Source organism: Astatotilapia calliptera, chromosome 6, assembly GCF_900246225.1.
Source record: "Astatotilapia calliptera chromosome 6, fAstCal1.2, whole genome shotgun sequence".
Lineage (NCBI taxonomy): Eukaryota > Metazoa > Chordata > Actinopteri > Cichliformes > Cichlidae > Astatotilapia > Astatotilapia calliptera.
The window spans coordinates 28341826-28413914 of NC_039307.1; the positions used below are offsets into that span (position 1 = coordinate 28341826).

At 41.5% G+C, this 72089-nt stretch overlaps 2 protein-coding genes across 2 annotated transcripts; both read left to right on the forward strand.

Moving 5' to 3' along the window:
- The first annotated feature begins 7172 nt into the window (after positions 1–7172).
- Positions 7173–13015, forward strand: plrg1 (pleiotropic regulator 1). The gene is made up of 15 exons (XM_026171497.1): positions 7173–7345; positions 7551–7657; positions 8506–8642; positions 8861–8914; positions 8999–9092; positions 9230–9320; positions 9406–9504; positions 9616–9708; positions 10007–10156; positions 10451–10552; positions 11262–11364; positions 11479–11587; positions 11982–12121; positions 12221–12414; positions 12509–13015. The coding sequence occupies exons 1-15, from the start codon at positions 7337–7339 to the stop codon at positions 12566–12568; spliced, it is 1542 nt and encodes a 513-aa protein (XP_026027282.1). The 5' UTR covers positions 7173–7336; the 3' UTR covers positions 12569–13015.
- Positions 13016–17024: 4009 nt separating this feature from the next.
- Positions 17025–46409, forward strand: dchs2 (dachsous cadherin-related 2). Its single transcript, XM_026171498.1, has 20 exons — positions 17025–18903; positions 21147–21338; positions 21426–21657; positions 22302–22538; positions 24293–25315; positions 25405–25592; positions 26509–26608; positions 27266–27423; positions 27738–28581; positions 28775–29014; positions 31264–31398; positions 34126–34335; positions 34886–35746; positions 35827–35940; positions 36522–36733; positions 36820–36971; positions 39228–39358; positions 39507–39793; positions 40180–40321; positions 42870–46409. Exons 1-20 carry the CDS (start codon positions 17173–17175, stop codon positions 45464–45466), a joined length of 9786 nt encoding a protein of 3261 aa, XP_026027283.1. The 5' UTR covers positions 17025–17172; the 3' UTR covers positions 45467–46409.
- The last annotated feature ends 25680 nt before the right edge of the window (positions 46410–72089 follow it).

Genomic DNA, 72089 nt, shown 5'->3' on the forward strand with positions numbered 1-72089 from the left:
GAGGTTAACTTATAAGAAGAAGAAAAATGACTCAACAGTTGTCACCAAAAACTAACTTTAGATCCACAATTCTGTGACAGAGACAAAAGTACTAATTAATGTGAGGTCTAAACTGTTTGCATTATCTTTATGCAGGTGGCAGGTACACTGAAAAGGATGCTGGTGAACATGGCTTCAACAACAGCATCCTTTGGGTCACGTGGCACAACCGCTGGTACTCCCTGAAAGAGACCACCATGAAGCTCATTCCCCTCAGCCGCATCACAGCAGGAGGACAGCAGGCTGGAGTTAAACAGTTTGGTGGACTTGAGATGCTTAAAAGAGAGACATTTTTAATGCTCTCACTAACAGCTCTGAAAACTCCTTAGATAGGACTCGTGAAGCCAAGTTTCAACAGAAAACCACAGTTTTATTGCTGGCAATGAACAGAACAATGAACCAGAACTGGGAACACACAGGTAGACTCTGAAGGTACGACACAACACTGAGCAAGGGCAAACACTGGGCTAATATACACAAGGAAGTAATCAGGGAATGGAAAACAGAAGGGAGACACAGCTGGGAGACATTGGGGCTAACGAGACAGGAGGAGCAAAGCTGGACACACTGACATAAGACACAATCCTTCAAAATAAAACAGGAAACAATACACACTAACCTAAGACACGGACTGGATAGAGAGAGATAGACTAGACACTGAACTAAACCTGCAATAAACATGAGAACACAAAACCTAAGAACTAATCCCTAAACAAGAATAACTGAAACATAGATTAATAATAATCATCATCATCATCACCAACACAAGCACTACAAGAGAATAAGAAAATAACCCATAATGCAAAAACACACCAAAACACAACAACTCAAAATACTGGGTCAAACTGACCCAGAACCGTGACAGGGGCTATGTTATTGGTGGGCTTTTGTCCCCTGCTATGGTCTCCCATGTCAAAGCTGTCCTGGGTGAAGGACCTGACAAAGAGCTGTTCAAAAACCCTTATGAAAAGATGATCCAGGGAGCAGTTCACCCTGCCTGATATAGAGTTACTTGGGCCCTGCCCTAAAGTCAGGCCTGGTGGCCGGGCTTTAGTGCATGGGGCCTGGCCGAGCACAGCCCATATAAGGGACGTGGGCCCACCCTCCTGTAGGCCCACCACCCTCAGGATTTGCCGTTGGGGGTCAGGTGCAATGTGTGCTGGCTGCGCTCAGGGGCAGAGACCCTGGCAGACCGATCCCCGACAACCAAGACTAGCAACTGGAACATGGAACATGACCTCTCTGGTGGGGAAGTAGCCTGAGCTAGTGCATAAGGTCGAGAGGTACTGGCTAGATATAATTGGACTCACCTCAATGCACATCTTGGGCTCTAGAACTAGTTTCCTGGAGAGGGGGTGGAGTTTTCCAACATAGATGGCAGGATTCGGGTCAGGAAACAGGTCCTTACTGTCATTTGCATCTTTGCGCCGAACAACAGTTCAGAGTACCAGGTTTCTTTGATTCCCTGGGTGGGGTGCTTGAGGGTGCTCCACCTAGGGACTCTGTCATCTTACTGGGAAACTGTAACGCTCATGTGGGCAATAACAGTGAGCCCTGGAGGGGTTTGATTGGGCCAGATCTGAATCTAAGTGGTGTTTTGTTACTGGACTTGTTACTGAAGCAAACCAGAGTTTGTCCATAACAAGCACCTGCGGGTGTCCATAACTGCATGTGGCAACAGGAGACCCTAGGCCTCAGGTCGATGATCAATTTTGTAATTGTATAATTAGATCTGTGGCCATATGTTCTGGGCACTCGGAGGTGCTGAGCTGTCAACTGATGGAACTGGAACCGATGGAGAATCTGAATGGAGGCGCCCAGAGCTCCAAACAGAAAGGAGAATCTGACCGTTAGTTGAACCTCTGATACAGATGGAACAATGTGGTTTTCATTTCAGTCATGCAACACTGGACCAGACCTTTTTCCTCTCAATGATCAATCTCACTGTTCACAATGAAGCAGTTCGCAGTCATGTGTGAAGTGGCGGGAATAAGAATCAGAACCTCCAAATCAGAGGCCATGATCCTTGACCGGAAAAGGATGGAGAGCTCACTACTGGTCCGGGACAAGTTTAAGTGGAGTAGTTTAAGTATCTTGGGGTCTTGTTTGCAAGTGAGGAGAAAGTGGAGCGGGAGATCAACAGATGGATTTGTGCTGCAGCGATGCGGACACTGTACCAATCCATCATGGTGAAGAGAGAGCTGAGTGTAAAAGCGAAGCTCTTGATTTACCAGTTGATCTACATCCCCACCCTCAGCTATGGTCACAAGCTTTGGGTAGAGACCGAAAGAATGAGATCTCGGATACAAGCGGCTGAAATGAGCTCCGAAGGGTAGTTGGCCCCTCCCTCTGTTCGTAAGGGACAAGGCAGTGTAAGGAGTTCGGCCATCCGGAAGTGGCTCACAGTAAAGCCACAACTCCTCCATATCTATAGGATCCAGTTGAGCTGGTTCGGGCATCTGACAAGGCTACCTGCTGATGCCTCCTCGGTGAGGTGTTTCAGGCACTTACCACTGAGAGGAGGCTCCAGCTCCAGGACAGAACCAGGATACGCTGGAGGGATTATATCTTTCGGCTGGCCTGGGATTACCTTTGTGTTTCCCTGGACAAGCTGGAGGAGGTGGCCACGGACATGGAGCTCTGGGCGCCTCTGCTTAAGCTGCTGCCCTTGCAACCCGGCTCCTCTTGAAAGATGTTAACTCTGTATGAATTTGAATTTAAACACTGGGACCAGGATAACAAAAGGTTGAACATAAGTGGTGCTGGTACTGAAGTAAGTGGTACTGACAAGTAAACTGACAAGAAAATGCAACCGAAGGAGCATTTTCAACTAATTAGGTTAGCTGACAGCAGGTCAGTATAAAAAATCAGCATCTCAGAGAGGCAGAGTTATCAGAAGTAAAGATGGGCAGCGGTTCATCAATCTGCAAAAAACTGAGGCTACAAATTGTGGAACAATTTCAGAATAATGTTCCTCAGTGTAAAATATGGAAGACTTTTAATATTTCATCATCATCTGCAGTGCACAGGGAATCTAGAGAAATCTCTGTTTGTAAGAGACAAAGCCGAAAATCAGCGTTGTATGCTGGTGATCTTCAGGCCCTCGGGTAGCACTGCATTAAAAACAGGCATGATTCAGCCATGGAATCACTGCATGGGCTCAGGAACATTTCCAGAAATCATTAAAACACTCTCTTTAGAGAGAGCAGTTGTCAACTGTCATGCCAACGTTCAGCATGCCTTCCTTAGAAACATACTTCATCAATACTTTCTTTTTCATAAAATTAATTGTAATTAATTAGCATCGCCAGTGACCCTCAAAGCACTGTGATATAAATGACACACTAGAAACAGTCCTGTATGGATACAAGATATGTAACTAGATCATTCTCCAGTTACAGTAACTCAGCGTTGTTGTAACGGATTCTGGATGTAGCAGCTTAGTAAGGATATTCTTGATGCCATCCATGGCCCCTGACTTTGTTTTATTAAATGATTATAATAATTTGCTTTGGATAATCAGTCTTTTAATCATTTTATTACTTTTTACTTATATTACTTGTGACTTTTAGATTTTAGTTTGCAGAAATTTTGACTTTTAATAAATATTATCTTCTTTTCCTGTGGTCGCCCAGATAAACTATCTTTAAAAAAAATGCCTAACTGAACAAACTGTGAAATGAAATCTTTGAGGACAGAAAACCATTTTGTCACATTGTTGCAGAGCTTTCAGAGCATCTCAGTTGAATTGTTTATTTTGAGCCACAGTTTATTTACTTTGCATTGAACTTGTAGTACATGTCCCCGTGCATCACCAGACTCACATCGATAATCCAAATTCTGCCCAGCTATTGGCATGTGATTTTGCCGAACAATGCGCAGATTTCTAAAGCTTCTTAACAGGACAACATTATGTTAGTACAGCCAGTGACTCTTTCAAAAGCCAGTTTGTTTGTTTTTTTATTAAATTGGCCTCAGAAATTTTTGAAAAACACTGATATAAACATGACTGTTTAAATTTACTCTGCCACAATAACGCAACACACACACACTGCACCATTTAGGTTCAAATTCGAAATGGATAACCATTAATAGATGTACTCTGCTGGGCAAACATGATCTGGCACAGAAGGAAGCAAAACCAAATTTGGCCCTGTCCTCTCACCAAATCTCAAGCACACCAAATCAGGAAATCAAGAAAATGATGAAGAAAAGTGTCGTTGAAATATACATACAGCCCTGAACTCAGTAAGCTTTATGACTGTGTGGCATAGAAACAATCAATCAATCAATCAAGGCTTTATTCGCCACGTGCAGGTTGCCCTGCAGTGAAATAGGACCCCCCCCCCCCCCCCACCCCCACCTTACAGACACAACACAGACATTACATGGGGATACAGGTCGGAGATCTGTAGCATTACAGAAAAAAAACCACTGAAATATACACTACAATGGAAAAGTACAAGAGGAAAAAAAGAGACCTCTACTCATGCTGGGCTCCTGGGAGGAAAGCATGAGAACAGGAAACAAAAAAACTCCTCTGCACAAAAAAGCAATAAAATTTCCACAGCACAACATTATGGAACACGTGACAAGCCACAGGGTCGGGTGGGGGGTGAGGAGTAATCCGAAGCAAACACAGCAGCCATCCTGCCCAGCGCTACCATTCCAGTGCGGGCTCAGACCCGCTGTGTTCCCAGGAGGGAACAAGCATCGAAGGCGTTTGGAAAGGGAGGAGAGATGAGTGTGTGCATATCAGTGTATATGTATAAATGGTAAATGGCCTGTATTTATATAGCGCTTTACTAGTCCCTAAGGACCCCAAAGCGCTTTACATATCCAGTCATCCACCCATTCACACACACATTCACACACTGGTGATGGCAAGCTACATTGTAGCCACAGCCACCCTGGGGCGCACTGACAGAGTATGTGTGTGCGTGTCCAGAGTTCAGCTGAGACAGTGTCCTTCGCCCTGCTAGGCTAAGTAAACAGTCTTCCAGCCAACCCAATGTTGCCAATGTGGATTTGTTCAGTCTCTTATATTGAGGATTTCATTAGGGACAATGAAAACAGTTCCAGCTCACACATTCTGAGTGGAAGCTGAAGAAATGCCACTTTGACTCCATAAGAAACAGTTCACTGCTAACTAGGCGAGGACTAGAGCAAATGAAAGTTTGTGTAATATGGTTATGTCCCAACAGTTCTTTGTTCATCTACTAAACATTAAACATGACAATAATTTGACTGTCGCCATCCATTAAAATAGGACCCTCTGGGAATCACCAAGACCTTGTATATTATGAGCTACTATTCATCAGTTAGAGGTTAGTCAGTCCAGAAATAAGCAGTCAAGGTGATCAGAAGTAAACAGACAGAACCATTTATAATAATAATAATAATAATAATAATACATTTTATTTGAGGGCGCCTTTCAGAAACCCAAGGTCACCTTACAAAAAACACAATTAATAAAAGGAACAATAGTGATAAAATACATAAAATAAGTTAAAATTACAAAACAGAGCGTGACAACAGATAAAATCAGCATTAAAGCGAATAAGCCAGTTTAAACAGATGTGTTTTGAGCTGTGTCTTAAATACGGAGAGGGAGTCAATATTTCTTAGTGCAGGAGGAAGAGAGTTCCAGAGCCGAGGAGCAGAGCGACTGAAAGCTCTGTTCCCCATAGTGATAAGGTGTGAGGACGGAACAGTAAGATGAATAGCAGATGATGATCTGAGAGTGCGGGAAACAGTGGTGATATGGAGCAGGTCACACAAATATGAAGGAGCAGATTTATGGATACACTTGTATGCAAGAAGTAAGATTTTAAAATTTATCCTGGCTTCTATGGGCAACCAGTGAAGCTGCTGAAGAACTGGGGTAATATGAGCACTTAACGGAGTGCAAGTTATGACCCGAGCTGCAGAATTTTGAAGAAGTTAGAGTTTATGAAGGGACCTTTTAGGGAGACCAAATACGAGGGAATTACAGTAATCAATACGGGATGTAATAAGACTATGGACAAGGATGGCAGCAGCATGGGGAGTAAGGAAGGGACGGAGTCGGTGAATATTACGTAAATGGAAGTAAGCAGACCGTGTTATGTAATTAATGTGAGACTGGAATGAAAGAGTATTATCAAGTATGACACCCAAACTCTTAACCTGAGGGGAGGGAAGGGTGGGAGAATTTTCAACGTTAATGGAAAAGCTGTGGGATTTGGTTAAGATAGATGGTGTACCAACAAGTAAAACTTCAGTTTTATTACTGTTAAGTTTGAGGAAATTGGAGGAGAACCAGGATCTAATCTCAATAAGACAGTCTGAGAGGGAGGTAGGTGGGAGGGATGAATTGGGTTTAGAAGAAAGGTAGAGCTGGGTGTCATCGGCATAGCAGTGAAAATTTAGATTATATTTTCGGAATATATAACCAAGAGGAAGCATATAAATAATGAATAAAAGAGGCCCCAATACTGAACCCTGGGGCACACCAGCAGAAACAGGATAGAGAGCTGAAGAATGGGATTTAAGTTGGATAAACTGAGTGCGGTCTGAGAGATAGGAGGTAAACCAGGTAAGTGGGGTATGACTAATACCAATGGAAGCTAACTGTCCAGTTCAGAGTCACACAGGTAGCTGTAGCCTGTGCTGTGGGGCGAGAGGCAGTACACTGAACAGACAGACAATCATTCTCGCAATTTAGAAGCACTGATAAACCCATGCATTTTTTTTTCTTTTGGACTATGTCAGGAAATGGCTGGACACCACTAGATTTGATCCCTGTGGATGTAAAGAAACAATGCTAATCCAGAACAAGCAGCTATTAATGATAAACCTTTTAAGTGCAAAAACAAAAAAATCGTGGCCACAGCAATGGAAATAGGGCATTATTTCTACAATTAGCAGGAGTGGTAAGAAAGAAAGGAGCAGTAGAGCGCAGACTGAACTGGTTAAAGCATTTTGGAGAGCACAAATTATTATTATTATTATTATTATTAGTGTCAAGAAAAGAAGGACATGCTGTGTTCTCGCTTCACGCAGGAAATATAACGAGATTCGGAAGAGTAGAGGTTAAAGATTTGGCTTTTTTCCATTTCAACCTCCTGGCCTATAGGTGGCGCTAATAAGCTGCTAGCTGTCCTTTTACCTCTTTACTTCCGGGGTATTCGGTCGTTGGAGCGTCGCGGTAGTCATGTTTTTGCGTCCGTGATACTTTTCGGGGAGCGTGCTTTGTTTACTGAAAAAAGGGATATTTTCCGCTTCTTTATAATACTGCTTTATTTTTACCGCCACAATGACTGAGGTAAGAAGGTATTTGAAGTCCGTTTTTTTTGTCTTTTTTGTGCTTCCGCCCGCCCGGCAGACACATAGCCACGCTCGGCTAATAACTGCAACCACACGCTTATGGTTTTGTTTGCATTACACATAGTAAAAAGTAATTACTCCCAAAGTTTGCCGTGGTTGCACTCGTTTAAAACCCACGTTTTACTATTTATTATCATCTACAGGATGTTCAGAAGCACTCAGTCCACACTCTGGTCTTCAGATCTCTTAAAAGGACTCATGATATGTTTGTGTCTGATCACGCCAAGTCCATCGCGCTGGATGATGAAAGGTAAACGTCACAGTGTTACCTTCTAATGATTTGAAGTTGTGTTTTGGGGTAAATTAAATTCACATAGCAAGCTCTAATGTCATGTGAAATTGTTGTAGAGGTTCGATTGAACAATTTTGTACTAGCGCTTTGTATTAATATTGCTCGCTAGTCCAGATAAATGAGGAGGGTTGCCTCAGGAAGGGCATCTCATGTAAATAAAAAAATCTTTGCCAGTAGTGAGACCTACTATCATTTATGGTTTGGAGAGATTGGCAATGACAAAAAACAGGAGCTGATGCTGGTGGTGGCAGAGCTGAAGAATCTTTTCATTGGGCGTGACTGGGGTGGATAAAAATGAGTATATTGCAGGGAGATCTCAGGTCGAGTACTTTGAAGACAGAGAGCTGGATGTAGAGAAACAAGGCGGAGATGTTTTGGACATGTGCAGAGGAGGGTTTGGACAAAGGGTGTTTAAGATTGACCTCCCAAGCAGGAGAGAAAGACAAAGGAGGACATGCAGAGTGTTTGACACAGGACGATGTTCAGGATAGGGTGAGAAGGAGACATATGTTCTGCTGTTGTTGGGGAACAGTCAAAAAAGAAGGATTTGTAGATGCAACACTAAAGAGCATCAATTTGTCAGGAGTTTATTTTCAGTTTACCAACAACTCTTTTTGTCTGTAAATTTATACTGACATTATGGTAATAAGTAGGAAGTTAAAGCGCTATCAATTTCCTGCTCCAAGAAACAGAAATCTCTGTGTGTTACTGTGTGTTGTTCATGTGTTTCAATATCATTATGCTAATTTAATCAAACATATTAGATGTTTTAAGGGGAAATGCATCATTATGTCATCTGCTTGCAGCCACAAGTTGAAGATGGGGGTTAAACTGAAAGCAGACTACGGTGCAGTGTTACACCTGCCCATCCTGAGGGAAGGGAAAGACAGAGCCTCACACCTTTCGGGCAGCATGGAAGGCCACCAGAACTACGCTCAGCCAGGTGAGGATGAAAGTGTCACTGCATGTCAGAGTCACTCTTAAGTGTGCCAACAATTTATTATTAACAAATATGTGGAAATGTAGATATTTTTTTTATTATGTTTTGCTGTCAAAAAGCTCCGTTTGTCTTTAAATTTAGCTTTTCTTTGTTATTCTGAAACCTTTTATTTCAAAACTACATGATTTAAAGACATTTTGGGAATATTATTTATGTTTTAGGTGAGGACCCAGAATACCTGATCACTGGGACACATGCCTACCCGTCTGGACCAGGTAAATACTCTCAATTTGTGACTTTTTAATTTAATTTCATCATCCAATTGGAGCGTTTATAACCAGTATTTTTTTATTCGCCAGGGGTGGCATTGACCACTGACACAAAGATGCACAGGAATCCCAGTGACACCGGAGTACACTCCATGGCGTTAGTTTTACCCCCATCGCAAGCTAGGTAAACTTTGGCCCTCACACACACAAACACAGTACAAAGGCAGTCAGTCACCAGTAGTAATTTAGCATAAAAGCACTAATAACAAAATGATGCTTACTCACACATAAACCATCATTTACTCTGTGGGTCATTTGTAGGCAGGACGCGAGTCGCACAGCAGCCAGTATTGCTGACATCCACCGGCATGCAGGAGGAGCAGAGCGATCTCACCCTCCGTCATCTGCAGTGGTAGGTCACAGTGTATTCCTACTTTTACTCAGCCTTATCGGTTTGAAAGAAAGAAGTGCAAAACTGATCATCCGTGTGTTTTCAGTCACTCCTGGAGGGAGGTGGGACCAGAAATTCTGCCCTCATGAGGAGAGCGCCCACAATGCCCAAACCTCAGTGGCATCCGCCATGGAAACTGTTTCGGGTAACTATAAATCATTTCAACTTTTCTAAGTTTAAGCTTTGCTCGACACGATACAGTGGGTAAGGTCTGGGTTCTGTGTTTTGCTTAACTGTAGTTTGTTTTGTCTGGTAGGTCATCAGCGGCCACCTTGGCTGGGTGAGGTCCATTGCTGTAGAGCCTGGGAATCAGTGGTTTGTCACAGGCTCTGCTGATAGGACTATAAAGGTGAGTCAAGCAGGAAATAACAGTAAGCGACAAACTAAAAATGGCTCATCTGACATGGACTGACTAAATTAGCTCTCCTCCGAGTCATCTCTCCTCGGGATCGTTACCTGTGTTTGTTTCATAGATTGTTTTCTGTAGGCTCCAACATGCCACAGTGCCTGCTTGCAACTTTAATACCCTGCTCTTCACAGATGATTAAGTTATACTAAAAGCCCAATTTTTACCTATTAAACTGACTATGTTTCTAAATTAATCTCAGATTATCTTAATTTGACTTGAAGGCTGCCTGTCTTGACAGATCTGGGACCTGGCCAGTGGAAAACTGAAACTCTCTCTGACTGGACACATCAGCACAGTGCGTGGGGTGGCGGTCAGCAGCCGCAGTCCTTACCTTTTCTCTTGCGGGGAGGACAAGCAGGTCAAATGTTGGGATCTGGAGTACAACAAGGTATACTTTCAAACAAGGGAGTTATTGGTTTGTGTCATTCAAAACAGTTTATTTAGCGGCTTTATGCTGTAATGATTTACACATTCACCTGTGAAGGTTCCTTTGGGAGGTGACACAAATGTTTTTTGGGGGCTGCATCTGGCATAAAAGCTTTTCCCAATAAAACAGGCACAGCCCTGGTGAATAAAGGTGCAACTGAAACTAGCTAACTTGCTTCTGTTGTGGCTCATTTTCTTCTTTTTCTCTCCTTGTAATGTTGTGGATGTTTCTTGACTATATTGGTTTATATTTTAGGTAATTAGGCACTATCACGGACACCTCAGCGCAGTGTATGATCTGGATCTGCATCCAACCATCGACGTGCTCGTGACGTGCAGCAGAGATGCCACAGCGAGGGTAAGCTCTTACTTTGTGTTGAATCAGCGAATGACATTGATGGAATGACCTAAATGGATCAGGTTTAAGCAGTACAGTGCAGAAAACTGTGTGACAAACAGCCACAGACTGAGCAGCAGGCATACCGTCATCTAAATGTTCTCCGTTGATGTTTCATCGTGGGACTTTCAACTGCGTTGGTATAACGACCCCTCACATATTGAGGTGGTTGTTAATCATAATGGAAAATGACCGAAACAGAGTAGAGTCAAGGCACATAGGTACTAGTGAAAAGAAACTTACCAGTCATGGATCGGCCCCCTCCAGCGCTCAGACCTCAAAGTGTGGGATCATCTTCACAGAGGAGAGAACCAAAGACAGCCAACATCCAAAGAAGAGCTTTGTTTGTCCACCACAAAGCCCAGACTTAAAATTACAAGAAAGCTTGTCTCAAAGAGAGAAGAGAAAATACGAAGAAACGAGGGGTGGCTCAACCCTTTTGCACAGTACTATATTATAATAATAATGGATTGCATTTATATAGCGCTTTTCGAGACCCTCAAAGCTCTTTACAGTTCCACTATTCACTCTCACATTCACACACTGGTGGAGGCAAGCTACAGTTGTAGCCACAGCTGCCCTGGGGCAGACTCTTCCACTAAAGGGCTGTGTTCAGATGTGATGTGGGTTCTGAGATGACACTAACTGCTTGTCCTCCCGGTCCATGCAGGTGTGGGACATCAGGACGAAGGCAAATGTGCACACACTGACCGGTCACACAAACACTGTGGCCACGGTGAGATGTCAAGCAGCAGAACCACAAATTATCACAGGTACAATTATGTTTTTTCAAATCGCTCACAACAGCAGTATAAACCCCTCAGTAAGACAGGTTTTAAAGTGGTTTCTCTTCACTCTTGCCCCTAATGTGTGCTTGGTTTGTGCAGGGAGCCACGATTCAACCATCAGGCTGTGGGATCTGATTGCTGGGAAAACCAGAGCAACTCTTACAAACCACAAGAAGTCTGTGCGAACTCTGGTCCTGCACCCCAGACAGTAAGTGGTGTTTTATATGGTGGCGTTGGTTGGAGTGGAGGAAACGCAGCATGCAGACTCCTCAAACAATGCATATTCAAAATTGGTTTGTTGTTATAAATATGTTTTTACAGAAGCTCCTTCGACATGAGGCAGGTAAATGCAGGTGTTACTAATCGCATCAGTTAGTTTTAAGCCTAATTAATGTGATTAGTAACACCTTTGTTTACCTGTTTGATGCCAAAGTGAATCCTGTAATTTAAAAGAAATAAAGTTTTGATTGATAATGAAGATAAATTAAAGCTTGAGTCATGATTTAGGATTACAGGAGCACATTTGTTCATAACTTTAATTGCAAGAACTCATTAAGAGTTGTTGTTCTTCAGATATCGATGTCATATTTGTTGTTTTGCAGATATACTTTTGCCTCTGGATCCGCCGATAACATCAAGCAGTGGATGTTCCCAGATGGAAACTTCATCCAGAACCTGTCGGGCCACAACGCCATCATCAACACTCTGGCTGTTAACTCTGATGGCGTGTTGGTGTCTGGAGGTAATAAAGAGCTGCGGTGCTGTCTTTAACTGTCTGCCTTTTTTGTTTGCTTGTTTTAAATCATTTTATTGAGGCTAATGTTGACCTCATTACACACAGCCGACAATGGAACTATCCACATGTGGGACTGGAGGACCGGATACAATTTCCAGCGTATCCACGCAGCCGTGCAGCCCGGATCTCTGGACAGCGAGTCGGGAATCTTCGCTTGCATGTTCGACCACTCTGAAAGCCGACTGATCACGGCAGAGGCTGACAAGACCATTAAAGTTTACAAGGAGGATGACACCGCTGTACGCTACACTGTTACACTCTACTTGTATTTCTGTGCCGATTCTTATGCAGCAGGAAATAAAATAAATAATAACCATGTTTTCTTTCCTGCAGACAGAAGAAAGCCACCCAGTCAACTGGAAACCAGAAATCCTCAAGAGAAAAAGATTCTAAAGATTTATTTGTTTTTCTTGCCACAGTAACAGCAGTGAATTATATTTCCACCAACTTTTGTTTGCTTGTGCTTTTTCTGTCAGGCAAACTCTCAGCTTTCTCAGAAGCATGCTCTTTATTCTAAAAACCATTTGCAGTCCTCGTTGTATGATGTTAGTCCGATAAAGCAGCCGTTACGGACTGCCAGGAACCTCCCCGAGCGTTTGTTCTTGATGATAACGGCTCTCTGATAGCTCTGATCCGACTCGTCCACCAACAGAAGCCACTCTTCACCTTCAGAAGGACAGACTTCAGAGTGGACCTGCTCAAGTCAAACCCTTCAAAGGAAATGTGTTTGGAAGTTTTAGCCAAGAAAGAAAAAACTTGTATTGTTTCAGCAGAATTGGTGTTTGTACAGACATGGAAAGTTTATTATGCTCCATTTGAATAAAGACCACATTTTTCACATGCCTGCGTTTGTTCAGTTGAGGTGGGTTTTGTGTACTCACCGAGGTATCCGTGGGTGAAGGCGTTCCTGTAGTACTTACAGCCGTCACCCTTGATCTCCTCTCAGTAGCACTGATCTCCACAGGACTCGCTGAGCTCCACTGTGGTTCTGCTTTCAGCAGGTTTCTGCATTATCTGCTCACCTGTGAGGTCAAGTTGGAACAGCAGAAATGTTAGATGAATCTAAAGTGGCTGCCACTTTGTAATTAAGTGGTTGACTATCAGTAGACTTGGGAAATGAAAGGCCTAGTAATGCTTAATATGTATTCATGCTGTGTACAACGGGATTATTCTATGAATAATTTTCCATATTTTTCTCCCAGTTAACAGTAATTGAATTGCTTTCATTAAAGCGAGTTTTTACCAGACAACCTTTCTATTGAGGGGGATTTATTATTCCTGTTGTGTAACGATGTTCAACTAAGTTTTTTATGAAAAAGTGGCTCAGCTACGAAACAGTCTGGCAAATTTCTTCTGACCTCTGAAAATATCTTCACTTAGAGAACTGCTCATTGGTTATTTTCTCTTTTTGAGACATCCTTTGGCACATGGTGTTGTTTGTTAATGTTTCCATGGCTACCTAAGTCCTGCATGTAGAGCTTGGAGAGAGAACGACAGAAGGCTCGGCCAGGTTTCTTCTTCAGACGGGCTTTTCTTGGCTCTGGCTGCTCCTCCACCTCCTTCGGAGGTTCTTCAACCGTCAGTAGGTGGCCCGCATTATACATGATCTCCTCTTCTAGAGACCTGAGACATGTCAAAGTGCTCTTCATCCTCCTCTGCATTTCTGGGAGACGACAGCATTGATGGTTGAGAGTTCAGATGTTACAGTTAGGTGCACTTGTGATCTCTAAAATATATTTTATTTAGCTAAGATATTTTTTTCCAAGACAACATGAAATGGTGACATTGTTCCAGGAAATTCAAGGACACGTGTGACTGAAGGACGACACTTTCTAACAAATGCAGTTTCCGTCCTGCTAAAATTTCAGGTTTTAAAACGTGTGCTCCTCACCTGAAGTCCACCCACAGCAGGCCTGCAGTGATCAGTCCCAGCCACTCACTGGCCTCCCAGTTGTTTGTCAACATCACCGGCACAATGATGACCTGCTGTTTTTCGGCATAGTTGAGTTCCTTCTTACAGCACTGTGATCCCTGGTAAGCCGGAGTCATAAACGGACAGATCACAGCAGCCTCTTCCACTCCTGCAGCCATGCTGAAAACGCACACAGATTTAATATGCACAACACAGTAGTGATGAAGCCCATCAGAGATTAGAACAGATGAAACCTGTTATCCACGTCACTTTGCACTCACGCGTCGTTGATGTTGCCCGTCACCCCTCCTTCGATGTCCCTGTGTCCATCCACACAGGGAGCCCCTCATCTTTCAGGTGATCGTATATCTTCTTGACAAGAGGCTGATCATCCCACTGGTAGGAGAGCAAAATGTGAGACGGCATTTTTTTGGTTTTTTAAATTTTACTTAGATTTATGAGAAAGAAAAAGTCCTGTGATGCTTTGGAGTGGGTGGTTTCTGAGTTGCTGAGCAAACTAACCCAGACAATGAGCCCCTTAGCTATGCTGCTTGTTTACTGTGGTCAGATAACACCTGTTGTGCGGTTGCAGCAGGCCATGATCGCAACTACAAGCTGCAGGACAAACGAGAGGTCAGCAATGACAGTAAACTGTAAGACCAGCATTTTCCAGCCATTCCTACCATTTATTATTTATACTGAGCACAGTTTAGACTTACAACAGACAGACTGAAGTCTGTTATGAAGAAATAAGAAACGCCCTATTTGTGTTTATGATACCATTTACTTTAGCTATGACGGATATTATTGTAATGTTTTTCTGGTTTAAATATAATTAGTTTAGGTTTTTATGCAACAGTGTTTTTAAAGAAGCACAAACTGCACAAACAAATTTACATTTATTCAGAAATCCTTGTACATTAGTATCAGCTGCTAACAAACTGCAATCATGTCGTTATTATCAGGGTGGTTTCTTTCATCTTGTGTTAGTTTTATGCTTCCGTTTCAAAGAGAAAATCATAAAAAAAAGTATCTTGTTTGTGAAGTTTTAAATATTTTATGCAGAAACATTGAAATATTCAGGAAAAATTAACTATCATCATTGTAAAACTGTAAAATTGTATATAAAATAGGTTTTTGTTTTTTTTCCCCAGTGAAGGAAGCAAGCTCCCATGCAGTAATCATCTTTTATACATTTCAGAGCTCTTGCTTGCTTTATGCTCCTGAGAGCTGTGGCAAGAATCTTCCCATTGAACATGAGATATCAATGTAAAGCCCAGGATGTCCTCTATTTGGTACAGCAGGACTTATTGGGATAGCTAAAATAAGTCAAAAGATATAGACCAAGAATAAATGTCCATTACAGAGGACATAAATGAATAGGCTGGTTCTCAGCTATTCATGGACTTTGCAAATGCACAACCCCCACACAGCCACTAGGGGGACCCCAAGCTGCAAGCTCAGCCTCATATATTTGGGAAAATATTTAAATGACCTGTTTTCATTTGGAGCCAGCTGCTCTCTTCTGTGTGTTTACTGAAACACTTGTGTGGTTAAAACTGAAATGTGGGATATTGCCAAAGCTTGGCTGCAACGACAGGGAAGCTGTGGTGGATCATTTAAAAAAAAAAAATCACCATTAGGATATCTTGTTGTGAATGAAGTCTGCATATGATGTATGACTGACAGCCTCACATCTTCACGAGGAGAGTAAGGGTGGCCCAGGCTGCAGTGAAACCCGGATTGCATCAAAATGTGTTTATTTTTTAAGCATAAAATTAAGAAAAGAAGAAGAAATCTACAGAAATATGCCTATGATAAAGGAAATATTTGCTTCTGTGGAGGAGGAGCCAGAATTTGAATAAAAAAATAAAAACAAAAACAGAAAGCTGAAGTTGAAGAGGATGTATTACTCTTCTTATTGTTGTTGGGCTTTTCTTATTTGAACTTTAAAATAGATGCTATAGTTTCTTTGTATTTTAATATGGTATTTCACTTTATTTTCACCTTATGGTGTAATTTTCACACCGGTGTGGATGCCAGTTAGGTTTTGATTTGAAATAGCGGTTTCATTAATTTTATGTTCACCTGGAAAATTTTGGAGGAAAACTGTGCGAAGAAGCTTCATTATTTACTTTTATGTAGATTTTAATTGCTTGCACCAATTTTTAGGTCTTTCATCTGAATTTGAGATACATAATTATCACCATGGATCATTGGATCAGCTTAAAGAATTTAACCTCTCCACCCCCACCCTCCCAGTTATCGTGTTATAAACAGCGATCCCCAAAGAGAATCTCAAAAAGCTAGAAACGGCCCTGATAAACTTCAGTATTTTGCTGAGAAGCTCGTGTGGATGTTACATTGAGAATCCTTAGACCTGAGGAGACATCGTCACCCCAACCCCCCTAGGACTAAGTGACCGGATAGCCTTGATTTTTCCTTTCTTTTCCTTTTAAAGAGTGGTACAGTTTCTGCTTTTTACCAGCAGAGTGAGCCACCCTAACACTTATATGTTCCTTTGCTTAGACGGGAGCACTTTATTAAATCACTTCAAGCTCATACTAACCACATTACCACAAAGGGGCCTTTTAGGACACCGTTTTGGCTCAACTGGTGTGACATCCGTATTTATTCCACTTTCCACCTGACTTCTTCCACAGGTCAGCTATACTAGGCCACGTGTCAGCAAGAGGCACTGAAGGTAATCTCTCAGCCTAATTAAATCTTAAGCAATCAGGGCCACAGATGGAGCCGACCAGCGTGGGACGCGCCGCCTGCCAGGAGGAGTGTTCACGGCGCACAGTTGGTGCCAGTCAGAGGTGTCGAGTTATGTGAAGGAGCCAAAGGGGGATTTGCACTGTGCCATGGCTGATTAGGCAACGGTTCACGCAACAAGCTACTGAAGTACGGTGAAGGAGAATGACCGCTCGCAGTCGCCCTGCGCGCAAAAACGCGTTCGTCCGTTTCGGTTCGGAAAAGTGCGCTCAAACGTGAGGACAAAACTGAGGACTTCGACTCGAGAATATGCTGGCGGGCATCGACCTCAACAAACCGAGAGCTCAAAGCCACGCGTAAAGGAGGAATGGGGTGCAAGGATGCCTCAGCTTCGCTCCTTCAGACGCTCGTCCTGTCCCTGCTGTGCGCACAGTCGCTGGGACAGGTCTTCAACCTCACGCTGTCTGTTAAAGAGGGTCTTCCGGCCAGAACTATCGTTGGAGATCTGGGAGCGGGACTAAGCAGGCCGAGCACTGGGTTTTTCATCTCAGAAAGCAGAGACTCGTATGTTTTCAGAGACTTGGAAATAGACGCGGACACGGGCATCATCTCCACAGCTGTAGTCCTGGACAGAGAGAGCAGGGATAAGTATGAATTTGTGGCAGCCACTCTCACAGGTGAGATGATAAAAGTGACAATAGAGGTGAAAGATGTGAACGACCATTCTCCCGTGTTCCCCTCCGAGCAGGTTGAGCTGGAAATATCAGAACTGAGCCCACCGGGGAGTCGGTTTCAGATTGAAGGTGCTAAAGACCAGGATGAGGGCGAGTTTGGTACTCAGGGATACAGGATCACAGAGAGTGAGATGAGTGACTTATTCCACCTGGATTATCGCAGTGGACCTGAGAACCACCTCAACCTGGATCTAGTTCTTAACAATAAGCTAGACAGAGAAGCGCAGGACTTGTACACGCTGACAATCGAGGCCTTTGATGGGGGGATCCCAGCCAGGACTGGGACTCTTCAGGTGAACATCCACGTCCTGGATGAGAATGACAACCCGCCTGTGTTCAACCAGACTGAATATCACACCTCAGTGCGTGAGGATGCTCCAGTCATGTCTGCTGTGTGTCAGGTGCAGGCCACTGACTATGACCTGGGTGACAATGGCAGACTCACATATGAGATCAACAGGAGGCAGAGCGACCCAAATGAGGTTTTCTCCATCAATGAAACCACCGGGGTGGTCTATCTCAACAAGCCGCTTGATTTTGAGACTCAGGCTTTTCATGAGTTGATCATCAGCGCGAGAGACAACGGGGTTCAGCCTGAGTACAGCAGCACTTTCGTGGGTGTCAGAGTGCTTAACATCAACGATAACAGCCCCACCATCAGTGTACTGTTTCTCAGTGACACAGGAGATGCTGTGGTGTCGGAATCAGCAGCAGTCGGGGACTACGTAGCCCGGATTTCAGTGTCGGACCCCGACCTCGAGGGGGAGAGAATCACTGTCACACTCGAGGGAGGTGATGGGAAGTTCACCCTGAAGCAGACAGATGACTTTCTGTATGCACTGTGTGTTAACTCTGAGCTGGACAGGGAGGAGAAGGATTTGTATGAGCTGAAGGTGCAGGCATCAGATTTTGGCAACCCTCCCCTGAGCAGTGAGACGGTTTTCCTCCTGAAGGTGTCGGACATGAATGACTGTTACCCAGTCTTTGAGAAGGATGCGTATCTCATAAGTATTTCTGAAGATGCTCCTCAGGGGAGTTCTCTCATCCAGTTTCAGGCTCGAGACGCAGATGAGGGTGCAAACTCAGAGGTCCGATACTCCATTCTGAAGTCCAACCAGGACAGCCTGATCGACATCGACCCGGAGTCAGGCCTGGTCGCCACAGCTGCAGCTCTGGACAGAGAGACGCAGATGGAGATATGGTTCCTGGTGGTGGCAGCGGATGGAGGAGAACCGGCTCTGTCATCCACAGCGACAGTCACGGTGCTCGTGGAAGACGTCAACGACAACGAGCCAGTGTTCGAGCAGCAGCTGTACAATGTGTCCATACTAGAGCAGAGCGATGTTGGAAGCTGCTTTTTACAAGTATGTTGGAGGATATTCAGCATCATTTTGGTGACTTATCTAAAAGAACAACACATTATTGTTTCTGAATGGTTCTAATTACATTTTCTGTCCAAGAAGGATCCACAAGATGATAATAATGATAATAATAATTGGCACTGAATCAGAAAAGCTTATTAACAAGGCAACAAATATATATATTTTTTTACAATTTGGGGAGCTGACACTCATATGAAATCACATGCATATTTATTTATTTTTTTACAAGAACACATCCACACACAGACCAGGGGAGCGTTTCACTTGACTTGGCACTCATCTCAGTAAAATATCAGCTAACATGGATTCACAGAAACAAAAATAAAGATATCTTTGTAGGTTCTGAAAGATTCACAGTAAATATCCAGCATCTTGTGCTCTTTTGCTGTGTCTGTCTTACGTCTTATAAGACAAAAGTAGCCTTCAGTCTGTTTGCACAAAGCCGTCAGTGTTCCTCCTAAAGATGCTCAACATGCACCCTTTCCAGCTTAGCTCTGTGGCTTTAGTATGACAGATGTGCTGCCTGGTACCACACTCCAGCAGGCTGGCACAAAGTGCATCCCAACACAAAGGAACATTTGTTTAAGGGCACATTTTCTGCAAACAAGAGATTTGATGAATATATAAAGACTGAAAATTTCTAAACATCTGGCTGACTTTTAGTTGTTTAGTTCCCGATTCGAACTTTAGCTACGACGCTTCAGAATACTGAAGATGTCATCCAAAATAAATGCGAGAACTAGCAGGAGCAGAGGTAACCAGAATATCTGGGAAGTCGTCTATAAGGAACCCCCCTCTGTCGCATGATTTTGCAAACGCAGCACATATGCTTTATTCTAAGAAGCAAGCTTCAAAAAACTGACTGGGTTTGCGTGACTGTCCAGACCTTGACCCGTGTCTTTAAACTTCCTTTGATCAGAGTTCACAAACTGGGAGGTGATATCATCTTTATGACTGTAAAATGAGCGCTCTATCTGTGAGACATGTCTGCAGTCACAGCCACAGGCAGACATGAAAGGAGCTGCACAGGATATAAGGCGCGTTTTTACTATAATCTTTATACTGCAGGGATGGTCCTCGCCCTTTGATTGTGGGGATTTTTTATGCTTTTATTATGTTGACTCTCACTGTCAAAGGAAGACGCGTATTATGATTCATAGTACAAAGCTTAATCTAAAAGCTGGCAGTTACTGTAGTATGGGAGTGCTGTTTTACAAGGAATATTTCTTCTAATATATAAACACTTAAACATACCAAAAACTGCTAATTTTTACATAAAGTATTTGAGTAGGAGCACTTCATAATTTACTATATACATATATATATATATATATATATATTGCAGTTATGTGCACACAAGCTTCATAAGATGAGGGACATGAATTGAAACACAAAGCATGAATGAATTCATGTGAAACTGCATGAACCACAAAGACTGTCTAGTGTGTGCTTTGATTCAAGAACAATATATTCGTTAATGCAGTTATTGATTAATAATAATTAGTCAGTTATTAATCACGTCCATGTCATTTCATACTGAACTCTTTCGTTCTCAGATCACTTAAAAACTGGGCAGCGATGAACACAAATGTCGTAATCATTCAATCATCACTAACTAAGGAGGTGTTCTTCCTCGCTTCATCATCATCATATAAGTTCAGTTATATTGTTGAGTTATTGATAAAGGCCTTGTTATTATTTTCATTTTCAACGAGCAGTATCAGGTACAAAATCTAAGCTCACCTAAACCAAATAATCTACCTGTGGACATTTTTCAAAAGTGTTTCTCTTAATTCTTTATATTTTTATTAAACATATTACATGTTTTACCTTTGTTTTATTTTTAGCATTACAGTGTAATTGTTTAGGGTTTCCCCTTTAAACATGTGCTTATTGAAATAAAGGATCAAGGCACCATTTTTACCAGAAAGGTAACAGTTACCTGTTAAAGTTGTGAAGAAAATCATCTTAGATGATCATAATTACACCATATGCAGCACATATAGCACATTATAGGCTGATGATAGGTTTTAAATTAATTATTTAATGTTTTTTTTTCCCACATATGACCTTAGATATGAATATATAAGTTTTATACTAAATTGTTCCCAGTTATTCTGCAGCACTGGTTTTAATTGAATTTGTCTTTTGTGTTAACGAAATGATTTAAGATGTTTTCATTTTTGCACCTCCTGTTTTCATGCCTGCATTTCTCTTCTCTTTAGGTCGTCGCTACAGATGCAGACAGCCCTGAGTTTGGGACGCTGCTCTACTCTCTGTCTGATGGCTTCGACAAACAGGCCACACATCCGCTCTTCCAAATAAACCCCCACACCGGAGAGCTGTGCGTCTCCCAGGATATTGATCGAGATACGGGACAGACAGTCCACGACATCCTGATCAAGGCTGAGGATCCAGTGAGTGACACGCAGATATATAACAGTGGATTTCATTTAAACAATTCGTCCCTAATTTCTGGGTCCTAATAAAATTCTCTCCCTCAGGGAGGCTTGAGTGCTCAAACCTATGTGCACATTGAGATCGAGGACTTGAACGACAACGCTCCAGTGTTCAGCCCTGAGGAGTACACCGTGAGCATCAGCAGCCACGCGCAGCCTGGCACAGAGATCGTCAGCGTTATTGCCACTGACAGAGATTCTGGCAGGTTTGGCCAGGTTACCTACGACCTCCTTCCTGGCGACATGTCCACTTTGTTTTCGCTGGATAAACAAACAGGTAGGGCCGTAAAGATGTGAGAACACTTTCTGTTGTAGTCTGAACATAAGTGTGTGGACACAATTTCCAGTGAACCAACTGTTGCTTTTCCAATACTGAAATAAATAAAGCTTTGTGTAGGTTTCAGTCTTGGTAAAGGATAGCATTTTGACTTCTTAAGCTTGATTTGTCACATTGATCCAATCAGTAGTCTTTAAGTAAACCGTGTGACTGGCAGGCTCCATTATTCAGGGATAAACGACTGCTTACTTTGTGTAAGTCCCCATGAAATGATTGTCAATGTCACAGCTCAGCAGGGGTGATGCAGAAAGCCCCAAAAGGCTTAGATCCCCAGGTGGCTAAGGGGTAAGATAAGATTCGTGCTCAGCCAAAATTTAACACCATGAAATGGATAAATTATAGGAAAAGAAAACTTTAATCTGATACTTTTCTGCCTGCATTTGTTTATATAGACATATATTGATTCTCTTGCACTTATAAGATGCATTTTGGTTACAAAAACAAGCCCTGTCTTTCCCATCTGTCAATATAATAAATGTGAAGTGTTGTGAATCTCATTTCACACATTTGAAAAGCAGAAAGGAACTGGGGAAAAATAAAAACATTTTAAATTAATTTCTTTATGTCGTATTTTTCTTCTGTAGGAATGCTTCTCCTGACCTCCACTCTGACCCACCTGGGCACAGCTAATGTAAAGCTCTTGATAACAGCACAGGACGGAGGAGGCTCGATTTCAGTCAGACCTGCAGAGGTCACGATCAATGTTTTACGCAGTGCTCAGGCTCCAGCTGTGTTCCAGAGGTCACGTTACGCTTTCACAGTGCCTGAGGACGCACCACCAGGGACACCTGTGGGGACGGTGCAGGCCATCAACCCAACAGGTTAGACGTGTATTATCTGCTCTTTATTATCCAAACTGATGTTAGAGCAGCTGGGAGAGAGTCATCACAAGGTCCCAGACTCTACCTCTGCTGAACATCACTACAGCAACGGGAGAAGTTTAACAACTAAGATTTTGTTGAGTTACTGTAGAGGACACAACATACACCATATGGGGGGAAAAAGCACTGGGGTCACCTGTAACTTCACCTGCTCTGCCACTTCTTGGCTGTAACCCCACTAATAGGTGATCAGGGAATCACTTGGAGGGACGAAATCCCACAAACTTACTTGTTGCATTGTTGAAGTAACATTCTCAAATTCATTGAGCCATTTTGGCACCATGATGCTAAAATTTTATACTCCAATGGGACTGAAGCAGCTGAGTTCAATAACAGAGAGGTGTGTCCCAATACTTTTGTTCATATAGTGTAATTTTTCAGTCCAATTATACTCTGAGAGCTTCAAACTCTCAGTAAAGGATCTGAATCAGTCCCTCAAAATAAAACATCAGTTTTAAAGCTGAAAAACATTTTGAACATTTTATAAGTTTCTCTCTTCTTTATGCTTTTGTCACGAGTGCAAACAAAAGGAACAAAGCGTAAAAGTGTTCTTGCATAATAAAGCTATAGTAAAAGCTTCAAGCTAGTCCTGCTCCAGCGTCCTGCTGTAATCACGTGCTGCTGAGAGTTACGTTTGTGTGAGCAGAACTCTGAAAATCACTGAGTTTGTTTTTGGCCTCCAGTTCAAAGAAATTCAGTTCGGATGGTTCGTAAACTTTATCAGTTTTATGGTAAGATAAGCTAAACAAGCAAAGCTAACATCTGTATCTTGAAATATATATTTTTTAAACCTATACAGCTGTTTAATATGAGGTGGATTAGTGTAGGTACTGACATTATCGTGCTTCATAGGTCTCTTGAAACATAATAACTGGATTTAGACACATTCAGAATAGGTGGCTGTTACACAAAGGCATTAATATCCCAACAGATGATTGCGACAGAAAAGTTGCTCAAATCTCCTTTCAGACATGAAGAAGCTAAAGTTTAATCTTTAATCCCTTTGAGTCTCACGAACACATGACAGATAATAAAGAGTAGCTGTGCAGTGTACTGCATCTACATCAGAAACAATCCTGTTACAGATCAACCTGCTCGTTTTCTTCCTTGTTGTTCTAAACTTATTTATTGGGCGCTTTCTGTTAAATATAACAGCAGGTTGTGGTGGCAACAGTTTAAGTAATAGAAGAGTGGATATCATTTATAATTTTATTCTCAGTATCTTAAAAAAACCTCTGCGTAGATGGTTTTCAAAGAGTAAAGGGATTCATAATTATCTCCTCATAGTCTTGTTTTTCCACCGAATGCCTTCAACAGCTAAACGCCCCAACAGCACTAGACAGTCATTCAAGGCTGTCTAATCACCTAAGAGATTAACACTTCGACTTAAAGCAGAAACAGCAGAATTGGGGCTGTTTGACAGGAGTCAAGCACCATTAAGCTCTCTGCTTGTTTCAGGAGTTTTTAGTTTACAGTCGAAGCACAACAAACACTTGCAGGGGATTAATGGGATCTTCTGGCCTGTGCTTTAATTACTTAAAGTGTATTAGCGTGTGTGTGTGCATTCAAAGTTACATCTGATTAAATCCCAAGACATCTAGAACAATGTCTTTAAATGTCTAATTTATGTAAGCCCTTTAAATTTTTATGACTATTTCAAAGGGAAGAAAGTGTTTTTTTTGTTTTTTCTACAGACTCCATGGAATCTGTATCTTATCGAATCTCTTCTGGAGACCCTCAGAGTTTGTTCTCCGTTCATCCAAAGTTGGGTCTGATCACTAACCTCAAGCCCCTGGATCACGAGTCTCAGTCGTACGCTCTTCTGGTTCTTCAGTCCTACACCGACGCCTCTCCCGTTTACAGCACCACCCAAGTCAACATCACTGTAGCTGACGTTAATGACAACGCCCCCATTTTCCCCAAACATAGTGACACCATCACGGTGTCACAAAACACTCGACCGGGAACCGTGTTGTTCATCGCTCACGCGCATGACTATGACAGCGGTGCCAATGGTCGGGTGCAGTATTACCTGAAGAGCAGGGAAAATGGCGTGTTTGTTATTGATCACAATCTCGGGACGGTTACGCTAAATGAGAGTTTAGAGATGGATCATCAGCAGGGATACAAGCTGGAGATTGTGGCCAAAGATGAAGGAGAACCTTCCCTGAGCTCCACCCTGACCCTCTCAGTAAACGTAGACCAAACGACTGCCGAAGACAGCCTGGCATTTGAGACCTTGATCTATCACGTGGAGATTGGGGAGGGCTACAGGAAAGATGCTCGGGTCATCCAAGCGAGGGCTCACCGAACCCGTGGAGCCCACATTTCAAACTCCGGCATCATCTACTCTTTGGAAGGAGAACCTGGCTTCCCTCTGGTTCCGTTTCGGATTCACCCAAAGACGGGATGGTTGTATCTCTCAGCCAACCTGGACTATGAGACAGAGTCCAAGTATCATTTTCGAGTGTTGGCTACGGAGGCTTCACTGTCAAATACGTCGGCTATGGCCACAGTGACGGTGCTGGTGCTGGATATCAATGACAACGCCCCGGTGTTCAGCAGGGACGTTTACTACTTCACTGTGTTGGAGGGGTCGTCGCCACAAGGTCTGGTGGGAACCGTCAAGGCCGTGGATAAGGATTCTGGGAAAAACAGCCAGTTGTCCTATCTCCTGCTCTCAGATGGGAAATTCTTCCGAATCAATGCTAAAACAGGTACAAACACATCAAGTAACACCACCTTAAAGTTACCTTGTGCTCCATGGTCACCTATGTGACATTAACCTTTCTCCATTTTCTGCCAGGTGAAATCATCAACTGGGTGGCACTGGACCGGGAACAGTACAGCCAGCACAGTCTGAAGGTGATGGTGACAGATCAGGGTCACCCTCGTCTCAATGCCACCGCCATCGTTCACATCCTGATCGCCGACATCAATGACAACGCACCGCAGTTCACTTACCTGCCAGCCAGTAAAGAGCTGAATGTGCAGGTAAGAACGATGCGTCTTCATCACAACGTGATGCAACTACTGATGCAATCAAAAGCAGTCTTGATAAATTACAGTTACATCTGCGCTCCAAACTGCACATGCTTCTCAATAACATTTAGCTGTTGTTGCCTTTTGATGCATCAGGAAATGCATTTGTCACTTTAGCGGTAAAACTCAGGAAGTTCACATCTAGGCAAAAAACAAATTGTTAGTCTGTAAAGGTACTTTAATGTTGTTTTGATTAATACCTAACCAAAATGACAAGCACAAGGGCAGGAAAAAGTCCTTTACACTAAGAAAAAACAGAAATAAGAAGAAGACACAGAAATAGTGAAGACAGACACAGAGCAGCTCATGAAGCAGGCAGTTAAAGACATGGAAAAGAAAAACTACGTGAAAACTAAGTACAGTTCGACGAGTTAATACAAAAAAACATGACAATATTCCCCATATACCAGCATTATTTAATATTAGAAATTATTACACCATCACAACATCCCCCACATGTATCAATACATGCTACACAAATTGATATATTATAGATTTTGGTGTCATCGTGTTGTCTCTCAAAGACCTAGTACCAGGCAAAAATGATCTAAGTGGGATAATTTATCTAAGTAATACTGTAGCATGTGTATATGCTAATAAGGACCATGTATGATCACTACACAACATATTATCAGCACACATTAAAAAGCAAGTTTAAGGAGAGCAAATATCAAAATATCATAAATTACTTCAAGCACTAATTTACTGTGAACATAAACGTGTATATGTGCCATGAAAAAATGAACTCGAGATAAATATGACTTAGTGTCTAAGATTAGATACAGTTGTGCAAATTCTACACTATATCTTTAGTGTATGTGTTGTTATGTTGTCAGATGTAGTTATGCGCTCTACGTGTTCACTTCAGATATGGGCTGGTCTACAGTCAGGATCCTTGGTCACGAACATGTTTGCCAAAGACTTGGACGCAGGAGAGAATGGAACAGTTATTCATTCACTGGTCACAGGTGAGCTGTAAACGTGTGTCCTGACTGACTATACAGACTTGGTCTGAAAAAAAGTTTTTTTTTAGCTGCATGGGATGTTTTTGGTCAATTTTATGGTTTTTAGGGTGCTGAATCTAAAAATGATCTCCATTTCCCTCAATCACGTAATCACGTGAGTTCACATAAAAAACAGCGATGGAAAAAAATAAATATTATTATTACAATTAACTATGCATAGTTTTTCTGAGATTCCTTACCTTTCACTATGAACAAAATAAACCTGTTGGGACACGATCATCTGAGCTCCTCATGCCACCAAGCCCACCGCACCCCGACCCCCTGTCCTCAATTCCTCACATTTTCTATTTATATTTCTCTTGAGTTTCACTCTTAGAAATATTAAATTAATGTAAGAAATTATTATTGGATATGTTTTTTTGACTCAAGTATAGGATACCAGACTTCAGTTTAAAAAGGGGCATCGTACGCTTAATTAGACTAAAAACAAGAGTTGTGGAAGCAAACCTGACGAGGATGGAATTTAAAAGATATTTTTCATAGTTTCAGTGAGTAAAAATCTATAAGAAACAGTCAGAAAATCCCGTGCCGTTTTTTTGTTGCAGACCTGTGTTATTAACAGTTCGCTCTGTTCGCATCTCTTTTTGTCTGCTTTCGAAGATGATGATCTGGAGCACTTTGAGATTGACAGCGAAACCGGAGATATCACAACAACAGAGCTCTTCAACCAAGATGCAAAAGCGTACTACACTCTGAAAGTGACCGCCAGGGACAGCGGAGTCATCTCTCAGGAGGACACTGCAGTCATTCATGTACAGGTACGGGCTGTGCTCCAGTTAGGCCACACCTTTAAAAACAGTGACATATTATTTAATTGCAGTATGAACGATCAGCTTTAAGTCAAGAGATTTTACAAAAATACTGCATTAACTGTTTTGGAAGTTTACACTCATTTTTATACAGTACAGTATTTTATTGCTTTATTGTTTGTATCTTTTCATGCTAACTTTAAATTAATAACCGTAAAGAGTAAAGCTGGGTTTGGACAAGTGCTTTCCTCCCATAATCCAAACGGAGGGAAAAAAGGTAATTATAGCAAACTAAAACTTTGTCTTTTTTTTGTGCTTTTCAGATTCATGGATTAGAAGATCCGTACGGCCGCTCCGATCGCCAAATTGTGAGACGCATTTTGGTGCGGGAGGACACGGAGCCTGCGACTGTTATTGGCTCTGCACATGTTTCAGATAAAGGGAGATTTCACTATTCCATCACTGAGGGGGACGGGAGTGTTCACTTTGGGATCGACAGCTCCTTCGGTGACATATACATCAACCAGCCGCTGGATTACGAGGCTGCCATGCAGTACTTCCTCGTGGTTCGTGCTGAGGACGCCAGCCTCATTCCCATCGTGAATGTGTCTGTTCTGATTTGCGTGATAGTGGAGGATGTGAACGACCACACGCCCTGGTTCCCTGATAAACTGGTGATGTTTGGTCTGAGGGAGGACGCTGCAGTCGGATCGTTGGCGTACGCTTTTCATGCCAGAGACGCTGACGGGACCTTTCCAAACAGTGCCCTCCGCTATGAGCTCGCCTTTGACGCTGAAGTCAGCGGGTCATCATCACCCTTCCCCTTTCGGATCGACCCTTACACGGGGAGCCTGACTGTAGCAGCACCTTTAGATCGCGAGAGCACCCCCAGCTTCGCATTCACTGTAACAGCCACAGATCAGGCGAAGGAGAAGAATGAGCGTAAACAGGCTTCGGTGACGGCTCAGCTTTTCCTGCTGGACGTGAACGATAACCGGCCGGTGTTCGTATCGGCAGACACAGCTCAGGTGATGGAGGACGCAGAGGTGGGGAGTCTGCTGCATCATTTTGTGGCCATAGATGGAGATCAAGGTGAAAATGGGATCGTTTCCTTCTCTATTATTTCTGGAAACAAGAAAGGCTTGTTCACACTGGAGGAGAAGACAGGTATTTGTGATTTTTGCACAGCGGAAAAAATTTATTCTAAATAAAATTTTACCTAAAAAAAAAACTCATCAGACTCACCACATGAATATCAGACATATGAACGTCTGCTGATTCACAGTGAATTCAAACATCAAACATTTCACTTTTAAATGTGAAAATTAATTCTTCTTTTATTTCCTTCCTTCTTTTTCAGGCCTCTTGCTTCTCACTGCCCCGTTGGATTATGAGACAGAACGTTTCCACCGTCTGACCGTCCGTGCGCTGGACCAAGGCCTGCCCTCACTCTCCTCCACCCAGACTCTGACAGTGGAGGTCGGGGATGTGAATGACCAGGCGCCTGTGTTTAGTCAAACCATTTACACCGCCACTGTGGCAGAGAACAGAGACCCTGGAGAACCAGTGATCAGGGTCTCTGCCACTGATGAGGATTCAGGTAATAATTCATTTGACTGGCGATACGTCAGAGGTAATACCAACAAATAATGGCTGAAATGGGACATTTATACTGAGGTAGTGTACATTTAATTTTGAGCTCCAACTATTTAAAAATTCCTAATTTTTGATTATATTTCACAGCATTTAAATTTAGTTTGAAATTGCCCTGATATTAAAGTGGAGACGGCAGTTTCCCTGTGAGCTACCTAGATGGCAGCACTAGCACATGTCCATGAAGCCTAAAACCATAAATCCGCTAACCATGAAAAGATGAAGGCATCAAAATAAAGTAGGAGCCAAATTGCAAAACTACAGCTTTTCCTGGCAAGACAAAGTACAACAGTCCATGTTTATTACTTTTTTCTCGTACCATGTGCCGTAATGCAGCTCAGCTTCCTTGTCGAACTTCAGCTCTGCTGTTTTTTCACTCCATTAACAGTTTAATTGAAACCACACCCTGCTGTTTTCCTCATATGCTTTTCGGTTTGTCTGCTCTGCTCATTGCACATCCCACCGAATCTCATTCACCCGACTCTTTAATCATATTCCCAAATCTACACATCGACACTGTTTATTTTAACACATCGCGCACGGGGCCTTCTACATCCCTTTTCGTCTCCTCATTGTTGACAGTAGGATTCTTTTTAAATACTGGAGATGGAGGGCGTGCGGCAGGGGGACCTGTACAGGAGGGGTTTCAATGTGAACTAACATTCTTGGGGGTGAGAATTGTCCAAGAACAGCAAGCAGACAGCTCCTCTGGGAAATCTGAAAGGTCCTCTCTCATCATGATTTCCATAATCCAAGCCATCTGTGCCAATAGGCGCTGTGTGTTCTCATCCATCTCCTCAAATCGCCTCGTCTGGCAGGCCGGCCTGCTCTCCCACCAGTCTCATTTGATTATCATTTGTGCTGCTTTTTTCCCTGCAAACTCTCACCAGAGATGACCATTGTTTTGTGTCTCTGATGATCTATGTATGTAAGTTTCCATGTGCTGGAGTCAATCACAGAAGAGCTGCAATGTGAATGAGTGTGACAGCTAAACTTCTGAGCCTTCTGGATTTCCCTTTGTTAAGCAAGAGTTGAGATTTTGGGAGGGATTTTTTTTTTTAAAGAGTAACTGTGCTGTCTTTGTGTTCAAAAGAAGAGTTTGATTATTTACAAAGAGGTTTGATGGTAAGATTTGGTCATTGTGCCAGGGTTGCACTTTGGCTGAAACTTAAATGTTTTGATGGAACACTTTTGTTTGTTAGTACCCGGAGTGGGAATTGTTTATGGTTGTTTATGCACAAGAGACAAAAGTGACACGGTTTACACCAAAAGAGTTATGAAGAAGACATTGACAGAGTTTTGTAGTTTTGACACCTACCAAGCAAACCAAGTTAACAGCAATGTAAATTAAATCAGTGAACCAAACAAAGCTAAGCAGAAGAAGTCTAGTAATCGAGTTATGCTCTTATAAAACATCATACAAGTGTGTGAATAGACCGTAATTTCAAAAACGTGCAAATGCCCCGTGATTCAAATGTTTTACTGCTATCAGCATAAAAGATATCTTCGTAATCATAGCCTTAAATGCTATACGCATTCCTCGCCTTGTTCTATCTTCTGAAACTAACGTGATGTGAAACGTGCATCATTGTGATGGTCATCAAGACCACAGCTTGCACGTAAAGTTGAAGTGAACTCTGCGTTTGCTTCGTATCACAAGAACCATAAAAGCTGCAAGCAGCAGGCTTTCGCTGAGGTTTTAACTGCCTTGTGAAGTTCAGTGGCCACATTGTTCTCTTTTCCTTGAGATAAGCGCTGCCTGAAACAGAAGCAGCAATAAACATGAATGGACTTGAACTAAAGTTGAATGTGTGAGGTAGATAACGATTCAACGACTAGAGGTATCGGTTTTTCTGGAGATCGTGAGCATAAAAATGCACTGTGTTGTTTTTGACATCCATAGTCTCATTAGAGAAGCCACATTTTTTGTCTCACCAGTGTTAAGGCCATTTATATCTACTTGAAACTGGAAATGTTTTTTTCAATAGAGAAACTAGCGTGTATCGTTTGTCGGGGAGCATATCTGTAATGTAAATCACTGGATTTCTGTAATTATGCAGCATCATCTGATATATGATCAAGTTGATTTTTTTTTTCTATTAACCTTGATTTTCCTTTTTTTTTTTTTTTTGCTTGAGCATTTGTTTTGAGGTCTGTGACAGCATTTACATTCGCCTCCTGTGTTCATGTCCTCAGAGGAGAACGCTGTGGTGTGGTACAGTCTGCTGCCGGGTCCCGGCTATGAGCTCTTCAGCATCAACCCGTACACCGGCCTGATTACCACCACCTCCTACCTGGACAGAGAGCAGCAGCAGCATTTTACTCTCAGAGGTAGGACACATAAGCAAACATCTGTTAGTCCTGAGCAATAACATTTTAAATAACAGTTTTCAACAATAAAAGCCAGAAGTAAAGCACGTATCTATTAACAAAAATGAGAAAGTTTAATTATAAGTTCAGGGTTAACAAACTCAAGGGAAAATCGGCAGTTGTGCAAAACAATGCAGTAAAAGTCACATGTTTAATGACTTCCAGAATGATAACACTGAAGACATCAGAATTATGCTCAGAAACTAAGTAACTCATCACCAAAATGGATTTTTTTCTGTAATAAATCAGAGCAATCTAATACAACAACAGTGGTAAAAGGAAATCTTGTGTTTGTCAAGTGTCGTGACAAACGCGCCAGTCAGTCGTACAGCATTGGGCAAAAGTCTTGGGAAATAGGTGGAGGAGTTTGTTGAAACGTGTAAAAAAGTTTTCTTCTAATGCTTTAAGTAGTCTTCAGGAATAATTCTCCAGGCTTGTTGAAGGACATCTAGAGCTCTTCCTTGGATGTTGGCTGCCTTTTTTTCGGTTCTCTGTCAAGATGATACCACACTGCTTCAGTAATGTTGAGGTCCGGGCTCTGGGGAGGCCAATCCAAGACTGATGGTGTTTAATGGTGTGTTTTTCTATGCAGGTATGCTTTGACTGCATTGGCAGTCTGTTTGGTATCATTGTCAATCAGATACTTTTCAGATAATATTGCATAGTTGAACAATACCTGACGGTACATTTCTACGTCCATAACTGGTTGGAATGCAGCCGCAGACCATGACTGAGGCTCCACCGTGTTTTACAGATGGCTGTAGACACTCACTGTTGGATCTCTGTTCTGACTTCTTCCCCACATATTAAGATGATTTGAGCCAAAGATTTCAAATTCATTTTCATATCACTCCATAAGACCTGATTTTCATTCTAGTTTTTCTGTAACTTCAACCTTTTCTCCTGTTTCTATTCTTTAAGAATAGCTTCTTGAAAGCCAATAAGACCATTTCTGATGAAGCTTTAGTGAACAGCAGATGGATCAACTGAAGGGACAGATACATCTCTCAGGTGCTTTGTCAGGTCTTTGCTGGATTGTTTTCCGATTTGTTAAGGACATGACTTTTAGATTCTGTTCATCTCCTGCAGATAGTTTCTTACTCTTGCCATTTCTTCTTTTTTCCTCCAGTTTCCTCAGATTTTATAAGAACGTGGTGCACACTAAGTTTTCAGCCAACAGGTCTTTAAGAATCATCTTGTTGGTGCAAAAATACATTACTATTCCTGTCAAATGTGTTATGTTTGGTATTTTTTGTGGATATAACCAACGATGAGATGTGTTTTTGTGGCAGGGCGCTAGAAACAAAGGGAAAATGAAACTGAGAATGAGTGAAAAAGCAGCCAATGTTTAGCAAAAAGACTTTGAAAAACCTCCAGAAAGACCTGGAGAACTATTGCTCAAGACACAAAATATAAAGAAATAAGGGGTGGCTCAAGGCTTTTGCACAGTACTTAAAGTCAGTGCAAATTTCTGTAATTGTTCAATTACAGCCTGTCAGGCAGAAGATACAATCTGCTGATGAGGCAGTCTGTATGGAGGTGATGTTTGTGTTGAGCTGCCCTGTTATTGCATCACTAATGGCTATGATCAAGATGTCCTGAGGAAAACTGGTTTCAAAGACATCCCAGCTAATGTGACAACAGCTGTGTAAACAGAGGAATTTGATTCCTTTCATATCACGACCTTGCTTGCTTAGCCACACACTCACAACGATAATTGGGTGAGAGCCTGCATCTGAAGGGTTATACAAATACTTTCATTCTGTACCTTCTCCTTTGTCACGCTTCACCGGCAAAGCCGTAAAGAATTTAAGGTCGACTTTCTCCGTTAAAGCAACGTTATTCAGCAGATTGATTTATGTTAAGGAAACAGAAGACTGTTAAAGGGCTGAGCTACAGTATAGCTAACCTCTTCTGACTGCACCGCTACACCCTTCTGTCTTTTCGAGAGTTTGCTTTCGCTCTCACATGGGTGCCGTGCAGTAATTACATTCAACAGATTCACCAGCGTTTGGTGAAATGTTTTCACATGTTTTACCATAATATTTGTACAGTTGCCAGTATAATTAAAAATAAAGTCCCAGTAATTAAATATAATAACAGGAAGGCCTGAATATTTAGAAGCCACGCCAAAATCTCACAGGGCTTATTGGGAAACACTGAAATGAATTGGAAAGAAATAAAAAAATTCTTGTCAGCATGTGTTAAAAGCTGTGTCTCATTATTTTCCGTTGACTGATTTTGGAGTTTTTACTGCTATTAAACATCCAATCTGGCCACACAGTGTCCAGACACACAGCCAATAATTGCCTCATTGCTGTGTTGTAAGAAAGAATCTTGAGTAAAATTGTTACATATAATGTGTACAGCATGGCTTTTTAAAATTATACTCTAGTGTTATTAAAATAACAGCGTGTGACATATCTGAGACATTCAGACATTAAGACATCAGGTTTACAATAGCTACACTTTGCTTTTGGTGCTATTTGGATGCTATTTAAAACATGCCAAAGAAAAATAGAAAAAAGGGTCTAAAGAACATGCTAATAGTATTAGGCACTTGTTGTTTAAAACATCAGTACTTATTATAAAGCCTGTGGGTGTCAAGCATTTGAATATTTTAGTAAATAATTAAAAAAGAACTGGTGAGGAAGCCTCTGTGTCCTTCCTTTCTGTTCCTATCTCCAGTCCAGGCTCGTGACAGCAGCGCTCGGCCACTTTCGAGCACGACGACGGTGATGTGCTCTGTGCTGGATGACAACGACAACCCCCCAGAGTTCATGCAGTCATCCTTCCGCATCAGCATCCCGGAAAACCTTCCTCCTGGGGTCATCCACACCGCCCAGGCCTCTGACCCAGATCATGGAGAAAATGGCACCATTCACTACTCCATAGTTGGTGAGAAGATCAGACCTTGTTTTGTATTTCAAGCAACTTGAAAGTTTTACCTGTACTTCATGCCGTCATTCAGTGAATTCAAGGCTACTACTGTAATGATGCCACCTTTGCAACAAGTCCATTATTGGCTCGCATAAAGTGGCAGCTCAGGCAAAGTTGCAGAGCAGGTTAGTTGAGTGCTGATGCAGTCTGAGCAGCTCTTGTAGGTGCGTAACTTGTGGGTAGTCCAGTATTTTAGAGCATATCATTTATTTAACAGTTAAAGACTTGCACAAACTGTCTGTAGTGAAGGGACAAGCACAGCTTATCTACTAACTTCTTGGTTCAATATTGAGCTGTGTGCATATAATGTTTCTGCTTGGAGAGACCATTAGCAGCATACATTTAGTCTGACCTTCAGATAAATGAAGCAAGCAAAATTCTAAATGGATGAATGTCTGACTGCTTGCTTTCAAGACATCAAAAGTGCATTGTTGAGTCGAGTGGCCAAAGTTAAAGTGGAATTATCCTTTATTTCCTTTCCACTGATGTCATCTCTGATTGTCTGCAGGTGAGGACTACAGAGGTCGGTTCACCATCAACAGTCACACCGGAGCCATTAGCACCACACAGGTCCTTGACCGGGAGGAAATGCAGAATTACACACTCACCATCCAGGCCCGTGACTATGGCCCCACCCCACTCAGCTCCTTCACCCAGCTCCATCTGGTGCTGCTGGACCAGAACGATAACATCCCTTCCTTTACCCGCAAGAACTATCATGCCTCTATCAGCGAGGGCCTCCCCGCAGGAGCTGAAGTCCTGCGTGTAAGTGCGTCGGATCCTGACGAAGGGTCTAACGGGGAAGTGACCTACTCCCTGACAGATGATAACAGCCAAGGGGCCTTTTTAATCGACGCCTTTACGGGAGCGATCCGCACCACCAGGTCTCTGGACCGAGAGAGCAGAGCTCAGTACAGCCTCAGAGCTGTCGCTACCGATGGATGCACTCAGGGACCGCTGAGCTCTTTGGCGTCGGTCACCATACAGGTGGAGGACGTGAACGACAACATGCCGGTCTGTGAGCAGACTCCCTTCAACGCGTGGGTTTCCATGAGGACGCTGGCGAACCAGATAGTTACCACAGTGACAGCAGCAGATGGGGATCAGGGTGAGAATGGGACGATACATTATGCGTTATCAGATGAGGACAATCTGTTTGACATCAACACAGAGACTGGAGAGATTTCGCTGAGAAGACGAGTGAGAGCGGGTTTCTCTGGGAGGAAGCTGCAAGTTGTCGTTTCAGACAGAGGACATCCTGCTCTGACCTCTACCTGCCTGGTTTTTATCCATCTGAAGGGAGAACACGAAGGACTGCAGTTCACAAGCAAAGTCTACAACGCCAGTGTCAAGGAGAACAGCAGAGCTGGTACGTTGTATCTGTTTGTCTTGTTTTCACCGATACCACTGAACAGCTCAGTCATTGTTTTTGTCTTTTTCTTTCTAAAGGCACTTGGATTGCAAAGGTGGAGGCCAACGACCAAAGCAGCAGCAGACAAAGAATAACATACACCATATTTAGCGGCAACGAGAACCAGGTTTTCTCCATTAACCGTCACACTGGTAATTAAAATGTTAATTTCTAAATACAACTTTTTAACCAATAAAACCGTCTAATCCCGCAATTTAGGTTTTCTGTTAGTTTTTTGTATTATCCCTAAATTACCCCTTTTCAAAAAAAAAAAAAATCAGCTTTTCTGGTCCTTCTGCATTTTTTAATACATAAGTATTTCAAAACCATGTATGATTTTATCATATTTTCCCCCAAATTCCTTTTTTTGACTCACGTCTACATAAAGTAACTGTGCAGACACACCAAGTCAAATACACAATCTCATACTGATGTTGGACTGAACGTTCACCACAAAAACTTGAACCTAAAAGTACTTCTGTCGACACCTTTGTTGTCAGATTGAAAGCTGTGTTTTTCTTTCCACTACTTTACCATGACTTTTCTATTATTTGGTGAAAAGAGGCCAAAGAGGAAAAGGCCCTGTTCACAGAAGGGCGTGAAGTAAGATGTCAATTAAGATTATGATTTCTATGATTTGTGTTTTTAAAAATAAACCTTATTGGCTTGATATTAACTGAGCTGTACTTCCTTTTGAGTGCAGCTTTTACCTTCATGTTACCGTCTTATGTAGGTGAAATCCGAGTGCAGAAGGATTACTCTCTGGACTTTGAGGTGAACCCCCACATCCAGCTGGTGGTGCTGGCTGACAGTGGGCTGCAGACAGCTCACTGCAGGGTCTCCATCACTCTGGTGGACATCAATGACAACGCACCACAGTTTGAACACAGCAGCTACAGGACAGCTGTCTGGGAGGGCCAAGTGCACAATACCTACATTATGCAGGTAAACTTTCGGTAATAACGCCCTCATTGATGTGAGATGCATGCAGTGATCCCTCTAATACTGACCGCTTCTCATATTTTGAACAGGTGTTTGCCTCCGATGCTGACAGCGGCATGAACGGCCAGATTGAATACTCCATTCTCTCTGGTAACCTTAATGGAGCTTTCATTTTGGACTCTGTACGAGGAATCCTTGCGACCAATGTTTTACTGGACCGCGAGATCACTCCATCATACAAGTATGCTCAAACTGCTCAATAAAAAATATTAAGTAAAACTTTATTGCACACATAAAATTGATTCTACTTCCAAAATGGAATCAGCTACAGTTGCATGTTTCTTCTACTTCACTTCTTCGTAAATGTTAAAGCATTTTAACTGGCGTAGTACAGCAATTATTTTGGTGGCATTTTACAATCTTCCTACAGTCCTGGTGAAAAGAAGATACACCTTCTTTCATTTCTAAGCTTTTACGTATCAGGATATAATAAAAATGATCTGGTTCTTAGCAGGTCTTAAGCTCGGATAAATACAATATCAGATAAATCACAAAACGGGGCATATTGCACCCACTCTGCCTCCTGAGCTGCAAAACTTCTGGAACAATGTCTGCTGGACAGATAAGATCAAATGTCTTGTTAGGTGAAAACCACACACAGCATATTAGCAATAGTCAAGTGTGTGGTGATTTGGGACCTGGGCACCTCGTATACCAAGTCATCTAGACTCAAATATGAGGCCATGTGCCTGACAGGTGAAGTCTGAAATTGGGTCATGTAACAGGAAATAGATCCCAAGCACAGCAGCAAATCTACAAAACAAAAGGGAAAAGAATGAAGGCGTTGCAGTGACTCAGTGAAAGTCCAGACCTCATACTGATAGAAATGCTGTGGCAGGACCTTAAGAGAGCTGTGCACAAACAAAGTACCTCAAACCTCAATAAGCTGAAAAAACATTGCAGAATGAGCCAAATTTCCTCCACTACCATGTGAGAGGCTGATAAAGTCATACAAAAACGATTAGTTCAGGTTGTTGCTGCCAAAGTTGGTGCTACAAGCTACTGAATGATGGAGTGTGCTGAGGTTTTTCACACACTGTTTGGCTTAGTTTTGATAAATAACTAATGATATGGTGTAATGTGTTGTTGCTCATCTGAGGTTGTATTTATCTGATCTTAAGACCTGCTAAGGACCAGATTATTTTTATTTTATTTTTATTTGTAAAATGTTAGAACTGAAAGAGGGCGTACTTTTTTCTACCATGACTACAGGTGAAGATTTTCAGGATTCAAGGTAGCAGCAGTTTGGTTTTTTTTGGGGTTTTTTTTTACAAAGTACTGATTTGTCTCTTTTACAAGAAGGGGCCAAGACAACGTAATAAATCTGAATTAAGCCACCCATGGAGCCTGTAGTTACAACTGACAGTAAGCCTAACCCTCTTCACTGCACTGGTCTTCCATTTCTTTGAAAGGCAGAAAGGAATAAGATAAGATAAGATAAGATAACCTTTATTAGTCCCACACGTGGGAAATTTGTTTTGTCACAGCAGGAAGTGGACAGTGCAAAAGTTATGAGGCAAAAATTAGAATACAATAAGAATAAATACAGTACACAACTGTACAGAATAGAATAAAATAAAATACTATATACAGTAGAATAAAATAAATATACAATAAGATAAAAATAGAATACAAATACAAATACTATATACAACTGAGTAAAAATACAACGATGACAGAAAGGATTATTGCACTTAGTATTATTGCATATGTATGGATGTGTGTGCTTGATCAGTTAAAGTCTTTATTATGGAGTCTGACAGCAGTGGGGAGGAAAGACCTGCGAAATCTCTCCGTCCCACACCGTGGGTGCCGCAGTCTCCCACTGAAGGAGCTGCTCAGTGCTGTCACAGTCTGCTGCATGGGGTGGGAGATGTTGTCCATCAGGGATGACAGCTTAGCCGCCGTTCTCCTGTCACTCACCACCTCCACTGGGTCCAGAGGGCATCCTAGAACAGAGCTGGCCCTTCGGATCACCCTGTTCAGTCTCTTCCTGTCCCCAGCAGAGATGCTGCCGCCCCAGCAGACCACGCCATAAAAGATAGCAGAAGCCACAACAGAGTCATAGAATTTCTTCAGGAGTGGGCCCTCCACTCCAAACGACCTGAGTCTCCGCAGCAGGTACAGCCTGCTCTGCCCTTTCCTGTAGAGGGCGTCTGAGTTATGAGTCCAGTCCAGTCTATTGTTCAGATGAACACCAAGGTACCTGTAGCTGTCCACAGCCTCAATGTCCATACCTTGGATGGAATAAGACTTGACTAACTTTTCCTCCTCCACATTACAATAAAACAGGATTATATCTTTGTGATTGTGGGTGTAACCAAAAAACTCTGTTTTACTCTGAGTCAACAGGCCCGCTCAGCTGAAAAATGGATTTGAGAATTTGACTAAAGCTCAGTTGTATTATTTGCTAATTTCCTACCTTTCTATATTACAGGCTGGTTCTACAGGCAGCAGACAGGGGGAATCCTCCACTGAGCAGCACTGCCACCGTTAGGGTCCAAGTGGTAGATGTCAACGACAACAGCCCTGCCATTCCCCCCATGGATCCTGTACTTATAACTGAGAGTAAGCCTAACTCCTGTCAATGCACTGCTCTTCCATTTCTTTGAATGGCAGAATCTCTTCAGTACATCAATACTTACAGTTTTTGTAGGACAAGATTTAAATCCAAGTTCATTGTAGTTTAAACTACAATCTGCTATTCTCTGCCTAGATCTGCCAGCAGGATACATGGTGACCCAAGTGACTGCAAATGACGTTGACCTGAGCTCGACTATCACCTACAGCTTCTCAGACAACAGCAGCACCAATATTCCCTTTGCTATCGACCGGTATACTGGCGTCATTACCCTGACTCGAGCCCTGGACTATGAGGAGCAGACAGAGTACACTCTGACGGTCTGGGCATCTGACTCAATTCACCAGACCAATGGAGAGGTTAAAGTTCAAGTGCTCGATGTCAATGACAACGCTCCAGCGTTCACCCAGGACTCCTACCAGGTGCAGATACAAGATTTTTCAGTCAGATGGTTGAAAGCATTCATAATCTTAATTATGTGGTACTCAAAATATTCCCCCATATATATAGATATATAGATATAAAATAAATATTCCCCCATATATATAGATATATATATATATATATCTATATATATTCCCCCCTCTAGCAGAGGCCTGTGCTCTTCTGGACAGCACCTTATATACCATATACCAGCACCACATATATAATAACTCATCAAAGTTTGGATTGGATCATTTTCCTAAAAGCCCGTGGCCTAATTGAATGAAAGTTAGAAAAGGAGGTGGAATATGTAAAGAGTAAAAACTTTCAGTAGATTCAGAAAACTTTCTGCAGATGTGATTTGCTCTTTGTTTTTCTCTTGGAGGTGGAGTTATCAGAGCTGGTCTCAGCAGACATGTTTGTCGTGTCCGTGTCAGCTACCGACAGAGATTCTGAACTCAATGGCAAGATCAACTACAGACTGCTTTCATCTCCCCTGCAAGGCTTTTACATCCAGCCAGAGGATGGTAAGGAACGGTGCAACTCATGAAAAGGGAAAGTGCTCCCATACATGATGTATGAACACTGACAGCAAACGATTACTCTATACTCTTTGCGCACATGTATATGGCACATGCAGTATCTAAGTATACCAGAGTTACTATACTCTATACTCATACTCTACTGATATCAAATGTTATGACTGCCTAGTGGTATGATTTCTATATTTAGGAGTTGCTCTCTACATTGAAGGTATCTTTACTTGCACAGTTAAAGTCATGCATGCCTTAACCAACGGCACACTGAAAACCTGACTGGGAGCAGCTCAGGATACAGCAGGAAATGATACTTGGACTTTTTCTTCTGCCAGTAGCATTTTAGCAATGTGGAAATATATTTTTGAAGTCTTGTGCTAGTGAGGTTCTTGGACAAGAGCGAAAAAAAGCCGATTAGAAGTCAGCAAGATAGAGTGCTTTGGATGAGCCGTGCCTGTGTTATTATCTCCCTTTTAAGAATCCCTAAACCCAAGAAAGAAGATAAATCCTACATAGCTGAAACCAAACCAGCTCCCCTCAGTTCTGGCCAGTTCTCTTTCACTTAAGAGTAATTTATGGGCTTTTACCAGGTTTGAACCCCAAATTTAATATCAGAGAAATGCATTTGCCCTGTTTTGTGGTGAGATGCACTAATGGAAATTTGCAGCAATGTTGCCGAGTATGGTGTTTTCTGTGGTACGGTGTGTCTCTGTTAGAGTAGAGCCTCAGAGTGAATGCAATCGTCCTGTAGAAAACCTTAAGTGGCACTGAAGTGGAATAATAAATTAGATGAACAGACACTTTGTTGCATTTCACCAAGAAAATTGCCCTTCCAGTCAGCACATGGAAATAATGTTGCAATGCTGTGTCTAATGACCACGGTAGTTTTGATTTAACCCTTAATAAATTGATAGATTGTTACAATACACTGATCTTAAGAGGAGCAAATCCTTCAACTGTATATTTCTTAAACTGAAGGCCAGGTCTTTGAATTCAGTGAAGAATATTTTGGTCTAAATGACCATATAACCATGTATTTATTTGCTTCCTGATATGAGCTTCTTTTCATATCAGGATTGTCCACCTTTCTTAGTCTCCGAGTGCTTCTTGAAATATCCAGTGTGCATTGGGATCATTATTCTGCTGCATTGAGTCTGTTAATCCATCTTCACAAAGAAAAATGAAGCATCTGGTGTTGTGCTGCTCCTCCTGGGTCAGATGAAGTCCATTCAGGGAAAGTGACCAACTCCAAAATAACCAAAAAAAAACCCTTGAAAGTTCCCACCAGCATGTTGCACTGTGGATTTTTCTTCCATGGCAGAGTCATTATCTCTAGTCTTTGTTTTCTTGTATACACATTTCGGTTGCTACCATAAGCTGAGAGAAGAACAGTTTGTTTAGAAATCACTATGGGTGCTTTACAGATTACACTTGATTTAGTCATTTCTATATCTGTGATGAAGTTTTCTGTCCGTCGGGCTTGATGTAGTGATCTTCTGATTACTTTTCGTCTAACAAATCTTGCTTTACAAAAATATTCTATTGTTCTCCCTACCGAGAGGAGGAGGGGTAGATACCAAAAACAGCTCCAACTCATGGTCACACTAAAGTCAGTAAAACTTTATTTTACCCACATTTTTTTATAGATCGTCTTCAAATTCCACAACCTCATATTAGACCTCGGGTGGCATGACTGCCTTGGTTGGCTAAACATTTGACCTTTGTTGTTAGCGCCAAAGATCAAAGTTGACCTTGGAAAAATAATTTCAAGTAACCATTTTGAGTAATATATCGTATGAAAGGGCATGGAGGGAGCTGTACAACTTACTCTTTAGGTTTTCAATGTAACGCCTTATGATGTCACAAAGACACCGTAACAGGCTGATGTCGTCATATTGTAATGAAAGCAGGCTGACGTCAGCATGTTGTAATAAAAACATCTAAGTTTTAGTTTAGCCCCTGGCCTTCGGTGGAGTTGTGCTCTCAGTGTTCTTGTTTTACTATGTTCTGTTTTAAGGGTTGTCAAAATATCTGATTATTACCAGATTTGTTGGTCATGTTTTTACATGTGGTTTCAGACATTCGGATCCACAACATTTTGAATCATGTTACTGACTACCTGAAGTTTTATCTTTGTTCCCGTGCTTGCCAGTATATATATTAAAACTTATTATTAGATGCAGCAATGTATTTCTGTCATAGATGGTCATAGCTGGGAAGACTGCAGGCCAAACCAAAACCAAAGTACTAAACTATGGGCTAAACTTCCAAAGAGTTAAAGAGTTTTGCAATATTTGGCATGTATTGTAAAAAAAAAAAAAAAAATTATTTCCCCTTGTTGAAAAACAAAGATGTGAATAAAGCCTTTATATTAATTTAGCCTTTATTTTAAGCCTATGATTATATGCTAATAGTCCTGTTTGTGACTGTTACTGCCTTTAGTAACAGTCATGAATGTTAGAACCATTATCAATACAACAATATCAACTGGTCCTTTAAAGCAACTCATTAACTGATGGGAATATATTCTATTTTGCAGGGTCTATTTTTACTAACAAGCCCTTAAAGGCCATCACAAACAGCAACCTGATCCATCTTCTGGTTGAAGCAAGAGATGGAGGAGATCCTATGCACTCCACCGTTACCTCCATAGACGTGCTGATTTTGGACACCAACGACCACGAACCTTCGTTTTACCAGGACATATACACACTCACCGTCCCGGAGGACACGCCTATAGACACTACCCTGCTGACTCTTTCTGCAGAGGACCAAGACTGGAGCCCTGAAAATACCTATTTGGACTATACCATCACCGGAGGAAATGAGGAGAAAAGATTCTGTCTGGAAGTAAAAATGGTTCAGATTGAGAATCAGATTAAAAATGTTGGAAAGCTTGTTCTTTGCAACGCTTTAGACCGTGAAACTACTGAGAGCTATGCATTAACAGTGAGCGTTTCTGATCGAGGAATGCCTCCACTGAACAGCTCTACCGTCGTCATGGTGACTGTAACAGACTGCAATGACAATGTCCCTGTGTTTTCCAGCACAGAGTACCATGCACAAGTAAGTGAAAACAGCCAGTTAGGTACCAAACTGGTCCAGGTCAGTGCCCACGATCCCGACCTCGGAACCAATGGCCTGGTGCGGTATGATATAATTTCTGGGAACAGTAAAGGTCACCTTAAGCTTGATCCTCAGTCTGGCCTCTTAGTAGTCAACAACTCTCTCGACTATGAAAAAGACTCGAAATACATCCTCACCATCAGAGCATCGGATGGTGGCAAATCATCTGAAAACCATAAAGTGGCATTTACGATTGTCTTCATCGCGGTGTTGGATGAGAATGACAATACCCCATATTTCATGTTTCCTACAGTTAACTGTTCTGTGCTGGAGAACCTCCCTGCATTTACCCATGTATGTTCTGTTCACGCTGTTGACAATGACTTAGGCCCTTATGGGCAGCTCACCTACTCTGTTATGTCCTCCTGCTTCATGAACTATGGCAGCGGTAACCCAGAGAGGAAGGAGGCCTTTGCCATCGATCCCCTGACAGGCGACATTCACACCAGACAAACCTTTGACTACGAACGAGAAAGCGAGTACTGTTTTATAGTGGAAGCCAGAGATAAAGGTGACAAAGCTGCTACAGTGAGAGTCCAAGTAAATATCAAGGGAGTGGATGAATTTAGTCCGGTCTTTACCCAGAAGCAGTATCACTTTCTGTTGCCAGAAAACATCAAGCCTGGTGATACAGTCGGTTACGTGATGGCAATGGACCATGATGGAGGTGTGGACGGGGTGGTGGAGTACTCACTTGTGAATTCATCACCTTTTTTCTCCATTAACAGAACAATTGGGGCTATCTTTGTTTCTGGTCCTGTGTATCATAGGGCAGGCAGCCAGGACATGGTAGAACTGGTTGTTTCTGCAGCTAGTCCTAGATTAGGCTCCAGGACTACAACCTGCCTCGTTTTTGTCAATATCTCTAGTTCAGCTGAAGCACTAACTGGAGTCCCCCTGGATACTCATATGCTCAGTTTGACTGTTTCATTAATCATGTTTCTCTTTCTGCTTATCCTTTTTGTGAGCTTGGTTCTCAGATGTAAGCTCAAAGATGCAGCCATCAGAAAGGCTGCTGCCATTGCTACGCACTTGAGCCATGGCACAAGCTCGCTCACGAGACATAATAACCAAACACAAAGTTCCATGTCTTTGCATGACATTACACGCCCAAGCATCATGGTGACTAAAATGGACATCTCAAACCCATATAATCCATCAGACTCGAGCGGGCGAGGTTCAGCGGAAGGCGAGACAGCCGAGGACCAGGAGATCAAGTGGATCAACGAATACCCCTGCCGTAAAAGAAACGAATCTGCCCAGAAGTCCACAGAGATCCCAGACTCTGCCTTACTAGGAGATAATATCTCTTGCAGTTCCATCGATGTAGGACCAGAGCACATCTTATCAGTCAATAAATGTTTAGTCTCAGGGATAGCCAGCACAGAAAGTCTCTACCACTTCAAAGAGGAAGGAGGCGGCGAGGGACTACTTCCTGGAATACTCAGGATGAGAGATTTAAAGGAGAACATGGGGATAAAAGGGTTCGCCCCTCTTTCTGAAGCCCAGGCTTCTGCAGATTCTCTCTCCTCGCTGGTGTTTCTAGACGAGGAGTTGCAAGGTAGCTACTGCTGGGACTACCTTTTGGACTGGGAACCCCGTTTCCAGACTCTAGCCTCCGTATTTACTGATATTGGGATGCTCCCTGATGAGGAACTTGAAGGTGGCCGTGAGGACTTAGCAGCAGAATCGAGTTGTCTCATGTACCCACCACCTCTTATAACAGGGGTAGCACAGCAGGGCATAAGGACCGTTCCTCCACGAAAGCCAGGGCGTGTGCCAAGCATCGTCAGACGACCCTCTTACCGGAAATATGCTTATTCCCCCTTAGCCAGGAACACTGGACTTACCCCTTCAGCTATGACACCTAATTTCTCCCCATCACTGTCTTCGCTCACTATAAGGACCCCCAGTGCCTCACCAGTTGTCTCAGACACTGGAGTTGGGGGGATCAGACTTGAATCAGGACCCCTCACTGCTAGCCTTTTAGAGGCAGAAATACAGGTATAGCCAAAGATTTTAAGTGACATCACTTTCATTTACGATTCACCTTTTGAAGATTTTTTTGGGAGACACTGCACAGTTTGGTTGTGATTTTGCTGATATTCAGATATATTCCTGGTATCATTTCCATAATAGTCTCATTGTCCACTTGTAGGGTTTTAAGGGGTGATACAGTAATACAACACAATAATATCCTATTGAAGTTATTGTAGTGGTTTGCATTCCGGGCGAAATCGTAACTCACTTCAGTAAAAATACTAAATTAATATCTGGAAAACCCGGACTGAAACCTGTCTTGCATTATATCCTTGTTATGTACATGTCTGAAAAAGAGCAGATGTTCTAGTCAGCAATTAATTACCGAATGTTTTATTGTAAACATGTATATGAGCAGAAAATGAAACACTTTGTTATTGCAGTTGGTTGCAGCTTCTAAATGGAAACTTTTTCATGGTTGATTTAACTTTAATAACCAAAGAAAGGCAATATTTTTCTGCGGTTAGCTATGTTAGCTGCTTCCTGGAATAATAAAAAATGGTATTTTGAATCCAGGCCTTTTTGCCTCCCCTTTTCATATAATCTCTCAATAAATCCCAGTGAGAAACAGAATACATTTTATTCCTTCAATTTAATACTTTAATACTTTTGAAGCTAAAAGAAAGACTGGGTTAGTGCAGCTATCTCTCAAAACCAAAATGCAGTTCAGGAATTCCTCACTGGTACGAAGTTTATACAGATTGTACTGTTTCTGCTGTCTCTATTCCTGAACCAGCTCCAGATTTTTGTCATTTTCTCATGATATATATTCATGATTGTTTCTGTGTGCTGTCTGTAAACTTTGGCCACCCTGTTAATAAACAGAACTTTAGGTATAATTTTCAGAGAAATGTATAATCTAATCTAAAACATTTGTAAGTAAATAATTTGTAATAAAAAAGTTTCTCTTGGGCTTTTTTGTGCTACCGAGTTTCTTTAGGATAATTTGATTTGCATGTGTACGTATTTCCTCATTTCCAGTGATAAAAATGTTTTTTCGTCACTGTAACTGAGAATTAGTGACATGAACCAGTAATAAAGACAGGATTCTTGTGGTGGGGCAATAATAAAACAGCTCTTTAAAGGCATTTTTGCAACAAATACATTAAACTTTTATGATGTGTTTTCCCAGGATATTGCATTTTACGCTTCAGATGGTTTTCTTTTCATGAATCTGGTCTTTCACATGGTCAGCTTCAATATTTTGCATCTGAACAGCAACAAGAGGTTAAATTCTTTGATAATACTTTACATAAGAAAAATGGGATAAAGGTTTTCAAACTATGTGAACACTTGTGGTGGTGTGCAGCGCTATCACAGATTCTGTTCTTATTCTTCACTTTTAGGATCCTGATGTAAACATTTACATCCTGTGTAAATGCTTTTTATAGACCAACACTATAATATGTGTACACTCTCGAACCACTTTGTTAGGTACACCTGTTAAAGTGTTTTTTAATGCAAATATGTGTCTATCAGCCAATCAAAGGGCAGCAAATCAGTCCATTTAGGCACATAGACATGGTCAAGATGACCTGCTAAAGTTCAAACTGAGCATCAGAATGATGATTGAAGTTACTTTGCCAGTCCTTTAGTATTTCAATTGTCCACACAACCATTTCCAGGGTTTACAAATATACAGCAGCAGCAAATCTTTGCCTGGTAATTAAACATCAAAACATCAGAGTCTGGCTTTTCTAATGTGAACATTAATTCAGGTTATGAAACAAACTGATTAAAATAGAGGAAAGCCAATATCATCACTAGTATATTTCAACCTAGTACTTACTGATGGATTATAATCCTAATAATGAGTTATTGTTGTTATGTTTCCCCCTTTTATTTCAAGTTTTCGAGACCTCACATCTCTCCTGTCTTGTTTAAATGATCTGAAAGTGGTTCAACATGGCTCCACGTGGTCTGCTGTTAATCCAAGTGTGCTGCCTTTGGGCAACATATGAGCCGAGGAAGCAGAAGAGCTAAAGTCTTTATCAGATAGTTTCACAGAAGATAATAAACAGTCGAGCCTTGAACTATACTGGCCAAGTGTGCCCTGCATGTAGCCACTGAGAGATGTTTAAGTATTTATTGACTTAGCCAGCTTCTCTACTGCACATCGCAGGGCTTTGACAAGCTTTCCACTCTTCTGTATTTGTGATTTCAGTGGGTCTCTGGCCTCAGGACCACAGTGATGAAAGATATCTCTAACTATATCAGGTGATCTGGCAAAGCAAGCTTGTGTGTCTCAGCACATAGCTCAGCAGTCCCTGCACCAATGTTAAGAGTTATTCGGTGGATCTTTATAAAACGCTGCCCATCACTCAGGCAGTCAGGTATGAGTACGTTTACAAAGAAGGGTCAAGAAGTCTCAACCACACTAAAATGTTTCAGTACTTACACGAAAGAAAGAGAGGTTTGTGAATAATGTTGAACACATGCTTGAGAAATGTTAACGTCATATTAGGCTGGCTTAAATCATCAGCATGACCAGATTGTTCAGATTGTTTATCCACCGTGTGCTAAAATATTACATAAATGTTTATGTGGACACAGGGGGACCACATCCCAACAAAGTAAATGTGAGGCACATAGACTATGACTGTGTGCTACAATGCGGGGTGTCCTGCTGAAAAGGTGGTCTAAAAAATCAGAAATATCTCACAAACTGCAGGCTAGAAGTTTGGCGTCCAGCATGTGAAAGACAAATCTACTTGGTTTAACTCGCTCGCTAAAGCATTCCAATAAGCATACGCCAAAGTCTATTTTTATCATGTTATCTGCTATTATTGTTATCTAGCGTCTGTGCGGTCTGGTAACACTCTTTGAGTTTCAGCGGGCTTACGTCACTACGACTCTTTTTGAGCATCACATTTTTTGTGATACTTGGGTAAACTGGTCCTTATGCAGCACGTTTCTATTTTATCTGCGCACTTAAGGCACTTTACACAACTCGCCTCATTCACACATTCATACAAGCATTTTTTTTCTATGTAAGTGCTTTCTATCTAACGATGGATTTGTTAGGAGAGAGCAACTTGGGGTTAGTATCTTTCCCAAGGATTTTTGGCATGTCCCGCTCTATCCCCTGAGCTACAGCCACCCTGTGTCACTTCATGTCATATTTACCATAGTCATGGTAAGCAGCAAAAGACAGTGATAAATAGTGCTGCTATCTTCACAGCCATTAGTTATGACAGCGAGAATTTAGAAAGTATAGAAAACGGGACATCGTCTTACTGAACTGGAAGCCTGAAAGTCAGATTCTGACGCAATGATAGTCTCATTCTGTTTAACTTCAAAGGCCAGACTGACTCTGTGCAATAACCTATTGTTTTATGTTTGAGAGGAGACTTTGTTATACCATAACCTATAGAAGCTGTAGTAGCAGTTTGTCAGGCAAGTAAGTCAGCTTTTGACATGTTAATTGAAGACTTGCTATAGGCTGATTTAAGAGCCATATGTTTTACAACCATTAGATTCTTCTTGACTTCTTCCTGCTGTGCGTCATTAAGCGCAGTACTCGATCTATTTGAAAATTCCAAAGATTCGGCCATCGAGAGGTCTGGAAACGAAGGCAGTCTGTTTTAAACAAAGAAAAGCCACAGCTGCCTCTAAAACCTCCTCCTCTCTTCTACTCCACAACCACTTCAGACACTTCTCTTATGTACACATCTGAGCTCACTCCTTCGCAACAAACATTTAGCACATCTTGAAGCATAGTCACTGAGAGCAGCACTAAACAGTTTCGCCTTCAAAGAGCCGATCGTCTTGTCCCGTCACACCGTTTGACACGTTTTGAACGGTGGATGTTTGGGTCTTGGGATCCAGGAGCATTGCTCCCTGAACAAAGGTGGTAATTCTGCAAACTTTACCTTCTTACAAGTCAGACGTATGCATTCAGCTCAATGAGTGACTCTTTCATTTTTACTGTAACGTGCAGATGGTTGAAGTGTAAATTAAAAGCCTATCGCCTCATGTAAAAACAACACATATATATATTGCCAACAGCTACAGAAACAGACATGTTTCCTGGTGTGCACAAAGAGAAAAGTCTGTTTATTGTGTATTTTGGGTGAGACTGAAGGCAAAGCACAGTACATTTTATTGCTCATTACAAGATGATTTAAGGGTGGCATAAAATGTTCCTAATTCTGATGCGCTCCTCTGGATACGTGATTATGAGAAACTTGAGCTGTGTTTTGGGTAGGAAACTTTTTGTGCGGTTAATTTTATTTGAGCTCAGGACCTGAGACAAAGCTCTTTGTTTTTTATTATATAGAGGGGTTTTTTTGTCGTTTATATATTTTGACAAATGCATCACCACAACTACCAACGCAAGGCAACTTATATAAGACTATGAGCTTATACTGGATCCTCTATTGTCGGATCAGGTCGAGCTAATACTATTCCTCCTGAACCAGGTTTTCCTACCAAAAAGGAAGAAAAGAAGAAAAACGCTCGTTCGGCCTGATCAACTGGAAGAAGAGGCACTGACAAATAAAACCCAGCTGTGTTCTCCTCCTGGATTGGATTTCATATTTATCTCTATTTGCATTCTGTTGAGATATATGCTGGCCTCTAAACAAGTTTTGCATTGTGGTTTCTGGCTCATATCACAGGGGGCTTGAGGCCCTATGATGCACTGAAAGAATTTAGGTTACTTCAACTTGGCTGAGAAACTGTTTCACGTCGAGGAGCAATCAGGAATACAGCTGAGGTTATAATTAAACTGTTTACATACTCATCATTAAAGGTGTTGATGACTGTTAGGGGTTTTTTTTTTCTCCTTTTGGCAAAACAATCACGATTTAATGGACAAGTATATAGGACACTATACAGGATGCTGCGAGGCATATTTGTGTGTTTTACCTCACACATATGTTTGTGTTTGTGTTTAGCTAATCAGGAAGTTTGAGCAAGGACCAGTTTAATGCAATCATAGGGTTCTGATACTTTATATTATTAGCCATACACATTGGATTTAAAGAAAAAAAAATACAAAGTTTGTAATGCTAGTTCACCTGCTGATACTAGTACATATTGTGAAACAGTAATTTTATAATACACAAATATAGACTATATCCATTACTTGCACTTGGCACAAATGATCCCTAATACATGTGTTTACTACTGAGAAGCATCTGTAACATCAATCTGAGAGCATTAGCTCAAAATCACAATAAAGAGAGTGTTCTCCATTAGCACAATACATGGCACGATGATACAGTTTATCTGAACAAGGTTTGTTGTCTATCAGTGTTTTTTCCAGCATTTGCGACAGTCCCGTCCAGTTTGTGCCTGTTTGCCACAGTCATATCATATGAAACGGAGATTTTGAATGAATAAATATTGTTGTTCTGGCTATCCCCAAATCTCTTAATTTCCTCCTAATTTAAAGCTACTAACAAAGTTATTCGAGTATTTTCACAGACTAATCCAAAAATTATCTACAATGCAGAAACATCAATCTTTATAAAAGTAAGTTCACTCGTGGTGAACAGTGTGGGGTGGCATGGAGACCATGTGTGGCCAGCTCATTGGGAACGGCTAAGATGTTCTTGATGCCCAGATTTCTTTGGTGGCAGCTTTAGCATGCAAAACTTATCTTCATCTGAAAGCTTTGGACCCGTGACCACTAGTCCACTTTTAACCAAGCTAGGATGCTCTTGCTGTTGGAGTGGCTTTGCTGTGCTATTTGTGATGTGACGGTGTTACCTCCGTTTTCTGAAACTGTCTTAATGCACTGCGTGTGAAGCTTGTTACTGTTCCTACCACACTTTTTCTTGCAGTTAGAATTCCATTAATATGACTTACAGTACTCTCCAAACAGCCAGCCTTTTCAGCGATGACCTTCTATGGCCTCCTTGTGGAGGATGTCAGTGATGGTCATCTGTCCAGCTGTCAAGTCAGCAGTGTTCCCCATGACTGCAGTTGTGTACTGAACTAGACTGAGAGACACACAATATTTACACTGTTTAAATAATATTTAACTCAAACTGCTGTTTGTGATTTTCATAAGCTATTACAAGAATAAAGCCAAGGCTTTAAATATTTCACTAAACATTTATATAGAGGATATGAAAGTTTACTTTTTCAGTTAAAAAATGAAAAATAAAAACGTTTTCACGATATTCTATTTTTTTCTAGATGCACTAGTGTATTATAATCTTTGGGGAGGGACTGATTAAACTTTTTTTGCAGAATGGTTATAATTGTTGACCCTGCTGGTTACTAGGAGCTATAATAAGCTCAAAGCAGCAGAGAGGACGTGTTTTTGTCATGGATTTTGTTTGGACTTTGTCAACATTGTGCCAAAGAAAATAGACATCATCGTCCTCACTATCATCAATCACACTGGGACACTAAATTCAGACAATTAACATGTGTGCAGCATCTATTATACAGTGGGGCAAAAAAGTATTTAGTCAGCCACCGATTGTGCAAGTTCCCCCACCTAAAATGATGACAGAGGTCAGTAATTTGCACCAGAGGTACACTTCAACTGTGAGAGACAGAATGTGAAAAAAAAAAAAATCCATGAATCCACATGGTAGGATTTGTAAGGAATTTATTCGTAAATCAGGGTGGAAAATAAGTATTTGGTCAATAACAAAAATACGACTCAATACTTTGTAACATAACCTTTGTTGGCAATAACAGAGGTCAAACGTTTACTATAGGTCTTTACCAGGTTTGCACACACAGTAGCTGGTATTTTGGCCCATTCCTCCATGCAGATCTTCTCGAGAGCAGTGATGTTTTGGGGCTGTCGCCGAGCAACACGCACTTTCAACTCCCGCCACAGATTTTCTATGGGGTTGAGGTCTGGAGACTGGCTAGGCCACTCCAGGACTTTCAAATGCTTCTTACGGAGCCACTCCTTTGTTGCCCGGGCGGTGTGTTTTGGATCATTGTCATGTTGGAAGACCCAGCCTCGTTTCATCTTCAAAGTTCTCACTGATGGAAGGAGGTTTTGGCTCAAAATCTCACGATACATGGCCCCATTCATTCTGTCCTTAACACGGATCAGTCGTCCTGTCCCCTTGGCAGAAAAACAGCCCCATAGCATGATGTTTCCACCCCCATGCTTCACAGTAGGTATGGTGTTCTTGGGATGCAACTCAGTATTCTTCTTCCTCCAAACACGACGAGTTGAGTTTATACCAAAAAGTTCTACTTCGGTTTCGTCTGACCACATGACATTCTCCCAATCCTCTGCTGTATCATCCATGTGCTCTCTGGCAAACTTCAGACGGGCCTGGACATGCACTGGCTTCAACAGCGGAACACGTCTGGCACTGCGGGATTTGATTCCCTGCCGTTGTAGTGTGTTACTGATGGTGACCTTTGTTACTTTGGTCCCAGCTCTCTGCAGGTCATTCACCAGGTCCCCCCGTGTGGTTCTGGGATCTTTGCTCACCGTTCTCATGATCATTTTGACCCCACGGGATGAGATCTTGCGTGGAGCCCCAGATCGAGGGAGATTATCAGTGGTCTTGTATGTCTTCCATTTTCTGATGATTGCTCCCACAGTTGATTTTTTCACACCAAGCTGCTTGCCTATTGTAGATTCACTCTTCCCAGTCTGGTGCAGGTCTACAATACTTTTCCTGGTGTCCTTCGAAAGCTCTTTGGTCTTGGCCATAGCGGAGTTTGGAGTCTGACTGTTTGAGGCTGTGGACAGGTGTCTTTTATACAGATGATGAGTTCAAACAGGTGCTATTCATACAGGTAACGAGTGGGGGACAGAAAAGCTTCGTACAGAAGACGTTACAGGTCTGTGAGAGCCAGAGATTTTCCTTGTTTGAGGTGACCAAATACTTATTTTCCACCCTAATTTACGAATAAATTCTTTACAAATCCTACCATGTGAATTCATGGATTTTTTTTTCACATTCTGTCTCTCACAGTTGAAGTGTACCTCTGGTGCAAATTACTGACCTCTGTCATCATTTTAGGTGGGGGAACTTGCACAATCGGTGGCTGACTAAATACTTTTTTGCCCCACTGTATATGTAAATGCTGTTAAAATGTTCTGTGTAGATTTCATGATGTAGATGACTGATTTATAATAAGTTACATAATTTCATGAATATATATAGTTTGTGTTGAAATGTCTTTATTTGAAATGTACATGTGTAAAGTGTAAGAGCTAGTGTCTCGTGAGAATACCCTTAACGAGAGTACACAAGACTTTTCATGGACTGCGAGTGAGCAGATGTAATGGCGTAATGGCGTATCGGCGTACTGGTGATGGTGAAGCTGAGGAGAGAAGGCCCAAGTAATAAACGCCCGTTTCAAAGAACCGACCTGTGTCTGTGTTGTCGTGAAGAGAGCTACAATATATATTTCTCCACAAATCTATAAGCTCATCCATGCTGTGCTGCTGAAAGATTATATAAACATTGTCACACTGAGTGCACGTTCTGTGATTAATTTACAGGCTTCAACGCATTTGATAGGTGACAAAAGAAAAGTTAATCATCGTGATTAATTATTAATGAGGACCGTTTAGTATTTATTTATAATACAGAGACTTTACCCACAGACATTTATAATCTTAACAAATGATAGCAATGCTATTTACCTACAGGATTAATCACAGAACAAGTAAGCTGCACTCTGTACCCATATTTACCTCAGTTTTTATCAGAAACATGTGGAACATCCTTTCGATGCTTTTCAGATGTTTGACAAGTGTGCGGGACGATATACACCAGAGTGCCTTGCTGTGCCTGCTCCTGATGAAAATTCATACAGACATGATGTGAGATAGCTGAGCAGAGCCAGGAACAAGAGGTTGAAAATGGGGTTCACGCTGCAGAACTGCAGAAACAGACTAGAACTGTTCTGCACATTCATGTTAAGAAGGGAGTTTCCACAGGATTGCATGGAGAACTGAGTAAACTTAATTTAGAGAAAACATCCATATCTCTTAAATATACGAAATGGTTCCTTACAAACAGCAGCACTATTCTCCATTCAAATATAAGTGATAGTTTTACTCTATGCTATTTAAGAGGAAAATGTTGCACTTTGCATTGATTGTTATGAGGACTCCAATCACCTTCTCTAGTACAGTCTGTTTCCAGTTACAGCCTAAAATAGTATATATAGAAATGTCCATAAGACATTTGGTAAAGAAATTTAGTTTACATTGATTCATAAAAGTCATAAAGGTTCGATCATCTTCAAAACTTCTTGAGCACCACAATGAAGCTGTGTCCCAATTAAGAGACTGCACGCTTGAAGTACGCATTTCAAGTGCGGTTACGTCACCGCCACACGACGACGGCTGTCCCAATGCGAAGTGTACTTCAAATGCATACTCCAAATGCGCTGTCGAGTTCCCCAAATATCAAGCGTGGTCCGGTGCACGCTTCGTGTCCCATATATCCCACAATTCATAGCGCGGCGGTGGGTGTGGATAATTTTGGGGGGGGATGTGACAGACTTCATAACAACTTTGTACTTGAAAGCTGTGACAGCTCATACCTTAAACATTTCTGAATGAACTTCAATCAATGATAAACCTTTTTTATTGGAAATTAATTTAAGAGAGTTTAAGTAATATTCAATTTCAATCAAAAACAAATTAAATGATGGGGTTGAGTTTTGAAATTTACATTTATATATATGGAATTTCCCTAATAAGATGGAGCGGCCGAAGAGTGAACTGTCAAAACTACTGAATATGACGTCACTTATTTATGTGCGAATGTTTAATAATTAAAGTCAGTCATATATCCACAAACACAACAAGCTGAAAGTTAGTGATATATGTATATGTGTGTGTGTGTGTGTGTGTGTGTGTGTGTGTGTGTGTGTGTGTGTGTGTGTGTGTATTTATATATCGTTAGCTTCATAGCATAAGTGCCTAAGTCATTGACTTAGGCAATTATGCTATGAAGCTAACGATATATATATATATATATATATATATATATATATATATATATATATATATATATATATATATATATCATAATAATCTGACAATACTATAATATTGGCCATCTTATATGTACATTACCACAGTGAGATGACTTTAGTCTCATGAACAACATTAACTAATTGTTATTTACTAACTAATCTTAAATGACTGTTCAGCACAGAAATGAAGCCCAACAATCATGTTTTACAGTCCTGTGGTCTCAGCCTCAGATACTCAGCTAATCACAGTGATGTCATGACAAAAATGAATGACCAACAAAACATTTTTCTCCTTCATTTCTGTCAAACAATGCTGTATGTACCGTGTCTCGCGGTTAGTATCATGGTTGCTAGGCAACCTGAACAGCGCGACGAAGCGTATACCGTCCCATTTCACAAGCCTCTCACTTCCGCACTTCCCGTACTTACAGTACGCACCATCCGTAGTACGCGTAGTGTGCGTACTTCAAGCGTGCATACCCTGAATTGGGACACAGCCTGAGGCTGGTATTTTATAGCTTTGAGTAAAAGATATAGATGGATTGTTCTATGTTTTAAATTGATTTGTTTGGTTTTAGACTTACCCATAATCTTCAGTTATGCTTCTGTATTGGTTCACATATTTTTCAGTTCCATTATAAGGATTTTAGGCGGCTGAAGTTTTCGATTAGCTAAAACACTACACTATTGAGGTTTAGCAATCACGTGGCATTAACTTGCCTGTTGTTTTGGATGTGACAATGACTTTGACACTGTAGGAGCCAAGAAACCAGTTCATGCCCATCTTGCAACACCAGAAAAATGTGTATTTGCTGACCAGTTGACAAGTGGTTGATGACAGGCACTGGGAAAGTGATTGCTAAAGCCCCAGGCACAGTCCCCAGTCGGTGACTCTCTGGAAAGCAAAGGTTGCTAGGGGAAAATGTATATACCCTGATTGATCGGATGGAAAAAATCTCTTTTCAACCTTTTATGACCTCTAGTAGTTAGCAAGTGTTTGCACAGAGTATCTTCCATGCAAACTAGAGGAAACTGCGACAATCTCCTAGCAACCAAAGCAACAATAAGGAGGGTTTTGGTGCAGCACTGATTTTGCAATCAACTTCGCAATATTTCGACACACAGCAAGTGCTTAGCTTATGAGGTATGACAAATCCGACCGTTATTGCTCTGCTAGTTGTGATCATTTGCAGCTTTTTGAAAATATCCCCACACAATAATTCTGTTAACAGTGAAAACCGTTTCCTGCACGTAAACATCACTGCCTGAAAACAAAGGTTAGCTTGAAGCATATAGCTTCTTGTCAGTACAGATCAAAAAACTGTTTGGATTTCTGATTTTTGTCATCCTACTAACCACCTGTGTTTATTTCTCTTGTTTGTTGTAGCTTGATGAGTGTCTATAGAGTGTAAACATTAATGCACTCAACATAGAGAGTGTAAGTATGGAGTTTTGCTATTTAGCTCCACTGCTAGTTTTGTTCTTTCGGTGCAATGTGTATAAAATGTCTATATGTGAATCTACCTTAGACTAAGATTTTCAAAGCCAACTTTTCAGGAGTATTTGCAACTAGTACCAGAAGTTTTTGGATGACTTTAACATTGCACAGGCTGTCACTGCAGGAGTTGTGACAGAAGTTGTGTCACACACACACACACACACACACACACACACACACACACACACACACACACACACACACACACACACACACACACACACACAGATTTAGGATTGGAGCCCCTTGAACAAGACCAGTGGGGAGAGGGAAAAGGAGCTTTGTTGGGAGGGTCAGACTTTGGATGTATGAAGGAGCCTCAAGCATCACATTTGGGTCCAATCAAATCAGTGATGTTTTTTGGCTATGATATATAAAACAGATGGACAAAAAGTGGGAGTATGATTCTTTTGTTGCAAAAGCTGTTTGGAGTGAAAAAAAATAGCATTCTTTTTCTTTCTAAAGAAAAATGACCTGCACTTTTCAGCTTTCCTTTATATTTAATTAAATGTTATCTGCTTTTCCATGTTGTTGTTTTTATATTCATGTGTGTTTTTTGTCTCCTTGCATGCAGTCAGTTTGACTCCAGCAGTGATTATCTTTCAGGTTCTGTTTCTTCTGTAGCCTGTGTGGCCGTCTGTTAACATTAATAAAATCTCAGCTTCTAACATGCCCATAATTGTGCCACAGACTTAAGTGTGAATGTCACATTAAAAGAGTGTCTCTGGACATGCGAAGTTGTCTCACACCCTCAAATGACCTCTAACCTCTCAGGAAAACAGTGGGGGAAGGGGGACGCCTGGGACCGTTGGGGGTGGTTTTAGCCACAAGGTGAAAACCTAAGGGCAGGTGCTCCCTGGTGCGCCCCTGTTCCCAGTATAAGAGTCTGGTTGTCCTGTGATGGATGGATCTATCTGAGATGCCAGGACCCTATGGAGCAGAGTCCACAGCAGGGGAGGCACCATCTGGGAAAAGAATGTCAAGGTTGGCCCGAGGGTGGAGATTTATGTCCCAGCCTCAGGTTCAAATGGCAGTGTCTGACGGTGTGTAGACGAGGCGGCAATGACAGCTTTCCTTCCTTCTTGTCCAAAAAGAGTCGGTCCATTTTTGTCTTTGCAGACATCAAGAGGATGAACGGGATCAAACAATGTTAAGGGTCAAGTTTTTTCCAACTGGGCCATATTCTTTTTTCACTGGGTGTCCTTCACCCAGTGACATGAAGATAAACTTAAAAATAATACAGGTAGCAAATGACACAGGCACAAACATCAATCTCTTGTGGTGCCAGTTTTGTTTTCTTATGTCAGTAGAGCTCAAAAAAGGATAGCCGATGTGAGGGATTTTTTGTCTATATCCTTCCTCCAGAGCGTTCATAAATTAAGGACAGGCCGACAGACTGGAACAAACACAGCCAAAGATTTTTTTCTTACCCTGTGGTGGGCATTACCCAAGTTGTTTTCTGGGTCACTTTACCATCCTCTATACACACTCACACGCACAATCCAGCCACAACAAACATGTGAAATAAACACAGGTGGTAAGTACCATGAGTTCATTCTCTGACTACAGAACTACTCATTGGTTAGCTCAGGATAACTGAATCAGAGACCCCGTCAGTTTTTGTTGTTGGGCTTATAAGTGTCTGTGCCGCATAGAGACGTCTGAATGGCAGAGGTATTAAATAATAAAACCCAAAGACACAGATATGTGAGACAGAGGAAATTAATCAGTACATGTGTGTGTGTGCGTGTGTAGTCCAGATAGGCCTTATTGTGGGGGACTGAATATGTTTACACAATCACATTATGGGAATCTATAATCCCTATGAGGACCAAACCATTTACATAAGGTAAAGATATGATTCGTGGTTAGTTTAGCTGAGCAATAAGAAGAAGTGGAGAAGTGGTCATTAAGGTTAGAGAGTGTGTGTGTGTGTGTGTGTGTGTTATGTTTGTGTGTTTGTGGGAGTTGGTGTGTGTGAGGACCAGTTTGAGGTTTACACCATCAAAGTGAGGACATTTTGGAAAATGACAAATTGTGGCTGGTCCTTACTTTTCCACACCACCTCAAAGGGGTGAGGGTTTAGTTTTAGGGTCAAAATTAGGTGTAGAAAATGTTAGGGTTAGACACTGTTTAGAGAAAGCCTCACAAATGTGTGTGTGTGTGTGTGTGTGTGTGTGTGTGTGTGTGTGTGTGTGTGTGTGTGTGTGTGTGTGTGTGTGTGTGTGTGTGTGTGTGGATGAGGTGGGGGAAGGGGTGGGAGTTTTGGGGTAGCCAGCGCTGTACAAGAGAAGGAACAATGTTCCATGTGGAGTTCATTTTATCCCTTTACTTTGCGGATAATACGGAGAGTGTAGAAGCATAATGCATCTGTGCAGTTAAACATGTTTAGTTGACTGGCATGTACAAGGAATGCGACTCTGTGTGTTTTTATTTTAGTATACAGCACACGAACAAAGACATACGTACTGTGTGTGTGCAGCCTTTACATAGAAGGAAGATGTAGTACAAAAGTGCAAGAATAGGAACCAAACAGGATTTATACATCTCCTCCATAACAGGTCGGCCACTCTCAAGGAAACTTTGTGCGCACATTGCCTCACATATATATATGTTTGTTTAAAAAGATTTTAAATTACAATTCTCTTGTTTTTAATGTATATTGGATTTGTTTCTTCATCACAGTGCGATGTTACATTCGCTGTTTGAGTCTGTCTCACACGCTATGTGCAAAGTAAATTGCCTCTATATAACTTAACGGTCGCCAAAATTTGTAACCACGATGGAATTTTGCTCAAGTCGCCTTTAAATAAAGAGCAAATAATTACAAATAAAAGTCTTAGATATCATAGACAATTAGCTTAAGGGCAGATAATTTAATGTAGTTAAGCTGAAGATATTTTTGATGAGCATTAGGACTGCGTAAAAACTCTATTTTTTATTTTGAGTGTTTGTGAGTGTTGTTAATTATTCCAGTAGCCGGTGTTCATTAACAGCCACATTTTTTCGTCTATCTGTATACAGTGAAATAACGAAGATATTATCTGTTATTCCACCGTTGCACTGTTTTAATGCAGGAGTGATGCAAAAAAGCAAAGCAGACCTGACAAAACACAGCCATAGAGTGAGGTTTTTGATAGTTAAATTGATAGTGGAAGGAATTATTTCAAGCCAAGGTTTAAAATCTCAGTAAAATGTGAATGTAGTTTCTCTTTGTTTCAAGCCATTATACTAGACTAATGCTGGCTGATAGATTCGACTGTGTGCAGTCCATAAAGATGGCGATTTCCTAAATGCTGAAAGACTTGAACTTGTATGCAATTGTGCATATTTGGAGAGCCTAAGCCGTTGGATATCTTGTTTTCTGATTCCTGGATGAAGCAACAGAAAATAACATTTATTTCCAGAAATGGGGCAATCAAAACACTACTATTATCTTGACGCTGAGCAAGTTTGTCACTTTTGGCTTGCAGTTTTAGCTGTAGACATTATGCATGGAATAGATTAGAATAAATGTTATTTTCAGTCTTGTATAGGCTGAATGTGTCATCTGATAGGGCATACGTAACTTCTGGCAGAATGAGGCAGAGCCAAGGAAATGTTTTGGCAGCAACGCTGGAAGCCATTGCCATAATTTAGCCAGGACTGTCAAGAAATTATGTGGAGAGCATTTAAGTATAAATCACAGTGAAAAACAGGAATGACTATGGTTTCTCTCTGGTCACGTAGCATCTTTTGGTGCAGTGGTGATACTGCAGAAAACACAAAACAACCAGAATGTCGAACAATTGGAGCAGAACTTATGAGGAGGCTGTTTCACTGGATGTTTGAGGTTGGAAAAGCCCTCAGCCTTAAAGGGGTGCAATCATTTAGCAAATGTGAGGCCAGTCTTTAAATGTGTGCAGTGGTGTGTCTCCCCATTTTCGGCTAACTCTGGGTCTTTTCCTCTTCGTCTCAGCAGGGCTCTGCAGGTTTATTATGCACCGCCTCAGGCTTGTTCCATCTGCCTCCTTACACCATTAGTCTGAAACACACACACATACATGGACACAAGGTAGGGGTGCTACTCTAAGTCAGGGCTAACATGCTCTCTTCTGGGAGTGCACTGAGGAAAAATAAACAGCCTGGTGATTCTGTCTGGTGGGTCTGTTGGACTACTCAAGACTGGGACTTTTACAGATTACGTCCATATAGGAGAAAACGTCTACTTTTGGAAAGGGTCTCCAAAATAAACTTGCAGAACTGTAAAATAAGAGCACTAGACTTTATTTGATAGAAAACCTTTAACATGAGCTATTAAATTATTAAATGCATAATGAAGTTCATCCAGTCTTTCTCTGGCTATGTGTCCTAGTGCAGCGGTCCCCAACCTTTTTAGCGCCACGGACCAGTTTATGTCCAACAATATTTTCACGGACTAGCCTTTAAGGTGTCGCGGATAAATAGAACAAAATAAAACCAGTGGCGGTACCAAAACAAGAAGATTTACTCATAACACACAAGGAAAGACCCGGGGAAACAGAGTTAACGATAAAAAGGATTTAAAAAAACAACGATAAAAAACCAAAAAAAACCCCAGAAAACCAAAAATTTTACATCCATCTACACTTTAATAATTGCTTAGACATGTTTGTAAATTAGAAGACGGCATTATATGGATGTGATCACAAGTTTCAGCTGTCGTAGCTTGGTTAGCAGCTGATATAGTAGTGTAGCTGCTGTGTTGTGACCTTGTGAGTATTCAGTGCACCTCCGTCAGACACATATGAGATATATTTAACTGTTTTATAAAGATATTAGATTTTCAAAAATAAACTATTTTTAGTAGATTATTGTTTTAATATTAAGATACGATCAAAACTCTACTGGAGTCATTTGGTATCCCAACCCGGTACCACGGCAAAACGTGTAATAGACCCCTGTCCACCATGTCCATTTCATGATTTGTCTCTCCAAAATGTGAAATGGACATGGTCACTTTGAGGCTATTAACCATGAACAATTACCAGGAGATGGAAATATAAAACAGCTGACCTCTGAGGATAGGCTAACATTTTCAGTTTTAAAAAAAAGCCATTCTACATCTAAATTTATCTGGCAGAATAAACGACCAAGGGTCAGACTCAAAATGCTAATGTGTGGAAAGGAAAAAGGGGGCCACAAGTTGCCTAACTTCAGAATGTACTATTGGGCAGTTCAATTAAAATCAATGGCTGCCTGGATTATTCATGATTCAGAAATGCAGTATCTATGGAAGAGTATTCATTACCAGGTATCTCCCTTCGGAGTCTCCCATTTCTCAACCCACAATCACGGAAAAAGATTAAAATAACTAACCCATGGGTCACCGTAAAGATTTGGAACCAAGTGTTAAAAATGTTAAAAGGGAATTTGACGATGTCTCGAGCGGTTCCCATAAATGGAAGTGTTGAGTTCCTTCCATCGTTGTCAGATCGGAGTTTTGAGAGGTGGGCGGAGAAAGGATTGATTGCAGTCAATCAGCTGTTTGAAAAGAATACTCTTAAAAGTTTTGCCCAGCTAAGGGCTAAATATGCTTTATCCCCAGGGGACCATTATAGATACTTACAGTTAAGGGCATAAAGACTGGGACAATATTAGAAGAGAACCAATCGGGTTGGAAAACCATTTTATAAAACTGCTTGAAAAGTCAGGGACATTGAAAAACCAAGTGTCTTTGATCTGCCAGAAACTACTGATTGACATGTCTGATAATACCTATCATATAAAACAACAATGGGAAATGGAGCTCAATATAATGTTGGATGATGTCACACGGGAGAGTGTCTGTTGTGGCTGCCATAGAGGGGTGGGTAGTCAAATGTGGAAGGAATTTGACTACTAAATTAAGATTTTTTTGAACTCCACTGAAAACCTTTCTATCCAAAAGTAGTGTCAGTGATAAATGTTGGAGAGGGTGTGGGTTTGTGGGGGACCAGACGCATATGTGTGTGTTTACATACAAAAGTACTGGATGGATGTCAAGAACATTATACAAAACATATTGTCAGTCAACCTCCCAAAGGATCCTCTGATCTTTTTGTTGGATATCTTTCCTGATGGTTTCTCCTATGAGCAGCACTTTCTCCTGCATCTCCTCCTCATGACTGCAAGAAAAATGATAACAATTCACTTGCTCAAACCAGAAACACCCATGGTTGCCCAGTGGCTTCTGAAAACTAGACATGTCTATACGATGGAACGGATAACAGCTCAACTACAACTAAAAGTGCCAACCTTTGAGAAAAAATGGAGACTAATTATAGAATATCTTGAAAGGACACTCAAGCCTTAACGTCTGTGCTTAGGTATGTATGTATATGTATATGTGTATATATGTTTTTTCTTTTAAATTAAGTTTTTGAATAACCCTCACCATTATATGCTGCAGATTTGGTCTCAGGTCATGTTGTTGATGTGAATTGCCTTGTTATTTTTGGCAATAAAAGTAAAAATAAATAAATAAAAAAAAGCCATTCAATGTAATTATTAAACTACACGCAGACACATAATTATTGAGCAGTTGATCAGTATTTCACACACAGTACATGTGCGTCACACTAATAAGGTTAGTTAGCCTCTACTGGCCTTTTTATGTATATTAATTTTCTTTATTTTTTTATTTTAAGTGTATTTACTCTTACATTTTTCAGTTGCTTAACTCATTATTACTTTTTTTTTTTTAATTTGTCTACTATTGGTGGAATTGAGGAAAACATGGTTAAAATCGAAATGAATTGTTAACATAAGATATTTAGGTTGTTAAGTTCTGTTTGCATTCTTCATTCTCTATTTATGGTCTTTATGTTTACATTTTTTCTACCATCATTGAAACTGAGGGCTACAATGTATAATTTAAAAACCTGGATGCCAAAGGAGGGAAAAGCTCCTTATCTAAATCTTCATTTATTAAGAAAACAGACACAATGCATGACTGCTTCCCTGATGCTTGTGCCATAGCGTCACTGTTAAACCTGCCATTACTTTGTCACATTTTTCACTGATACTATTTTATGTGTTGTGTAAAATGTCTTGCGAACCATTTCCCATTTATACAGCACTTACATATTCATAGAATAAAAGCGTTACAGGTGTTACCTTTATTTTCCAACATACCTGAGTTACCGAGTCACTTTTCCATCACACTTCTAGTAACAGTTTGTTTGAATATTATGTCGATATTAAAACTAATTTAAAAAATCAGCCAAAGTGCTTCACGTGGTTTTGCTTTTAATTGTTATTCTACAGCACATTCGTATGTATATCATTTGTTTATACTCCCTGTAGTTTTTGGCAGGGAAAAAAAGTTGGGTGGATGTTGGCACAATGTATGTTTTTCTAACACATCTTTATAATTTAATGGTTTTGTCCCTGTATTCAAACTGCAAGAGCAAATAGCAAGTCCAATCCTGTTTCATGGTTTTGAGCCACTTTTAGGCATAGAGGATCGCTGATACATAAGCTTAAAAATAGACATATTTAACATATTTAATCTTTTATTTGTTTTAAAACTATTAAAATACAGTTACGTGAAAAAGAAAGTAAACCCTCTTTTTACTTGTGATGTTTTATGTATCAGGACAAAATAAAAAGGACATCTGGTCATTACCAAGTTTGAAAATTACTTAAATACTGAGATGAATAACAGCACATGTCATGTTCCACCGTATCACTATTCATTTAACAAAAATGAATCTAAAGTGTAGAAGCGGTGTGTACACAGAGTAGCTCAGTAGCTTGTAGAACTACCTTTAGATGTAAGAACTTAAAGTAATCAATTTATCAGTCTCTCACGTCATTGTGGAAGACTTTTGACCCACTCTTCTTTACAGCGTTGCTTCAGTTCATTGAGGTTTGCAGGCATTCATTAATGCACAGCTCTCTCGAGGTCCCACTACAGCATTTCAATCAGGTTGAGGTCTGGACTGGACCATTGCAAAAACCTTGATACTTTTTCAGCTATTCTGTTGTAGATTAGCTTTCAGACAAATGGCCGTACATTTGACTCCAGAATACTTTGGTATACAGAAAAGTTGATTCAGTGACTCACCTCTACCACTGTGCTTGACTCTGTGCTTGCTGCTATGCTGTATTTGTTGCATTATGGCCAAACATCTCCATTTTTTTTATCTGTCTAAAAGACATTGTTCCAAAAGTCTTGTGGTTTGTTCAGATAAATCATTGCAAATTTAAGCTCTGCTGCCATGTTCTTTTTAAAGACAAGAGGCTTTCTCCTGGCAACCCTTCCAAACAAACCATACTTTTTTTTTTCGTACTGTCATGAATTTTAATGTTTATCAAGTTTAACATGTTGACTGAAGTTCTCCTGGGAAGACCATGGCAGCTGTCTTGTATGTTGTTAACAGTCTTTTTCATTCTAGGAGGGTTTGAATACTCGCTGAATACTTTTATAAAGGTGTTCACAGTCACTGATGATCAGCTAATCAAGAGTGTTTCATTAGCAGCCTCTGCCTGCTTCTTACTTTCTCTAATCCTTAAGATCTAAGAAGGTGCTATTTTTAAGTCCTGCTGAGGCTCATTCTGGGTAAAATCTCATTTTTCTCAGCTATGAAATGTGTCCTTGTTGTGGTGTCACAACTGTGAATGAATGCCATACCTTTATTTACACTTGAGCCCATGTCTGGTATTCCGGAGGTCAGTGTGGGTCAGCTGCTAACCTACTGCCACCATCACTAAAATGTCTGTTTTCCGCCTCTCAAAGTCCTGTGATGAATGTATGTGAGGTTATATTTTACAACCCAAACTGTCAAATGGCAAATGATCAGTGACTTGTACCAGCATACTAATTAGTTTGTGTACTGGAGAACTGTAGGAAGCAACTTAACATCCTATAATTATGTAATTTTATCAAAATATTGAATTCAATTAAACATATATGCATTCGGAAACACTTTACATATTTAAAAAAGTGCTCACAATAAAAAGCTAAGGAACAAAAAAGTTCTTCATTGAGATGTTTTTATCAAGCAACAGGCGGCTACCTAGAGTCAGGTTGGGGCACAGTACTGAAGAGCGAGCTAAATGTGCTAAGATTTTTAAAAAGCACGGTCACGGGAAATTAAAATGAACTTTGTGAAGTGCAGAGAGAAAGTGCTGAAGATTTAAAACATCATTGCATAAAAGATGCTGAACAAAGAAGGCTATCACTCATTTCTGCAACACTATGCCCTGTGGTCACCACTTGTTTTTTTTTTTTTTTTTTTTTTTTTACAACTTTATTTATAGTTTTCCAACAAAACAGTCCAGAATTTCTTACAAAAGTTGCGAACCCTACCCCCCACCCCCATCCAGGTGGCATCCCCACAACCAGGAAGCACAATACACACAACACAAAAAAAAAAAAAAAAAAAAAAAAAAAAAAAAAGGGAGAAACACTCAAACCAATCTGTGACAGTCATTATAGCACCAACAGCCGGACCCCGGCACATGAGAGAAGAAACAAAGAAGAAAAAGGGAATAAAGAAATCCCAACAGTCAAAGTACGGGCATTGAGGAGACTATGGACAGCAGTCCGAGAAGAGAGCAAGAGCATAAATTACCAACAAGTAAAGAACAATAAATCAGGCAAAAGACAGACTCTTGACATGAGTTATGAACCGTGACCAGGTTTTGTCATATTTACTCTCCAAGCCGCGCACGGTATACCTAATTTTTTCCAGAGCTAATCCCAACATCACCTCTCTAATCCAATGGACGTAGGAAGGAGGGTTCGACGCCTTCCAGCTCAGCAGTATCAGACGGCGGGCATGCAACGAGGCAAAGGCTATTGCGTTTTTGTGGAGGGGAGAGAGTCTCAGCTCTTCCCGAGGTACACCGAAGATAGCTATCAAAGAGTCAGGCCGCAGTGTTTCACCCGATATAGCTGACAGTGATTGAAAAATTGATGTCCAGAAACCATACAGGGAGGGACATGACCAAAACATGTGCCCCAAAGAAACAGGAGAGTAATCACATCTAGGACAATTCGGTGCAACATCAGGGTACAGTTTAGACAGTCTGTCATTAGAATAGTGGAGCCTGTGGACGACCTTAAATTGAATCAGGCCATGTCTAATACAGAGAGAAGACGTATGTATACGCTGTATGGCTTTCTTCCAGATGTCTTCTGACATGAGTTCTCCAACCTCCCCTTCCCACGCCGCCTTAGGTTTGTCCCATGTATGAGGGCAGCTTTCAAGAATCAATGCATAAATCTTCGATATTGCTCTTTTAGTGGGCTGACTCACATTAAGAACTAGATACAGTAGGTCCTTAGAGGGCAGAGACGGGTACCCTGGGAGAAATTTAGAGGCAAAACTCCGAGCCTGAAGGTATCTGAAGTAGTGAGACTTTGGTAAGTTATGGTCTTCACACAAATATTTAAATGAGACAAAGCCATCCTCAGTGAAGAGATCTTGAAAGAAAACCAGACCGTTTCTGTGCCAGACTGCAAATGAATGATCTATTTGAGATGGTGTAAAAAGATGGTTGAACATTATCGGAGAAAAGCTACAAGTATTTGTCAAGTTAAAATGTTTCCTGAATTGACCCCAGATCTTAATTGAATTTTGAACCACCAAATTGGAGTTCAGCCCAGATGCTTTGACATTCAGTGGGAGAGGGGCAGTTAAGATCGAAATCGGAGAGATTGGGAGTGTAGCTCTCAGTTCCATATCTGCCCAGACTGGACCCTCCCCATCCGCAAACATGGTTATCCAATATGTCAGCTTGACAATGTTAGCAGCCCAATAATAGAATAAGAAATTAGGTAAGCCCAAACCACCATCAGCTTTAGCTCTCTCCAGGCTTGCTCTCCTTATGCGTGCAGGTTTTTTGTTCCATATGAACAAAGAGACAAAGCGATCCAGCTGGGCAAAATAGGATTTGGGGAGAAAGATGGGGATCATTTGGAATAGATAAAGAAACCTGGGCATTACAGTCATCTTCACCACATTTATCCGTCCTGCCAGCGAAAGTGGAAGTTTTGACCACCTACCCAGATCAGATTTAGTACTGTCCAGAATAGACCTGTAGTTATACTGGAAAATAGTCTTAATCGAGCCAGCTATTTCCAGTCCCAAATATGTGAATTTGTCATTTTCAATTTTAAAAGGCAAATCGTCATAAGTGGTCTGTTTTGCCAGATTGTTCAATGGAAACAGTAAAGATTTTGATAAGTTAACCTTATACCCCGATATGCTGCTGAACTCCCGCAGCCAGCGGAAAAGGTGGGGCATACTCCCAATTGGGTCTGATATCTGCAAAAGGAGATCATCAGCATAAAGCAGAGTTTTATGAGTTACCTCACCCCTGGATATACCTTTAATCCTCTCATCAGATCTGATAGCAATTGCCAGCGGTTCGATCGCAATGTCAAACAGGAAGGGTGACAGGCAACAGCCCTGCCTCGTCCCCCTGTAGAGCGAAAAATATTCCGAAATCAGACCATTTGTCCTGACTGCAGCCATAGGCGTTGAATATAGGACTTTAATCCATCTACAAAAAGTAGGTCCCATGCCGAATTTCTCCAGAACTGTGAAAAGGTAGGACCATTCGATTCTATCAAACGCCTTTTCAGCGTCAAGGCTCAGAATAACTTCCGGTTGTATTGTCGAATGGGGGGAGAATACCACATTAAACAGCCGTCTCACATTAAAAAATGACTGCCGTCCGGGAATGAAGCCCGTTTGGTCCTCATTAATAATGGTGGAAATAATAGGGTCCAACCGTAGTGCAAGAGTTTTGGTTAAAATCTTATAGTCACAGCACAAAAGACTTATTGGCCTGTATGAGCTACACTGTACAGGATCTTTATCTTTCTTTAGTAAGACTGAGATCGTGGCCTGGGTAAGCGTCTGCGGCAGATTGCCAGTAGCAAAAGATTCAGCATAAACTGATTCTAAAATAGGTGTGAGCTTCGAAGAGAATTCCTTGTAAAACTCCATGGGGAAACCGTCCGGACCTGGCGACCTTCCAGTCTGAGATAATTTAATAGCGTTCGTTATCTCTTCAATCGACAACGGCTGTTCCAAAGGCGACTGAGCGTCCGGAGAGAGCTTGGGAAGATCCAGCGAGTCAAGAAACGAGTAGATCTCGGATGAATTACTGCCCACCTCTGATTGATATAGGGTGGAGTAAAAATATTTGAACTGGTCATTAATGACTCGGGGGTCGTGAGATATCGAATCAGCACCTATTTCAATTCCCGAAATCACGCGCTCAGCTGACCGCTGTTTGAGCTGAAGTGCAAGGAGCCTCCCCGCTTTATCTCCATGCTCATAATATACCTGCCTGGATTTAAAAATATTTCTTTCGGCTCTCCATGTCATAAGCGTGTCAAATTCAGTTTGCAACAGTAATTTCTCCTTAAAAAGATCTGGCGTAGATGACAGAGCGTAACGCCTATCCATATCCGCAATCTTGTCAGCCAGTTCTTTAAGTTGTTTAGAGCGCTCCTTGTCTCTGTGTGCCACATAAGAAATAACTTGGCCCCTAATATAGGCTTTCATAGACTCCCACAAGACTCCCCTCGACACATCCTGGGTGTCATTAATTTCTAGAAAGAAGTCAATCTGATTGCTGAGAAACGTTTTAAAGCGTTCACATAAAAGTAATAGGGGGTCTAGCCGCCACATTCGTTGGGGCGCTACATTACCTGGAAAAACCAGACCCATCTGCACAGGGCTATGATCTGACAACACTATACTGTGGTATTTGGTGCTGGAAATTAAGGGAAGTAGCTGGTTATCGACAATGAAGTAATCAATCCTGGAGTAACTATGATGCACAGGGGAAAAAAAGGAAAATTGCTTTGTAGATGGGTTTGTTGCACGCCAAGGGTCTGATAAGCCGTAAGAACGAAGTAGGGAATTAATAGCCACTGCTGCTGACGAGAGGGTGTTGCTCGACCTTACGCTTGATCGGTCCAGCTGGGGAGAAAGGACACAATTAAAGTCTCCACCTAGAATTAGTTTATAGGAGACAAGGTCTGGGAGAGTCGAAAAAAAATTAAGAAAGAACTGTGCGTTGTCCCAGTTAGGTCCATAAATATTAGCCAGTATTAGTGGTGTGTTAAACAGCTTGCCCACTACAACAACATATCTGCCATTAGGATCTGATATCACTTCAGAGTGTTCAAATGGAACCCCCTTCCTAATTAAGATTGCTGTTCCCCTGGCTTTGTAGTTAAAACGTGAATGATATATTTGTCCAATCCACTTACAACCTAATCTTTTTTGGGAGTTAGTATTTAAGTGTGTCTCCTGTAGAAACATCACGTCAGGTTTGAGCGATTTCAAATGACTAAATACCTTGCTTCTTTTAACCAAATTATTCAGCCCTTTGACGTTCCAGCTAATGAATGAGACCGATTTCTGTTGATTAATCACATTATCCAGAGTCATAGTGCCACAATCGATAATAGACTGATCCTGCACGTTGGTTATATCTCAGTGTTTCAGTGCCTGTTTGAGCCACAACATAAACCACAGATAAACCCAAAGCAAAACTAACAAAAACAAACAGATAAACATAGATAAACCTCTCACCATCCTGGACCCCTGGGCTGGTCTTCCACAAACCTGAGACTGCCCTGAAAACACTCCTCTCTCTCCTAGGCATATAACACGTTTACACTAGCTTAAACTCTTACATGAACTCAGCAAAGACAGAACAAAGTATAATAGGACCCTTGACTCAGCATCATTATTGCCGCATGCATGTCGGCACCCATCCACTTACAGGCCGGTACGGCTCTGAACACTCACGGTTGGAAAATAATCCCACAAGAAAGGGGTAAAACCCAATAAAAATAATGACACTGGTGATAAGAAAAAGGGGATTAATTAATCAGAATACATCAAAAAGCAAAATAAAAGCACTGTTGGGGTTATGGTGTCGGGCTGGAACTAAGACCAATGAGGATACCGAAGATATTCTGAAATAAAATATTCCCCAGGCCACATGACATCCACAGAAATCCCCAACATCTTATAGCTATACCTTGTCCAATCATAAAGGGCATCCAACCGTAGCGTGGCGACGTTCACCAGTCAATGCACAGCCTGTGCAGACTACCTCAATGGTAGCACGCAGCGTGTGATACTTGTTGTGGTCCGTGAATTAACTGTCACTCTCCCTCCGTCTCCCGTGGGCGCAGATTGGTCTCGACGTAGTGCCTTGCCTTGATCGGGTCTTCGAAAGACATCTGTTCGCCAGCCGGGGTCGTGATTTTCAATGTAGCTGGATACAGGAGACCATATTTCACTCCCGTACACCGGCGAAGCAATCTCCTCACCTCGGTAAAGGCCGATCTCTTCTTTCTAACGGTGGCCGAGTAATCTGGGTAGATGTAGAAACGCTTCCCATTACGGGTAATGGGACCTGCCCCCATGGCCTTTCGAAGAACATCCACTTTCTCCTGAAAATAGTGGAACTTGACGATTATCGGTCTCGGGGCATCTCCATCCTTTGGCCTCGGCTGCAGGCTCCTATGCGCCCGATCGAGCGTCGGCGTATAGTCGAGGGCGAGCGCTTCCTTCAACAATTCAGCCACGGCTTTCTCCGGTCGAATATTTCCGAATCCCTCTTCCACTCCAATTAGTCTGCAGTTATCACGACGTTGCCGGGACTCCAAATCATCGGCCTTGTCTGCCAACCGGACGACTTGGGCAGATAGCGCATCAACTTTAGCTTCCAGTGCTACAACACGGTTAGCCTGGCCATTAGCTTCCTCCTCAAGATCATCAGTGCGGGTCGAGAGCGTGGCGTTTTCTTTCTGCATGTCTTCGATAGCCTTCGCAAACTCTGCGCGCACACTCAGGACCTCTGACCTTAAATCACCCGCCAAGTCGTCTATTTTCTTGTGTAGTTCACCTGCAGCTGCCATCACAGACGAGTCGATCTTGGCTAGCACATTCTGCTCCGTTTGCTTTATGGCAGCCATGATTGTGTCGAGATCCGGCCCGGCCCCCACCCCCGCGGCCGGATCCGCACCAGGCAAGTCCGAGGCATCAGGCCCCGGCTTCTGCTTGAGCGATTTAGGCATGTTGAACAGCTTTAGACTACAAAATACAACTGATTCGAAAGATTAGGCACTTGTGAGACGGGTTCGCGCCGGGATGTACTAGAAGGGGAGCGGGAAAA

Coding starts and splice junctions, on each gene's coding strand:
- plrg1 (XM_026171497.1), top strand. Junction 10,157..10,450: donor GGGATCTGGAGTACAACAAG/GTATACTTTCAA, acceptor TTTATATTTTAG/GTAATTAGGCACTATCACGG. Junction 10,553..11,261: donor GCAGAGATGCCACAGCGAGG/GTAAGCTCTTAC, acceptor CGGTCCATGCAG/GTGTGGGACATCAGGACGAA.
- dchs2 (XM_026171498.1), top strand. CDS start 17,173: ATGGGGTGCAAGGATGCCTCAGCTTCGCTCCTTCAGACGCTCGTCCTG. Junction 18,904..21,146: donor TTGGAAGCTGCTTTTTACAA/GTATGTTGGAGG, acceptor TCTTCTCTTTAG/GTCGTCGCTACAGATGCAGA. Junction 40,322..42,869: donor TTACATCCAGCCAGAGGATG/GTAAGGAACGGT, acceptor TCTATTTTGCAG/GGTCTATTTTTACTAACAAG.